This window comes from Anguilla rostrata, chromosome 17 (genome assembly GCF_018555375.3).
Source record: "Anguilla rostrata isolate EN2019 chromosome 17, ASM1855537v3, whole genome shotgun sequence".
NCBI lineage: Eukaryota > Metazoa > Chordata > Actinopteri > Anguilliformes > Anguillidae > Anguilla > Anguilla rostrata.
Genome location: NC_057949.1, coordinates 13,679,694 through 13,751,782, shown reverse-complemented (window position 1 = coordinate 13,751,782; position 72,089 = coordinate 13,679,694). Strand labels below are relative to the sequence as shown.

General features: G+C 41.9%; 2 protein-coding genes and 1 long non-coding RNA gene across 5 annotated transcripts in view; 2 read left to right on the top strand and 1 right to left on the bottom strand.

Annotated features, from left to right (window-relative positions):
- LOC135244070 (zinc finger protein 281-like) overlaps positions 1 to 7,780 on the top strand; it is a 16,353-nt gene extending 8,573 nt beyond the window's left edge. The window contains exons 3-8 of the mRNA XM_064316269.1: positions 328 to 432; positions 1,196 to 1,319; positions 1,843 to 1,963; positions 2,520 to 2,527; positions 2,620 to 2,687; positions 3,598 to 7,780. Coding sequence (XP_064172339.1) covers positions 328 to 432; positions 1,196 to 1,319; positions 1,843 to 1,963; positions 2,520 to 2,527; positions 2,620 to 2,687; positions 3,598 to 5,151 — 1,980 coding nt within the window. The 3' untranslated portion in view covers positions 5,152 to 7,780. The remainder of the gene's footprint in view (positions 1 to 327; positions 433 to 1,195; positions 1,320 to 1,842; positions 1,964 to 2,519; positions 2,528 to 2,619; positions 2,688 to 3,597) is intronic.
- A 31,529-nt stretch (positions 7,781 to 39,309) lies between these two features.
- LOC135243568 (mucin-2-like) lies at positions 39,310 to 54,116 on the top strand. Of its 3 annotated transcripts, XM_064315500.1 has the most exons (12): positions 39,310 to 39,653; positions 39,702 to 40,742; positions 41,483 to 41,602; positions 44,256 to 44,365; positions 44,698 to 44,756; positions 45,038 to 45,177; positions 45,356 to 45,490; positions 47,374 to 47,416; positions 47,793 to 47,830; positions 48,273 to 48,360; positions 52,137 to 52,317; positions 52,947 to 54,116. In XM_064315500.1, the coding sequence occupies exons 1-12, from the start codon at positions 39,338 to 39,340 to the stop codon at positions 53,076 to 53,078; spliced, it is 2,403 nt and encodes an 800-aa protein (XP_064171570.1). In that variant the 5' UTR covers positions 39,310 to 39,337; the 3' UTR covers positions 53,079 to 54,116. The 3 variants fall into 3 exon arrangements, with proteins under 3 accessions (XP_064171570.1, XP_064171569.1, XP_064171571.1); XM_064315499.1 differs by having other exon boundaries at positions 39,311 to 40,742; XM_064315501.1 differs by having other exon boundaries at positions 39,317 to 39,881.
- On the bottom strand, positions 41,444 to 42,682 carry LOC135243569 (uncharacterized). Its single transcript, XR_010326677.1, has 2 exons — positions 42,402 to 42,682; positions 41,444 to 41,731 (listed from the first exon to the last, which is right to left on the bottom strand). It is a non-coding gene; the product is annotated as an uncharacterized LOC135243569 (long non-coding RNA).
- Positions 54,117 to 72,089: the final 17,973 nt, after the last annotated feature.

Sequence of the window (72,089 nt, the reverse complement as noted above, 5' to 3'; positions counted from 1 at the left end):
TGCTCTTAAGCGGTGCACTGTGTGTAGCGTGTGCTGGAGGTGAATGCGCATTCTGTGTTGGTTTAGCGCGCGGCTGCGGTACGTGCCGCAGCTCTGCAGCCCTCCCGCAATGGCACAGCCATGACCTCTGCGGCGGCAGGAAGGGGACCGTAAATTTAGGTTTATTGCTCTACCACTCAGACCCTCAGCAAGCTGTCCCACACTCAATGGGACAGGCCCAGCCTTTGTCCCCTGTATTTGGGTTCTCTCTCTCTCTCTGTCTGTCTCTCTCTGTCTCTCTCTCTGTGTCTCCCGTGCTGATTTCCTTTCTCTTTGTCGCCCCTGCAGCTGTCACAGAGATTGGTGAAAGAGCCCTCGGGGAGGAGGGGTCGGAGGTCAAACGGCGACGGCCAGGAGGGAAAGCCCCGGAGGAAGCGGGGAGACTCCTCAAAGGTGCGCGGTGCCGGGGGCCCGCCTCTCTCCGAGGCCTCCGCCTCCCCCTGCCGGCTCCGCCCATTTCAGCGCCACACCCCTGAATATTCTGCCCACCGTTCATTCCGAGTGTCACCACACGTTTTCATGGGCAGAAATGCAAAATACAGCCACGTGCCTCTTATTAAAATACAAGATGGCTCCCAAATACATTTGTGTCAGTCATAATGATTGTTGGGCTTTGCAGGTGAATCAGAGGTATGAACTGTGCAAACAGGCTAGCAGCCCAATTTGCTTGTGAAACATACACGCAAATTTGTATTTCCAGTACATTTAAAATGCTGCCCATCTTTTAGAATTGCAGCCTCTGTAGTTCATGAGGCTATATTGTAATTTTCCAATGGTACATTTTCATTTCTGCTTGTTAAACTAGTTGAGGGATCAGCCTTTTCGCTGATTTTGTCTTCTGCAGTTGATGGAGGTGCAGTATGCTGTTGTAATTGCTGTAATGCTGCTGCTGCCTCTGGTTGGTGTTGAAAAGGGATTGATTTTGCATGCATTATGCAGCTGATACGTCTGCTCCCGCAAAGCTGCCCTAGACTCCGTCTGCGCTAGTACCAGCGTCTTAAGTGACAGGGGAACAATGAGCTCCAAGTGGCATTGTCTGCAGCGGACTCTGGAGTGGTGCGTGGAGCAGGCTCGAGCATGCGGTCATTGTTGTGGGAGAATAGGGAGAGGAGATCGTAAAAACTAACCCCCCCCCCCCACCCTCGTCTCTCCGCAGTCGATGATGCTGGACGGCGAACTGGGCAGCCTCTCGCCCGGCTCCAAGCCGCACATCTGCGAGCACTGCAGCGCCGCCTTCCGCAGCTCCTACCACCTGCGCAGACACGTGCTCATCCACACGGGTACGGGGCCGCGGCACGCCCGCCTCCTCGCCCAGCTCCTCTGCCCGCTGTATCTCGCTACTCCTTCAGCTGTTACTGCTGCGGCTTCGTGTTCTCTTAAGACGGCCACTGCTTCCTATTGTTTGACTTTTTACATGTTTCATTGAGTATTATTTGCATTTATATTACATTAGGAGCTCTCGTGTGAAGGATCCATTGAGGTTAAATGGGTCCTTAAAAGTCTCTTAAGTTGGATCTTGAAGGTCATGAAGAGTTGCAAATTCTATAAACGTGAAAATGTTTAGTTGGCGGTACTGCACAAATTATTTGATCGGCCAATGAAACTATCATTGAAGTTCAGACTACTTCACGATCTTTCATGCCAGAACCAGATACCGTACATCAAGTGCAGTGAAAATCAAGTTTTTTTTTTTTTTGAAACTTGCGAAATCCAAGAGAACTACAGCCACTACACGATGACCTATGTTTTGAGCGAGGTGCTCAGCATGGCGTTGAGTCGTGTGTCCTGTCCCTCTCTTCTCAGGAGAAAGGCCTTTCAGGTGCAGTCAGTGTAACATGAGCTTCATCCAGAAGTACCTTCTGCAGCGGCACGAGAAGATACACAGTGGTGAGTCCTGGGATGAGTGGGATAACTACTCTGATTAGTCTGTCTTTGTTTTTGACTTGTCTTTGACTTGCCCTGTTCCTCTCTGGCCCTATTGTATGCAAGCACTTGTGAGTTATTAAATTCCAAACTGAAAATGTAAATGAGCTTCTCACCTAATGCCTGGAATAGCCCTCTGCCCTCCCCACCATTTCCAACATGTTCTCTGCCAGAAAAAAATGACACTGCTTTGGTTCGTTTTTTGGGATTGTGGCATTCATCTTCTTAAGTACAGATCAACAGTAGCTGTAGTCTAGGAGTCCCAATTTGAGTCTTCTTTGTGCCTGTGTGGGTGCAGGCTTTTTGGTCCATGTTCTTCTTGGATCCGACTGAACACCCCTTGTTACAGCCTCTGCAGTCTCTATGATTGTCTTTGGGACAGGTTGTTCTAGTGACTGCGGTTGAGTTGGTTGTCTGTGTTCCAGTGACCGTGGTTGAGTTGGTTGTCTGTGTTCCAGTGACCGTGGTTGAGTTGGTTGTCTGTGCTACTGTGACTGCGGTCGAATTGGTTGTCTGTGTTCCAGTGACCGTGGTTGTGTTGGTTGTTTGTGTTCCAGTGACCGTGGTTGAGTTGGTTGTTTGTGTTCCTGTGACCGTGGTTGATCTGTTACTATCTGTGCCAGGAGGAAGCTTAGCTGGCATGTCTGTGTTCATTAGATACCATGGAGAGGCACAAGAGGACTCACAGTGGAGAAAAGCCATACAAATGTGACACCTGCCAACAGGTGAGTCATGAGTGGGTGGGGCCGTTCACATCTTCCAGATTAACTGAAGCTTCTTTAACCCCTCTTCAAAGAGTGCGGTTTTTTCCCATGAATGTCAGTTCCTGAGCCTATAAGTCTGTGTCTCAGTGTTGGCAGTTTGCCTGGGTTGTTTGGTTATCCAGGTGGAAGTCAGCCAGATTAAAGGCTGATTTTGTGGGATTTTTTTGCGTTCCCCCCCAGAGTTTATGATTAATCAGAAACTAATTATTTTCAGACTCATAATGTCAGAGTTGTGTGTTTATGGCTGAACATTCTCATCTGCTATCAGTGCTCAAAGAAAAAGCTCATGATGTGTGTGTGCTTAAGACATACCAATGTCCCCTGTATCTAGTCGAGACACTTCAGCCCGTTTTATACTTTGTTGCACGACACTTTCGACAAGGGTTGGATGACAATGACGTATTTTTCACTAAAAAAAGTGTCGAACACCTCTAGAATTCTATGTCATGTCGCATAGCTTCATACTTTGTCATACAGCTTTGATTGGACAACCAAATGGAGCGCCGAAATTCATTGTCCCGGAAACGTCATTTTCGGTTTATCTGAGTGACAGACTCAAAAGTAGATATAAAATGAATTCCTCCCCTATTTCTCTAATTTCACCGGGTGCCGCAATGTTTTAACTGATGTAAACATCAGTTTGGTGTCATGACCATAGTCGGCAGAACCCTCTCCACAGCCCTTTGCTGAAGTATAAAGGCAAAACGCCGTGCAACACGCTGATTTTTTTTTGCGTGACACTTGTCAAAATGGCCGTACGACGAAGTATAAATCCGGCTTTAGGGTCTAAAGAATCTGTATTTCCTGTTTAATCAGGAAGAGTACCACCCCTTGTGTTCTGACGTGTGTATTTTCTTGTATCCCGTCTCAGTATTTTTCCAGGACGGACCGGCTGCTGAAGCACAAGAGGACCTGTGGAGAAGCCATAAAGAAGGGGCTGGACCCGGGGGCCCTGGACCAGGGCCTGGGTGACATGGGGCAGGGCGGCTACGGCCTCACTCAGGGAAACGCCGGCACCTCCGGCCGCCGGAAGGGCAAGCCCAAAGGGGAGGGGGGCGAGCGCAAGCGGAGGAAGGGCGCGGGCGGAGAGGCGGGGCCTGGGCCGGGGGCGGGGGCAGGGGACCCGGGCCTGCAGGGCTACGATGCGTCGGGCAGCGGCCTGCACGGGCGGGCCCCGAAACTGCTCTTCAAGAAGGTCAACCGCAAGGGCCCCGACAAGGACCCCGCCCACAAGGTGGGGCCCCTGGGCGGGATGGACGGCCTGGCGCTCCTGCAGGGCCCCGAGGCCAAGCAGGCCCCGCCCAGCAGCAACTACGACGACGCCATGCAGTTCCTGAAGAAACGCCGCTACCTGCACGCGGCCGCCAACAGCGCCGACTACGAGGTGGGCGTGGCCCACCTGTCCCAGCAGCCCACGGTCATCCAGGGCGCGGTGGGCGGGGCCCTGGACGGAGACCACGCCCCGCTGGGCCTCCTGGACTCGTCCCCCATGGGCGGCGGCGGCGGCGCCGACCCCAAGCACGACAAGTCGGGCATCCCAGACGAGGTCCTCCAGAGCCTGCTGGACCACTACTCCCAGAAGGCCGAGGGGCCGCACGACGTGCCCTTCGACCTGGGCGGCGACCAGCACGTGGAGCTCCACCCGGCGGCGCAGCAGGCGCCCGAGGGCGGGGACGAGGAGGACAAGGTGGGCGAGAAGGCGGTGATCATGCACGAGTACTCGCGCTTCCTGCTCCAGGCGCTGGAGCGCACCAGCCACGGCGGCGGCTTCCTGCCGGCGCCCAGCGGGCCCTTCGCCGGCCCCGCCTCCTCCGCCGCCAGTCCGCCGCTCTTCTCCGACAAGCACGTCTACGCCGCGACCCCGCTGGAGTGCGGCTTCGGCCACGCCCTCGCCTCGGCCCCGCCCCCGGGCCCCCTGCCCAAGCCCCACTTCGGGATGCTGCTGGCGGGCCCCTCCTCCTCCTCGTCCTCGTCCTCCTCCCAGCCCGGCTTCCACCTGGGCGGCCTGGACCCCGCCCACCAGCAGCTCACCCCCTCTCAGGAGCTCACCGAGCAGCTGGAGAAGCAGCCCTCGCCCGGCGCCTTCCAGATCCCGCCCCCGGACCTGGGCGGGCACAAGGACGCCCCGCCCAAGGGCAGCTCCGCCTACCAGCTCCCCGCCCAGGACCTGGCCCCCATCGACCCCTCCAAGGGCGTGGACCTCCGGCCCCCCTACCAGATCGAGAACTTCGCCCAGGCCTTCGGGTCCCAGTTCAAAGCGGGCGGCAGGGTCCCCCTGGGGTACAGCCCTGACTCGGGCGCGGAGGTGGACCACAGGATAAGGACACCCGTTCCGGAATTCTCAGGTTACACTAGTTTGTTAGCTGATGTCAATGAGCCAGTTAGTTCAAGATCCAAGACTCCCACAAGCCAAAGCTACAGGTAAGATCTGAAGGACGGTAGAGACCTAGTTTTGGAGGTTTGTTCATTAAAAATTTTTTTTTTTCCTTATGTTTATTATTATTAATAAATTTTTTTAAAAAATAAGGCTATGTTTTAATTATTACACTGCCATTATAATGTTTGTATAAAATTGTACCGGAATGGGTCTGTGTGACCTCCTTCAAATGCAATGTTTTTATTTTTTATTTTTTTTATTTTTTCCTCTCCGTGTTTAGTCGATTTTATTCATTAGTGTAAAATTAGGTCTGGTCATTAACCGATAGATGGAAAAAGTACTTTTTAAGCAAAAATGTAGTGTAGCAAAGGACTGGCTTGACATTTCTTTTTCCCCACGAACCTACGTGTTTTAGCAATCAACTTTACAATTGTGAAAAATAATTAATAATGATAAACGATGGCAGGGAACAGCCCAGATATGAAATGGCAAAAAAATAAAATAAAGATATTGTCTGTTACAAGGATTTAAAGTATAACTCAGGAAAAAAAGTGTAATAAGGAGAATTTTATTGCGAGATGCAGCAGGAGCACTCTTTGTTTTAATTATTGTCATTTTTCTTTTTTTTAGCGCTGTTCGTTTGCAAGTGCAACAGAGGGTTTTTTAAATTTTTTATTCCTTTACAATCGAGTGCGAAAAACGAGGAAGCTGCCTGTTTGGTTACACTAAGAACACTTTCCTCTTAGCTGAATGGAGGTTACGGTACTTCTCGTCAATGTGAAACACTCGCGTTTCTGTCAGCAAGGGCCATGCGTATTTATAAAGTGTATGCGAGCGAGGGGGGGATGACGGCGATGTGAGGAAGGAGGGGAATTTGGAAAAAAGAAGGACCCCCGGGGTCAGTTTCGGAGGAAGGGGGCGGAGTCGCCGTTCCGTTCGTCACAGGATTTGGGTCATTTAAAAAAAAAAAAAAAAAAGAGACACTGTTACCATGGCGTGCGGACTGGGGGAGGAGCTTTGCATCGCGAAACTCTTACCTGCGCGGGCCACGCCCCCCCTCCCCCGCGACCGAAACCCTCCTTAGCGATTGCGTAGCGACGCTGGCAGGAGATGTTTCTGAAGATTTTTTCTCTCCCTAAGTTCGTCTCCTCCTCTTACTTCCTCCACCTTTCCTTTCTTATCGAGCACTTCTTTCCCCCAGTTTAAAAATTTTTTTTTTAAAGAAACATTCAGATAGTGGATATTAAAAACAGAGAGAGAGAGGACTGACTTGCTTTTAAAAAGAGATGTTGGTTAGGGCCGCCAGTTGTTCGAGGATAAGGTGTCAGGCGATTGGTGTAGGGGCGGGCGGGGATTGGGTGGGACGGGGGGTGGGTGGGGGGGGGATTGTGGGCGGGGGAGGGGATTCTTAGTTTTGGAATGGCCTCGTGAGGCACTCTGGGGATGGGGTGGGTGGTTTTGGGGAGGTGGGGAGGGGGGGGGATTTGTTTTTGCGTTGTCACCTGGATGTTATCAGATATGTAAAACAGGTTAAATGGGGACGAGGACCTCTTTGTAAATTTATAGCCATTTAATCAGGTAAGTGTAAAAGTGTTGCCCAGAGACCATTGTACCACTGAACACAAAAACCGATGCATTGAGCGCAAGTGGATGCAACTGTAATTTGTTTGGAAAAAATACAAATAAAACCCTACATCCTGTTACTTCACAACGAGCCAAAAAACATAAAAGAAAAAAATGGTCAGAGATAAAAATATTTTTAAAAAAATCATCACTTTTTTTTTTTTTAAAGAAATGTTTGAGGGAACCCCAATGTGCATGCCTAATGAAGGATAGTGTTAGGTTTCGATGGCAGTTCTTCAGTTTGTAAGCGGAGTAATGGTTGCTTTGTCTTCCACTGCTGCTGGGTTGTTTTTTTTTTTTTTTTTTTTTTTTACAGCAACGCGATTGTCCGTTCGGTTTTTATTTTCCCAGCCCCTCCTCCCAAGCCTCTGACTGACAGAGCCCTAAAACGTAGCCCGAGACCCCTCGGCTATGATGTCACAGGGAACAAAGACTGACCGCTCGAATCATGCTCCATGTTTTAACGACGTGAGAAAAAGAAAAAGGATGAAATTGACCTTTGTATACCTCATATCACTGTTTAGGCATGGCCAGGGACTGGTTTTTTTCCATGTATGTAGCGCAGATACTGTGGTAGGTTTTGAATCACATTACAAACTGTAAACAGTGTTTGCAATTGCAGAAGGAAAAATGGGTTCATTTTTAAAGTACTATAATACCTTTTGGCTCTAAAGCATTATTGCCAAGCAGTGTTTAAGCCTGTGATTACCACAATGAATTTTCTTCTTTCCATGTATTGTTTTATTTTTTTTTCCTTCGAATTGCCATATTGTGTTTTAACGATCTAGACATGTTTACAAAAATGTACAAAAAACACTAAAAATGTGTGTTTTTTTATTTTCTTTTTTTGTGCTCAGATCCGCATGACATGAACGATTTTTTGTACGTTTTTATTGGTTGTCACCACCACACCGAACCTGTAGCAAATGTCTTCTCGCTCTCCCGTCTTATTTTGTCATTCTTACTTTGTTCTGGGTTCTTGTGATATGATTTGCATTTAAATGAGTTTATAAATGATTAGAAAATAAAAAAATAAAAAATTCTTATCAGCAAATCTCTCCTGTGAACCGGAATGATCACTTAAAAATATTTATAAGAATAAAAAATAAGAACGCTGTGCCTAATGAGAACAGGCCGTTTACCTATAAACCGGGGTATTCAGCATGGAATACCTGATCACACCTGATCTTGGACACCTTGACACCTCTGTGACTACATGCGTCCTGCCATCAGACGGAATTTAGCTTTAGCCATTTCCACATAGGCCCGTTTAAAATGAACAGCTCTGGTTTCCTATCCATTTTCACCACTGACGACTAACTGGTCTGCTATGCTGCCTTGGCTGTGCCATACACAACCCATGTATTGTGTCTCACTTTGAGAACTGGGCTTAACTTTTGATTCTGTCATTTATTCAGCAAACGGCTTATCACTTTGCTTTCTCCCTGAGATGTTTTAAGGGGGCGTACCTCTGGTGGGGGGGATCCTTTCCTCCAATCAGAATGGCAGCTTATATTTTGAATGTGGACACAAATGCAAACTTTTTTTTATATTATGACATGACTCTTTTTGGGGAACATATGCAAATTAGCTCATGAATAATTGAGTCTGCCTTACATGCACCCAAACGTATGTGAGAACTGAATGCTGTGTACTGTTTTCCGGGATATTTGCTGCAGATCACCTTTGAGCCTGTAGATGGTGCTTGTGTTTGTCTTTTCAGTCCGTCTGCAAGATTAGTTTAGGCTTGACTTGCGCTCGTGTAAGAGCGAATGAGTCCACTTGCAGCAGACCTGAGGTAATCCTAATAAAAGCATCATTTCAAATGTGCTACTTATCATTACTGCATCTAGTCCATCTAGTAGTCAATAGCTGTGATTCTTCTTTTAAGTAAGTATGTTCTTGATTTTCACTATCTCTTTCTTTTGTAGATTAGTTTGGCACACGTGTAAAATCCAAGCTTGCTTCATAGCTTATGTTGCCCCATGGGTCCCCGCGGTACCCCAGAAGGATCTCCTGCAGTAATTGTCAGGAGCTTTAATGTCATTTGCTTTAATGTTCCTCGTAATTTTTGACACTGGTGGAATTCAAAGTCCCTTCTGTTCCCCCACCCCCTCCCCAAGTGCAGCTGCTGTTACGTGTGAGAGCTCATGTTCTCTGAGCTAATGTTAAAAGGGGTAGTACATCGTTCCGGGAATATTTCATTGTTTTCAACAGTGAGAACATCGCACCTCTTCCCGTACGCTACGTAGCGCAGGCTAACACAAGTGTGCCTTTCTTTACACTTCTGCCGGAACTTTCCGTATCTGCTGTGTGGGATTGCGCTCGCACAGTTTGTTTAATGTCAGCCATTGAAAACTGCGTGTGTGAATATGGTCTCTCTTTATCTCTCGGTGATTAATGATTGTATTGTGAGCTACGTAAACCAGATTAACTTGTACTGTATTAATAGGGTAGGGCCAGAAGTGAACCAGCCTGGAACATCTGATATAGTAGATCAATGTAACGATTTCAGCAGAGTCTGAGAGAAGATACGGTATTAAACGCGTTTCAACTGTACAAAAAGAGCGGCAAGTCGACTCTTAAGTCTAGAATTTGCCCCTTGCTTGATCAACTAATGCCAGTGTGAATTTTGATGGTTCCCTACCTAAGAGCTCCAGAAACCTTTATCTGGATGGCGACACTAGTCCTGATATTTTCCCAAGGAACAATGGCCTTACTATTTACTGTAACCTCCATAGTTCTACTGTGTGGTGGTGTGTAGCTGTAATGGTGCAAGTATCAATGTGGTGTTGTGATTTATGAGAGTGAGCTTGCCCACGTCTAACACGCTTTTAAAAAATCTTGGTTCCATCCTGACCAGTCAAGCGTTTCCTGTAGACCTGCGTGCCCAAGTCATGTTCACGTGTCTCTTGTGTTGGCATGAAATCTCCGTGATGCAAGGCCCTCTCCTTCAGAAACATCCTCCCACTTCCGTCTGTGACAGTCTTAGGGAATCTGGCTTATCCCCACATCTTGATAAGAACTATTAATCACATCATTTGTTTTTAGGTTTTGATGCACGCCCCCCCTCTTTTTTTTTCACCCTGATTTGGCAAGCCCAAGCTACAAGTGGTCATCCCAGCCCCTGCTACCGATTCAGGAGGGGGTGAACACGTATGGGTGCCTCTTCAAAGCACGCAATGCTAGCCGCTGCTTCGCGTCACCACAGTTTGCGGGTTTGGGGAAGATTCTTCACCTGCAGCTCCGCATGACAAACTCTGGTGCGTGACTGTCCAGCGGGGGTCACTGAGAGGTCATTGCGACTGACCAAAACCCTCTCACACTCCGTGTTGCCCTGCGATGCTACTGGCCGCAGTCGGCACTGGCACAGTACTGGACTGGGTACGAGACCACGGAGCCTGTCCATGCACTAGAATGCTACCTCGGACGTTTGTTTGATGAGCTTGATATAAATAGTCATTCTTCTTTTTCTAATTCCTTTCTGTTTATTTTGGTGTTATTACAGTCGGTGTCTGTCCTTTCTGTCCAGGTCTATTCCTGCTTTACAAACTTCCTGAATTGGACGCACTGAACTGTCCTCAACTATTCAAGATCTGCAGTAAGTCGCAGTGTTTGGTGCGATCACGACTGAAGATTGGGTGCTTGGCTACTACATGATTGTCAGTCATGTTTAATACTACTACTGTCATTTTTTCATTCCAGAAAGTTAGGCATATCCACCAGGACAACTGGAGAAATTGTCAGCTTTCTTTTCGTTAACGCATCAGCACCGAAACATCTGACGATCGTTCGAAATAGGAAGTAATGAGAAATCTGAAAGAGAAAACGAGGGACAAGGTTTAAAAGGAAGACAGGTTTGGAACCGATTACTCTCGTTTGAAATTTGAATTTGAGAGAACTTTTGTCAGGGACCGGTTTTCCCTTTTATGTGAGTCCCCTCGTGTTGAGACTCCTGGACAGGTGTGTGTGTACTTTGTTTACTCTCCTATTATCAGCACATACACTCTTGCGTCATGTGAGCAGCCAATACAAAGGTCTGGCCAATGGTGGTGGCGGAGATGCACAACTCGGAATTGTCCTTCGAACACGATTTTCCTTTCCGTGTAAGCGGTGGTTAAGCCGCACCTGGTGCGCACAGCGAAATGCGCTCTCTTTGCGTGTCTTCAGGGCGAAACTGGCCACGGATAAACACGCCTGTTTACACTGCGGGCTGGCAGAACTTTCTCTGAACTCTGATCATTTATTCAGGGCTTACATCCCTTCCAGGGCTGTATCTAAGTTCACACCCTCAAATTTATTTGTTACTCAAACCGCAACATTTTTGGTCTCCCTCTTGCAGCACTGAGCCTTATCCTGTTCATGTATTGATTAGCTCTAGGTTATGACACCGATGAACTCAATTGTCTTTGGCTAACCTTTTTGTGTACTTCTGTAGGTTTTTCTGGACAAGGGAATCTACGGAATGTCTGAATGTAAATATATACTGAAATATCTTTTATTATTACATACATGTTAAATGTATTTTAAAAATGTGTAAATTTGTTACAGAAATAAAATTCTTCAGCTTGCCCATTCAGGAACTGATCCGGAAATGTTTGGTCCCCTTTTTTTCCATGACAAAAACTGAAGCAGTCCGTTCTGTGGAAACATTTTTCCTGTCTTTCGAAAAAAGGTATTGTGCAATTTAGGTTTGGTCGATGAGGTGTAAACTATATGTGGTTTATCCTCCCTTGTTTGTTCCAGAGAAACTTCTGGAAAACTCCCAGCTTATCATTAGTGTATCACCACCACCTCCGTTCCAGTGAGTTGAGTCAGGTTTTTAATACGTCTCCAGATCAATTATAGAATTCATAATCAAACAATGTCATAACATGAGCTAATACACATAGAAATGTATTGCATTGCTTTGTCGTTGTTTTTTTTGTTCGTAGGGTTTGATTGCTGACTGCCTAGCCTTAGTTTACGGTTATAGATCCATAAAAGCAGCCAGGATATTTTCATTACCAAATAATTCTCTCCGTTACCACTCCCTGTGAAAACATTAGGAAGGTAAATATTGTGGATGAAAGCACGAGGCGTGATTTAGTGGCCTGCGTGGATGTCGTTGACGTCCTCGATGGTGACTTGCACATTCGTAGAATTGCGGTGTTATGAGCGGGCTTTAATATGAAGCAAACATGAAAGGCAGTTAAATAGGGAACACATCATGGGTTGTTTGATCGCGGTCACATGCATTCTTTAGGAGGAAATTACGGGGGGGGGGGGTGGTGGGGTGGGGGTCACTTGCTCAATATGGCCCAAAAAGCTGTGCCTTTACTGCTTACTCGAAACACTGAACCGTGTCTATTCAGGGTACTGTTTGTCAGATTGTTCATGGTTTTACTTCCAGACAATTACTGATATGCTACAAAGGCATTTTCTAAATATTTCCTTGTGTCCTATCAGTACCTTTGAGGTTATCTGTTGTAATAATAAATATACACACTATAACAAATAACACACTAAGTTGCCTCACATTGAGCAATCATACTATACTGTTTGCTCAAATTGACTGAAATCAAGAAATATTTGCAAGAAATATGATGGAGAAGAAGGAGTTAGGTTTGATGTGCTGACAGAAGTAAATATATTTTGCCTAAGTTACTCCATGCAAGGAATTCAAAGAAGCTTAAGATTTCCAGGTGCAGTGTTCAGTACACACTCTGAAATGTCCAGCTGATGGCCAGTAATGGTAACAGAAGAAGAGCAGGAAGAAGATAACATTAGAGGCAGAAGACAAATATCTTGTGGTGTCCTGAAAAAGAAACCATTATAAAACTGCACCACAACTATAGAAAGAACTTGATGCAACTAGAGAGAAACCGGTTTCCCTGACTACCGTAAAATGGCAACTACAATCTGCTGGTGTAAAAGGATGTGTATTTTCTTCTTGTTAACAGCACATAGCAAGGGCTTTTTCGCAGATACACCTTTTAGACCAGCAGATCGTACTCACCGTTACACTGTAGTCAGGGAAACTGATTGCGTTGACTTTTTCCTGTAGTTGTGCTGCAGTTTTACAATTATTTATTTATTTTTTATTTTTTTTTGCCAGACATCGCAGAATATTTGTCTTCCTGGTCTTCTCCTGTTAATGTTACTGCCCATCACCTGGACCCTTCTGAGTTTGTACTGATCACTGCACCTGGAAATCTTAAGCTTCTTTACAATTTCAATCCAATTTAAATGGGAATAACTTTCTTGCCACAGTATGTTTACTTGGCCCTGCACATCTAAGCCTAACTTCTTTACTGTAGTTCTTGGAACTTCAGTGCCAATGTTACTTGCACTACCGGCTAAAGTCTATTAGGCTACCTGCGGTTTGAAAGAAATAGGTCACTCAATTTAATTATCCCTGTACCTCCCTCCCAACCAGCATCCTCCCACTTTGCAAAATTATTGGATAAGCTTCCTATAATTGGGTTAATTGTAATTTAAAAAGCCTAAGATAAGATAAAACTTTGTCTTGCATTACATGCTCCAGCAATCTTCATAAATATAGCAATACATGAAACATAAACCCATGATATACGCATAAAAAACAAGAACAAAAATAACAGACAATGATGACATGCACATAAAAATAAAATTAAAAAATAAATTAAAAAGTAAAAAGTTAACAGTCCATTTGTGTGTGTGTGTGTATGAGAGAGACTTCACAGTCCATGTCAGTGTGTGCATGAGAAAGTACTTCGCGGAAAGTCATTTCTAAGATTATTTTTTAGTAAAAGTAAAAATCTTCTTTGTTATTGTAGGTAGAAACTGTTTATGTTTATATTTGTTTGTTTGTTATTCAACAAATGCAGATATATTAACTGAATTCTTCTCTACCTAAAGTTGAAAAAAAAAAACACACAGGTGGCCTAATACTTTTGGCCCGTACTGTATATGCTTTCACAAAGATTTAGCTGTTGTTTTAAATGCTTTAACACCCCATGAGTACTCTGGTCCATGTACAGGTTTCTACAGTAAGAGGTAACAAATGAAGAGAATCCATAAATTAGATTCCCTTATAGAAACCGAGGTCATACTTTTTACATGAAAAAAAATGTGTAAAGCCTGCCATAGTTCCCTAATTTCTCCATGTAAACTAGGTCCAATTATGTACTGTAATGTTTGTTTTGTTGCCTCTGTGCTAGGTACATCTACAGTAAGTATCACACTGCTAATCCATGGCCGTGTGTCTTATCTCTTTGACCTGTTTGCTTTTCTTGCAGTAAATCCGGGAACGGTTCGGTTTGTCCAGAAACAGGATACTGATTAAAGTGTTTCCTTGATGAGCAGTCAATGCTTTGGGCATGTCTGTAATTTTATGACACTGGATCATTCAGAATTTGTAGATCTGTTTGTGTCAATCACTCCTACAGTCTGACCATTTTTCCCATCCCAACCATACCTCCAGGCTCAAATTGTTACTGAGAAGTGCAACTAGAAGCTGATGTGTGTGAGATATTATAGGCTTACAACTAGTAATAAAGGAACATTTTTTTTGTAGTGTTACTAGCCTAGATATACACACCCTTAATGACGATTATGGAATATATTGAAATTCTTTTGAATTAAAATATACATTTCACCACATCATAATATATTGAAAAATCTTTTTTCAGATGCCATTTTTAATTAAAAAAAAACTTTTATTTTTTATTATTATTATTATTATTATTATTATTTATTATTATTATTATTATTTTTTTACAAATAGCCTACTCTGCTGTGAAATATATTTATCATTATATTTCCAAAGAAAATTCCACATATTTACAGTCTAATCGGGTATATTCCATTTAGGTATGCACAGAAAATATTAATTCTTAAATAAATTCACATAGAATATGGAACTCCGATAAAGCTCATGCTGCCCCTATTAGACACACAAAAACTGAATTACAACTTTTGAACTTTTTACTTTGTGGTGTAATTTGTGCTGGAGTCACCATGGTCATTTTTGTAACAGTGTGTTGACTGTCTTACAGGGAAAGTAACAAAATAACCATTCTTGTGATTTTGAGGAGGGTTCTTTAGGGAGAAAAAAATAATTTTACATGGGGGAAAAAAGAAGAATTTACAAGAAAGATGTCGGTAAAGCCAGACATACTTCCTTAATCTTTGTTTCTCCATGTAAACCAGCTCAGATTACTTACTCCTGTTGCCACCGTGCTGGTAAATAAGATGTTGTGACTGTTTATTACTCACTGCCTTTGTTCTGACACCGTTGCCTGGTGATATAATGTTTCCTCAAGCTCTACACAAATCACTTCTTAAAGACAAAGCAGAAATATACAGCCTGCACTGAGTTTTAAATTAAAAATCTACCCGATGCCGTTCCTTAGTCAAATTCAAAATTAATTATTAGCACGCAGCTGTTTTATTTATGGAAGCACGTTAGCACGTTTCTCAGCTGCGGCTAAAGACTAATGAATCTGTTCAGTGCCTGTTGCGGCAGTAGGGCAGCAGCCCATGTTCTTTGATAAATTAATCTCTGTAACCGCATACCAGTCCTGTGAACACAGACATGGGAGACATGACCTGTACTTGGACAATGCATTCCTCCTATCTAGATATCTGAAACTTTTTTTTTTTTTGAATGAATGAAATCTCAAAAAAACATAATGTCAAATACAAGTTTTGTTTTGAAACCTCTGGGCAAGGGCTTTCTCAAAAAAGAGATTTTATTTTAATCTCAGTGGGACTCTGAGCCCAGATAAAATGCAGGATAAATGCATTTTTGAAAAATAAAATTTTAAAAAGTGAGATAAAGCTTCCAGCAACAGTTCAAGGGGCCAAACAAGCAGTATAGAATAATGGATTCTTTATCATTTCACCTTGGGAAACCGTTCGTTAAATCTCACAAAACTAGTTATTGAAAAAATGACAGATTTTTTCTACTGTAGCTTGCAATACAACTTCAAAAGGCAAAAGTTATTATGTACGTACTTATGTGTATGTACTTATGGGTGTGCTCATTCTGCCCATTTTAGATGAAGAGGAGCTTTACAAATCCATTGTAGGCTATATGTGTTTGCATGCATGTATGTTTATGCATGTCTGTCATATCCTACATGTATATATGCCCTACCATTATCACGTAGCTACTCATTACAAACACAGTACAAAAAGAAATGATATATGATGAAAAATGCGTTTTCGGCGTACAATGATGCCACGTTACTCACATGTACAAAGCACTGTCTATAAGTCATTCATTTAAACTGCCAAAATCCAGGCCTGGCATTAAAAGTATTGATATAAAAATGATGCCAAGTTACAATAAACAATATTGGCTATTTTACCTCACACAAATAAAAGAAGCTGTATTACCATGCAATGCTACACAATGTTTCCAAAATTGTTTCAAGTAACTTGGGCCTGTGTTTCTTAATTTTACCATCTGAAGACAATTTGGCGATTCAAAATTTGTGTCACCTGAAAGTGGCAAATAACACAAATTGCCTCATGCAAGACATTTAAATTAATGTGTGAAACTGCTGGTGAATACATACAGAAAACACATTCCTCCAGAGAGAATATGTTTATACCTGGTTGTCAAATTCATTTTACAAAATGTACAAGTTATTTTATAATAAATACTATACATCCATGCATACATGCACACATATGTAGAATACTTAATTATCCGTATGGATACATTTCCCTAGCAGCATATGACATTGACATGTACAAACAGACATTTATACTAAGAAACATACAATCATTCACGCAACAGAAAGGCCGGGTGGATATACAGAAAAAACCCCATAAATACAGATAAAAAATCGACATATTGAGGCCTATTGAATCAATCCTGACTCTTACAAACCTATCCACACATATGTTAATGAACTGTATGCCTGTACACACAGAATTGTGAAAACATTGACTAGCATTGCTTTAGAATGCAGCTTGTTTAATTTGTGTGAGGCAAGATAGCCAATATGTTTCTTGTAAATTGACATTAAATTTTAATGAATGAGTTATAGACAGTACTTTACATGTGTTAGTAACGTGGCATTTTTGTACGCTGAAAACGTATTTAAGGTAAACGGAGTGCAAAGTGAACATTAACATTTGTACATTTTATAGAAATTAAGCTCCCGTTATCCCGCTTCACTTTTTTTATTCTTAATTTCCTGTCAGAATTTCCCTGCATGAATGAATGACTGAGCGTCAATGCTGCTCAAGGCTAATCCCGCCCCAGCGAGGAGTGGCTTGGCATCTTGCTCCGGTCCTCTAAAGCTTACAGTTAGAAACACCTGAGCCAGATTTCAAGCAGAGGAAAGGGAATAGATCTACTTTTATATAGTTATTTTTCCCGAGGCTACGGTTTCCTTGAAGGAACTAAGATACTAAGCGATCGGTTTTCTTGAAACGTCAGGCCGTCTCGTTTGTTGCTTTGATTTCGGAACGCGATCATCACGTTTTATTTGGCTGGGTTTTGAAGATGTTACATGAACTTATCCTCTGCTGTTTGGTGGTAGCGATTTTCACACCAGGTAAGTGATGAATACATATACCCATGTCAGCTCCTCTAACTGGTTTAGACTGTAAGTAGCCTACCAGAAAATGTATTATTTATTATTTGCTAAAACAAATGGGAAGTGTCAGCTGTCAGTGGAGTGATATTTTATTACTGTGTATTATACAATAATAAATTATGCCATATTTAACATGTAGTCGTCCGACGATGATAGAAAAACATAATTTCGGTGTCGATACGAACATTTAAGTGTTAAGCAAGAAAGTCGGATAAATATGAAACATGGAAAATGATGTTGGTAACTAGTTGATCCATCTAGTCACTCTAGCAACGCTTATATGTTATAGTTTTATGGCAACGGAAACACTGTGAACAATTTAAGGGATATTGAAAAAGTAACACGAGCAACAGGTCATACAGGTGGCAAGTTGTTAAAAAAAGGACAGGCTTTTTGGTTTTGCCACTGTCAACCGGTTTCATCCAATGAACTTGGCTTGTTTAAGGAAAATAGTTGGTTGGTTTGACTTTCACAAGTGTTGTATACTAAACATTGTGTTTCAGCCGTGATTGGATTGAAAAAAAAAAACTTTAACTATGTCTTGTACTAGGCACCGTAATGTGGGATAACCGCATCACGGAGAACCCTTTCTCAGAATATTAAACGTAACGAAAAGTTCCGAGAATGCCGACGTGGTCCTTCGAGATAATACCTTGAAAGGGTTTGAAGGTGACGTCACATAACGGAAACAGCAGTAATAATAATAATAATAATAATAATAATAATAATAATAATAATAATAATAGCGCTAAACGGAGACGATGTCCGACGCTGCATTGCCTTACTTTTTGTAGAGTATAAAACTCACTCTAGACAAGAGGCCAAATCCTCAAGTAAAGGGCAACTAATTAAATACACCAAAAGCGTGTATGGGGGTATCCTTGGGAGGCAATGCCATTTGCATTTCAGAACGCGGAACCCGGGTCGGTGTCGGAATGTGTGCAGTGCACATGTCTCCAGTTATGGTTTTGCCAGTCCTCCACTACCTAGCTGTGAGTGTGCAATGTTAAATGATGTGTGCAGGTCACATTTATTCAAGGGCAATTCATATTCATAATGCCTCAGGTGCAAAAGTGGAATTTGATAGTGAATTTGATATGAAAAATGAGGGTCCTAGTAATGATTTTAGGAAGTGTACAACATTTATTGTGGTAGTTGCTGGAGGAGGGGATGAGGAGTTATCTCAATACTTGCATTTTTCAAAGTATTTGTCCAGGACTTTATTCGGTATCGAAAGCCACAAGTCTTTTATGTATAATCACCCAGTGATTGCACGTTTAAAACTTCAGTGCCCCCTGGCCCCTGCCTACATCTGTTATACGTAGCACTGAGACAGCATGAGACAGCAGGGTGACTGAATGATGCCTACCCCCTGACTCACCCCCCCTCCCCCCACCCCCTCACCCCGCCCCAACAGCACAGGCTGCACATGAATCACCACACCCAGAAAGCTGACCTTGCCGGTCAGAGCCTTTGCCAGCCTGCCAGCACACCTCTACTGAACCTTTCCAATACCCTGCAGTGACACATAGCAGGCAGTTATCTCACGGAGGTTCAATCCCCAAGAAGCGGCTAACTTACCTGACCTAAGCAGTCTGGTGTGGGGATTTGGATCAGGCGCCTTTGGGGGGGGGGGAGGGGGGGAGTAGGTTGTTGTGGGGGGTGGGGAGATGGATCGAGGCTGTCGTGAGTTTGAGGAGAACCGGGAGCCTTTCGAGCTAATGCAGTAATATCCGGGAGACTCCCTGGCTGCCCCGAAGGCTGGGTCTTATTGTGCAAGTGAAGCTGGTCCTGTGGTTTCAGAGAGACTCACTCATGTCCGCGAGCTAGCTGTTAATGGTTACATTCACATTTGGGCATTTAGCCTGAAAGTACGCACGGTCTAGGAATGAGCAGCTCTGATCCTCCCACAACCACTAGCAACAGATAATACATAGAACGAAGATAAGTGCCACGGTCGGCGTGAGTGGGAGACTGAGAAATGGAAACGAGTGACCCGTCATCACAGCTATTAAGACTGCATATAACCTTGAAAAATCACATGGTGATTTTTATGTACCGGTGGGGACTCCGGTTGAAAGAAAAATCTTTTCCTTGTGTTCGTTTCGCCTCCTCCATCGCGGGTCATTGGTCAGAATTACGCGTCACGGAAAGGCTCGCCTGAGTTTGGAGGAGATTTCGAGGCTGATTGTAGAGGCAGGAATCCGTGTCAAGGTGCGGGCTGGTTTGAAGCCCATCATCGTGGCCGTCCACGCCTCTGGACCGCATGTGAGTGTGTCCCACGGCATCCCCCCAGATTAATCACTGTGTACAGCAGGGTTAATATGGCTACCGCGGCGAGACGAGCCTGTCTGAGCAGTCAGACATTGGCTTTCTGTGCTGGTGAGGGAGCCCTCGTTCACATCTGACAGGATTACAGCGGCTCTGAGGAGCGGTAATCTCGTGCTGTAATTGGAAAGCCCTCGCTGGAGGACGGGAGCTTTAATTGGATATGATGGCGTCGGCCCACAGAACGGTCACCGCCTCTGGGAGCCATCTGTTACCCAGGTATTAAGGGTCATTCGCAAAAGCTTGGGGTTCTTCAGGACAGAAGGTTTCTAAAGCACAGGTTCCACAGGAGAGCAGCTTTCCAAACCCTGCGACCTGAAGGGGTTTCTGAACCCTTCATTCTGAAGGGGTGCAGGGTTCTGAATCCTTAGTTCTGAAGGGGAGCGGGCTTCTAAATTCTGAGTCCAGAATTGTTTTGAAAGCCTGGGTTCTGAAGGAGTGAGAGTTTATAAAGCTCATGTTCTGAAGGGTTAGCGAGTTTCTGAAGTCTGTGGCCTAACGAGGAAGAGATTTCACTGGCGTTCCCCTCTGAGCAGGTGTACGAATTCCTGTGCACTGTGACTCGAGCTTGTTGCCTTGGAGGCAAGCCTATACGGCCCACCATGTGCTGTCCACTGCCGTGCCACCCTCAGGTGCCAGATTACTTAACTCTGCCTTGCCTGTCTCTCTTCTTATGGTCAAGATCAAAACTGGATCTGTCACTACAGAGCTTACAGAAGGGTCACGTAGTCACGGAAACTAATTGTAGTTTCGTGTGAGTCTAAAACAACTCTGACTAATCACATTTCTCCAAACCAGTTCAGATCTGGTTATTTGGCCCTCCCCTCTCACGCATAATTTTATCCCTAACAAAATGTCAGAAAACCTTTCGTTTCTTGAAAGGACCGCCTTCTCAAATGAATGATCAGAATAAAAATTACAGGAGCAAAAACTGTCTGGTCAGGTGTCCAAATGTTCCAGCAGCTACCACACAACCGAAACCAATGAGTTACTAGGATACTGCAGGAAATACCTCTGTAAACAGTCTGGAGGAGTGTCAGCTGACAATCTGAAGTTGTTGCCTCTATATAGTTATTTTTATACTCAGCACCGCTGTGTTTGTTGCAACTGTAAAGCCTGAACAGACTGCCACAAGCACATTCTAGGAATTCAGGTGTGACAGGGAGAAGGAAGGAAGATGAGAAATATAGTAATTATTATTATAGTATTACTCCATTATGCTGTATAACTATAGTATAATAAAGTAATTCACTCCATTGTGGGCTGGGTATGCCAAACATATATGTACACAGATGACAGAAAATTGAGCCTGCAATAGGCCATTAGACCCTTTTTGTGCACAAAAACAATAGTCAAGGGGGTCAAGTCACAAATACATATGCTTATGCAAAAAACATAAATATGCATATTCCTAACTAGGTGCTTTCTACAAAAGAATTAAAAAAAAAAAAAATTTGTTGAGCTCCATAGTGCCACCTCATGGTTTCATTGGGCTAGTTCTTTAGAGTTTGTCTCAGGATATGCCCAACGCTTTGGGATTTATTTGCATTTTCATTAAAAGCCATGGCCACATGCAAATTTATTGGCTTACTCCAGGCATGTTTTTAAGTGTAGCAACATTTCTTATGCTGGGGCCTTAGATACTGGTGAGTAGATGCTATATGCCAAGTTTTGTGCAAATTGTTCAAATCTTCTAGGAAGAGATACATTTTTGCTGTAGGGATGTATTTATTCTTTGAGGGGAGAGAAATCTAGTAAAATAGAATTTTCATTCGAAGTCACTGGAGTCAGGAGTTATGGCCTGTCAAAATTTGCATTTTTGACTATTTGCTGTAGCGCCATCAAGTGGCCAATCGAGGCCAAATTAATTAGATCGGAAACATGGTTAAAAAAATCTACAGGATAATTTTGTTGATTGCTACAATTTGTTCCGCGCAGATCTATCAAGCAAAGGACGTGGCGTTGCTATCTGAATAAGAATTTTATCTAAGTAAATTCAGTGGCAATTGTGATTAAATATTTTTCAGATTTTTTGATTTCCTGGCAGCAAGGCGTGTAATTACTGCTGTCCAATTACTGCCATGTTGCAGTTATTGGTTCTTGCAAATCTCCTTCCATCGCAAAGGATTCTGTTTCTTTTCTATTTAGTGTATTGGCTTAATGATTGAGTTTAATGATTCTGAATTTGTGCTCTTGGCTGGCTTGAACTGGGACTGGCTTCTCCCTGCTTCAGCCAATTTGTCTGAAGCAGGTTTCTGTTGCAAATTGAACCTTTCCCAGCTCGTTATCTTTCCCTCTCGCTCTGACTCAAAATGGCAAAAATACGTCTACACTCTTGGGCTTAGTCCTTATGAACACACATAAATAAATACTCGCCTGTTGGTGTATTCTCAAATGGTCTTAGTGATCACTGCACTATTGCCTGTGTCAGGGCTCCCAAAAACTCTGCCTGACTTTATCATAAAAATAATACATTTAAGTTTTGTAGAACAGGTATTTCTGCGCAATATAAAATGCGGCGACTTGGGCAGAATTAGTCTGATCCCTGATGTGCGATTACGTTCACTCTGCCTTTCTGTCTACAACAAACAAACGCGCACCTCTTCAAAAATATAGAATTAAAGGGCGAGACAACCTTTGGTTTTGGCTCACAGTCAAGAGACGGAGTGCTAGACTGTTACTGCCAATGTGTCTGCAGTAGATGGGAAAGATATTGAGCAAGTGTCTTCTTACAAATATCTGGCTGGATGAAAAAGCTCTGTTTTAAAATGCGCATTGACAATCTTGTTCAAATCTGAAGGTTAAAGTGTCAATCCTCATTTTTTAAAATATTGAAAAGCCACATTTGATACCTTTTCACAGTGACATTTTTGTAGCAATATCGCTTGAATGTGTTGGCGTTCTGTATGCTATTTCCTTGCTCTATATGCTAGTTTTTCACTGGTGGTGTCGTGTGCGATAATCCGGCCAAGTATTCAAATATGATGAGGCGCGCACAGGAACGTGCATCTAAGCATCTAAAATCCAGAAAGCATCTTTAAAATTAGCTTTGACATGTTGCTCAATTTTACCATGTCAGACGACATTGGTTGTCTCTTGGCAGTCCTCTTTCTTCAAAATACACTACAGCAGGATTATCTTCTTAAAGAAAAGCTTTGTCTGCATTGGCAACAACATTTAAAAGAATTCACTGTGGTAATTAATTAAAGAGCGCACAGTATAAGTAGTCTCATTCTGAAACAACGGTGACACCAGCTCTTCGGTGACCATACTGCTCAAGGAAAAGACAGGTGAAATTAAGAAATGACAACACACATCAATAAAACCACAAATTATACATTATACATTTCAGCTAAAGCAATTACAAACGTCAGGTTTTAAGGTCTAAAATGTCCTGTCCAAACGGATGGACAGTGGGACTCACCTGGTAATATATAAAATAAAATAAATGAAATAAATAAAAATAAAAATCCCGATTTCCCAGGTATAAGTGGGAACATAAGGTTAGCCTCCTCTACTGAATAAGGACCAGTAGCTATGGATGAAAGCCAACAGGTGCAAAGCACACCAGCGTGGCGTTATGTCATGTTTTGAGTCTGTTATAGACTTTGAGGGTCACGGAGCAAGTAACTTTAATAAAAATGTGTCTTATATTCATAAAGTGCTGATCTAGGATCAGATTTCCCCTGTCCATATCCTAACTGTGTCCCTTATGAGCCAAGAGGCTGAACTGATCCCAGATCAGCGTTCCAGCTCTCAGGTGATTTGTGAAAGCAGGCCCAGACCGTCTCCTCTATCCTCTGGTCTTTACTGGGAAATTAGCTTGGAGGAACCCAGAGTGGCTTTCTTAATTTAGCCCTCACCTTTTTCATATTGAACTTGAGGGAGTGAGACACCACAGGAGAGCCCTTTAACAGGCTAAAAGAGGGCCCTATGTTCACCAATGGAGGATGTGACATAGAGAACCCCGTGCGTTTCCTGGCAGACATTCGTCCAAGCAAATAGAGCTAACTGTACCGATGGCTTCCTTCTCTACACTGTCTACTAGTTTCAAGGGAACTAACCAAAGGGAAGACTTTAGTGGCTGGCTGGCATTTGAGATCGTAGATAAGGGGCCCATTGAAAATGGGCTGAAAGAGGAAGAAGGTACTGAGCAAGGCGGGTAGGATCTCTTTCATGAGACAGGTCACCTCTGTGTTGCTGGCGACAGCTGACCTGCTTTGATTTCGCGAGCCGTGCCCCAGGGAACAAAGGAAGTAGAACTGACGACTCCTGGTACATCCTACGCACTGGATTTTCATTAAGGTGCAGTTCTACTTCCTGTACACCAGAACATAACTCTGCCTGTGCAGGGTGTGCTGGTGTTAGCACCAATCTTAAAATGAACAGGAGATCCACTCACCCTGCTTTCGAGATTGCGAGAGACCAGCAGTTTAAGTTTTTTAGTTCCAAAAGTCTCAGAAGGAAATGGCCAACATGGCAGGATGTCCCAAACTGTGTTTCTGTTTCAACAGAATCTAATAATCTAATTCAGGCTAACTACAATCTGACCTGTTAACGTTGTGTCCCTTTTGGGTGAACATTGAACTCATGACAGTGTTGGTACTGCAAAAATACACACTTGGTGACTTCAGTTAATGAAGTTGAAGAATAAATCATATAACAGTAGTTCGGAATTGAAGTCTTTGTGCTTAGTCCCTTGACCTTCCTTCTTGATCATGATCAGTCCCCTGGTCCAAAAATAATTTTGAGTGGTCTGAACCATCATTGTGCCAGATCACATTTATGGTTTCCAAGTGTGCGATTTCAGCTACTGTAAACTCATAATTTAAAATAAAATAGAGAAATATTTAGATGTATGAAAGCCCTAGGTTTTTAGAAATGTTTTATGCTTTTCTAACTTACCAGAATTAAAAACATAACATATCCTGTTACTGCTCTCTTTAACAAAGCAGGACAATTTCTGTCCTTCCTTTGGTATTTCGGTATTGAAAAAGTAAATACACTGAGACGAGGAGGTGACTTAGATGCCCTTCTCCTTCGATGTCAGGCTTTGTGGATCCATAGTCTTAGGAACTTGACTCCACGTGGTCTGAATGTTGAGTTTGATTTAAGGCCTTTTATTTAAATATATGTTAATCTAGGAGGCATGCTTATTTTTTCCCCATTATCAGAACGTTTTGTGTGTCCTATATCGTGCTTAAAAAAAAAAATTGTCTTAGTGTTTTGTTATTTATAGTCCACTGATGATGTTATCTGACCAATCACCTATCTGAAACAGGCATACGCCTGTTTGAACAGCATGAAAAATGTTTCAGTTGATTCAGGTGGATGCCCTGACGAAGGCGCCTGTTTGCCAGAACGTCGGTCTGATTTTAAACTCTAAAGGTATTCCATGCATCAAAGCTTGAGCGTGCGACAGCCTCCCTTCATTTCAGTATGCGTTCCACCAGCCAGCACCTCCGCCATCCAGGTGTGTGTTCCTTTCGCTCAACAACAGGCTTTTCCAAATAAAACATTCCTTTGGCCAAAATGTACTTTAGCGCAGAAACAAACCCTGTGTGTGTGTGTGCACTGCCATGCTTTCAGTGATAACTGGCATTCTGTGAGACTAATAATCTAGCGGAGGACGTGGCGGCATTCTCAAGCACCCAGAAGGCGAGTTAAGCACGCCCTTGGCCCTAGACTGGGGACGCGCTCATATGTACGCCCACCATGTCTGTATTCTCTCTCTAATCAGGCCTCCGTCTCTGCTCGATGCCAGACGAACTATTTCGGGAACACATTTTTAATCCTTCCCAATAAGCTGGAGATGTTTCCGTGGCAACTCCGGGGGGGGGGAGCGTCCGAGGCGCATTGTACCGACTGTGGCATATGCAGCGTAAACTGTGTTTCATGAGGAAGAAAGCAGAGGCGAAAGGGTCAGTCTTTTGAAATGGCAAAAGACAGAATGACCCCTTTGATGCGACAGTCGCAGAAATTTGGGCACGCGTGCGCGCGCCTCAACCAGCAGTGCCGCAATGCGTTCGAAAAGAACCGCAAGGACGATGAATAAATGACGAAGACGAGCGTCGTGGAAGTGAGTCACAGGGCTCGCTACGCTGGTGCACAGAAGAAGTGCGCTGGGTGCCCGTCCCCCCCCCCCGAACATCCCCGGCTCGGCCACGGTGACTCGCGCTTCCCCTTCGCCAGCGAGGCGGCCGCAACTTTAGAACGGGGTTTTTGCGGACGAGGGAGGTTTGCGATAAGCGGAGACGGTGCGTGCGGTGTGCGTATTGTCCTGTAGCACTCCCCTTGATTCAGCCTGTGTACATTACATTACAGGCGTTTAGCATTTATCTAGAACGACTTACACAATGTTTACATAGCATTTACATTGCATCGATTTATACAGCTTGATATATACTGCAAGTTACGTAAGTTGCTGAAGGGTACAATGGCAGTGCCCTACCCGGGAATCGAACCTTTTGGTTACAAGGCCAGTTCCCATTGTACTACGCTGCCACCTGTGTAAGTTTGTCCAAAGCAGCATTTGTTCTGAGAGCCACATAAATATAGTAAAAAAAAAAAAAAAAGGGAGCGATATGTTCTAAGTTCAAATGCAAGCTTTTGCACACCGGACTGTTCCTGAACAGTAACAGTTCATAGATATACAGTCTCAGTTGTATGCTAGCCATTTAGCCATGGTTATCGTGGCTGTAGCGGTCCAAAGGAATGGGCACCTTGTGTCCTGAATATGACCTGATAAGACGCAGTAATTCAAGTGGCCTTTGCATAATGCTTAGCTGAAGGCTCCGTGCCTTCAAAAGAGGCTGTGTCAATTCTCTTATTTGAAAACTCAACACAAAGTTAGGCCATGTAAATCGGTCGGGTTCATCTCTAAAGTCAAGAGTGTTTTATCCCCTCTTGATATGTTTCATGGGAAGAGTGAGATATTAAAGTGTGAATTTTCCAGCTTATTTATTATTATTATTATTATTATTATTATTATTATTATTATTATTATTATTATTATTATTATTATTATTATTTATATGCAGTTCTTTCTGAGTAAGGACCATCCCAGCCTTGTTTTATTTGCTTGGAACATTTTCCATTTGTATTATTGTTTGCGTGATATTTACCTTGATTTTTAATAAATTTAAAATGGGTTTTCTGAAGTTTTCCAAGCTACCAATGGCTTCAATTAGGGTTAAGGGCCCAAATTAGGGTTAGGGTTAGGAAAACCGTAAGTCTGAGGGTAAAGGCAAGTTGACGGCTGTGTTCAGCAGCTTGAAGAATAGTTAGGACACAGGTTTGTTAATGATTTTGAATGAGTCAAATATTTTCTACTGTAGCATGGGTACCTATGGCCATTAAAAAATGAGCAATATATTAATATTTTTTCAATGAATTAAAATATTTTTAAAAGACCTGAAACATATCATTTTCCATTTGTATTATTGTATTTGTGATATTTACCTTGATTTTTAATAAATTTAAAATGGGTTTTCTGATGTTTTCCAAGCTACCAATGGCTTCAATTAGGGTTAAGGGCCCAAATTAGGGTTAGGGTTAGGAAAACCGTAAGTCTGAGGGTAAAGGCAAGTTGACGGCTGTGTTCAGCAGCTTGAAGAATGGTTAGGACACAGGTTTGGTAATGATTTTGAATTAGTCAAATATTTTCTACTGTAGCATTGGTACCTACGGCCATTGAAAAATGAGCAATATATAAAAAAAATTTTCAAGAAAAAAATCTCTTTAAAAGACCTGAAACATATCATTATCCATTTGTATTATTGTTTGCATGATATTTACCTTGATTTTTAATAAATTTAAAATGGGTTTTCTGAAGTTTTCCAAGCTACCAATGGTTCCATTAGGGTTAAGGGCCCAAATTAGGGTTAGGGTTAGGAAAACCGTAAGTCTGAGGTAAGAAGGAACGGTTGTCGGCTTGAGCAGCTTGAAGAATGGTTAGGACACAGGTTTTGTTGAATGTATATTGTAAATGAGTCAAATATTTTCTTACTGTAGCATGGGTACATGCCATTAAAAAATGAGCAATATATTATATTTTTCAATGAAAAAAAAATTCTTTTTAAAGACCTGAAACATATTTATTACATTTGTATTATTGTATTCGTGATATTGACCTGATTTTAATCAATTTTAAATGGTTATCTGAAGTTTTCCAAGCTACCATGGCTTCAATTAGGGTTAGGGCCCAAGTTAGGGTTAGGGTTTAGGAAAACCGTAAGTCTGAGGGTAAGCAGTTGCGGCTGTGTTCAGCAGCTTGAAGAATGGTTTAGGACACAGGTTTTATGATTTTGAATGAGCAAATATTTTACTTGTAGCTGGGTACTATGGCCTTAATAATAATGACAATATAATAAAATTTTCAAGAAAAAATCTTTTTAAAAGACCTGAAACATAATTTTCCATTTGTATTATGGTTGTGAATTTACCTTGTTTTTATAATTTAAAAGTGGGTTTTTTGTTAAGTTTTCCAAGCTACCACATGGCTTCAATTAGGATTAAGGGCCAAATAGTAGGTTCGAATACCGTAAGTTGAGGGTATAAAGGCATTGACGCTGTCGAGTGAAGAAGTTAGACACAGGTTGTATGATTGAAGAGTCAATATTTCTACTGTAGCGGACCTATGGCATAAATAGCATATATATATTTTCAAAAAAAATTTTAAAAGACTGAAACAATTTCTTGTATTTATGTGATATTACTGTTAATAATTTAAATGGTTCTGATTCAGTACCATGGTCATGGTTAAGCCAATAGGTAGGTAGAACGAGTTGAGGGAAAGCAGTGAGCTGTCGCGTGAGAATGTTAGAAGGTTGTAATATTTAATAGTCAATTTACTGTACGGCTTGCATAAAAGATAATATTTTCATGAAAAATCTTTAAAGAATAATTTCATGTATGTATGGATTTCCTGTTTAATATTTAAGTTTGAGTTCAGCTACAATGTCATTGGTAGGCCAAATATGACTGATTTATCAATTTAAGGGTTCTGAAGTTTTCCAATACATGGTCAATAGGTAAGGCAAATAGGGTTGGGTTAGGAAAACCGAAGTGAGGGTAAGGCAAGTGACGGCTGTGTTCAGCACTTGAAGAATGTTAGGACCAGTTGTAATGATTGAATTAGCAAATATTCCTGGCATGGTACTATGGCTAAATAAATATTAATTTTCAATGAAAATCTTTTAAACCGAACATTTCATTGATATGTATGTGAATCCTTTTTAATTAATGGTTTTCGAAGTTTTCCAGCTACCATGTATAGGTAGGGCCCAATTAGGTTAGGTTAGGAAACGTAGTCTGAGGTAAGGAGTGACGGGGTGCAGCTGAAAAGTAGGACAAGGTTTATGATTGAAGTCAAATTTTTACGACTGGACTATGGTAAAAAAAGCAATATAAATCAAGAAAAACTTTAAGCTGAATATATTTCTTTATATTCGGATATTACTGATTTTTAATTAAGGGTTAGTTCAGCTCATGCTTCATAGGTTAAGGCCCAAATAGGTAGGGAGGAACGTAGTCTGAGGTAAGGCAAGTTGACGCTGTCGACTTGAAGAGGTTAGACAGGTGTTAATGTTAGAGTCAATTTCTACTGTAGCAGGACAGGCTAAAAAGCAATATATATTTTTCAAGAAAACTTTTAAAGACAAATTTCATTTATATTGATCTAATTTACTATTTACATTAAATGTTCTGAAGTTCCAACTCAGGCTCATGGGTTGCCAAATAGGGTGGGTAGAACAAGTTGGTAGCAGTGACGCTGTCGCGCTGGATGGTTGGACACGTGTAATGATTTTATAGCAATATTCTACTACGGGTCTTGTAAATGGCATATAAATTTCAGAAAATTTTTTAACCAACATCATTATATTGTATGATCTTGATTTAATTAATGGTTTTCTGATTTCCACTCTGTCATGGTAAGGCCAATTAGGTGGTTGAACTAAGTGGGGAAGCGTAGGGGTCAACTGAGAAGGTTGGACCGGTGTTAGATTATAGCAAAATTCTACGCAGGGTACTTGGCATAAATAGCAATTAAATTTTAAAAAAAAATTTAACAATATTTCTGTTGATCTGATTCCTTGATTTTTAATAAATTTAAAATGGGTTTTCTGAAGTTTTCCAAGCTACCAATGGCTTCAATTAGGGTTAAGGGCCCAAATTAGGGTTAGGGTTAGGAAAACCGTAAGTCTGAGGGTAAAGGCAAGTTGACGGCTGTGTTCAGCAGCTTGAAGAATGGTTAGGACACAGGTTTGGTAATGATTTTGAATTAGTCAAATATTTTCTACTGTAGCATGGGTACCTATGGCCATTGAAAAATGAGCAATATATAAAAGATTTTTCAAGAAAAAAATCTTTTTAAAAGACCTGAAACATATCATTTTCCATTTGTATTATTGTTTGCGTGATATTTACCTTGATTTTTAATAAATTTAAAATGGGTTTTCTGAAGTTTTCCAAGCTACCAATGGCTTCAATTAGGGTTAGGGTTAATATTTCACCATCTATAATGGCTGAAACAAATCGCTTCATGTATATGACGCATGGCAGTTTAGCATTTCCCTGCCATTTGTGTCATCATGACGCAGCAGAAACACAGAAAGAGGAACGAAACATGCTAAAGCTCTTCGGTAACATCAACAACAGTCGGACGGTCACTTCAGGGAACGCCTCACGAGGTGTGTGTTGGTTTGCATCTGCATCGCTCTGGTGGTGAGGCGGTTGGAAGAGTTTCTCCCTGCTAATAAAGTCAGGCGTATTCTCTGCCTGCAAGCGTGGCAGGAAGATGCGACTATCACAGTGACGATCGACGCACAAACTTCCTCCTGCTTGTTCGCTTCCTCTTAAGCCGCTTGGTTTCGGTGGGGTTTCCCTGGCACCCACGGCGTCAGGACAATGCAGACGCAGACAGACATGCCCGTGCGTTGGTGATGTTGCAGTGTTACAATGTGCAATATTCTCCACCTTATTTCTACACTTCCAGGCTCAGAACATGTTCTGATCTTAGCGTGTATCCATCATAAACAGTGCTGTAAGAGAGATTAGTGAAACCGAGAACGGCATGTGGGAAAGGATTCACACACATGGGACTGCATTGTGTGACAAATTGAATGGCAGGAACTGGCAAATGCAGAACCTCGTCAAGTCCAGCCTTTCTCAATAGGGGCCTGCTGGACTGCTGAGGAAATGCATAAAGCGCCCAGGAAGTGTATTTAGTCATGTGGCTAACTTTAGTCATTTGGCAAAAAGCGAACCAAAACATTTTTATTGAATATGATATGTAAACACCACTAGAACTAGAGATGTACGAAGTGACAACCAAATCAGTGCCATCAAGTCCTGCAAAATCAAAGGGGAGAAGGATTTGTTGTCGTTGGTTTTGTTTATGTTTTAGTAAAAATAGTTTGTAGTCTGATAATGTGGGTTTTCAGATGTTTGTGGAAAGTAGCCTGTGAAACGTACGAGTGAACAGACAATATAAGGCCGAATTTTGACCATGTTAGCGTTAGCGGTTTTCCAGGGTTAGCATTGATGATGCAGGTCCCAGGCTTCACCGCCTGTGATAAAAGGCTTCGGGAATGGGTTCTGTCGGAGAGGGAGCCGACTGCACCCCCCCAGAGTCATGAGTGCACAGGTTTTGATGTTACCTGGAGATCAAAAGCCTGCCACTGCTCCCTTGGGCGTTGAGCGTCACGTCTCCTTTACTGCAGTTCTCTTATTCCTGTTCTGATTTAGATTCTGAGAGGTCCTCCTCAGGCATCTAGGCCTCTGCATTTATCTGAGCTGTCCAGCAGCTTGGAGGTATAGGAAGTGTATGGATATGTGATGTGGAGTGCTCATGCACTGTCTGGCCTCCTGTGGGGGAGAGGAACCCTGTAAATACACGCTAAGAACAAACGCCATGTTTTTCATCTTTTTCCATTTTGAACGGTGTGGGTCAGACTACGAGGCCTCTCTCTGCTTCTGCTCACTCTTCTAGATGTGTTGATTTTTTGTACATTTTACCTGTGTGTGTTTGTGTGTGCGTGCGTGTTTGTGTGTGTGTGTATGTGTGTGTGTGAGAAAGAGAGAGAGAGAGCATGCTCCAGAATAAATAGTTGTAGAAATTAGTCTTGCTATGCAAATTATTCTTGTGCTTATTCTGACAGCCATTGCAGTTGGTTACCTAGTGATAAACTAGTTTATTTGTACAGTGCAGGACAAAGCGTACCATCCATTCCTGTTTCCAGTGAAATAATTACATTGCGCACAGCCTGCCATTTGTTTTTATTTGGCCGTCTGGTGGAAGTGATGCTGCCAGCGGTGTTTACTCCGGGCATCCACTGGCTGCTTGCCCGTGGTGTCCCGTTATTGGTCAGTGAAAGGGGGCCTCATGTCACTACTGATGACTCATTCGTCCTGTCACCGCATGCAGAGTGGAACTTCGAAAACAGGCTTTTCAGATACAGCTTTTCAAACACTCCCAGCTGGGCCTTCAGCCCGGGTCTGTTGCTTAGTTCACGACACTGAGCATGCAATTTTGGCTGTGGAGTGTTGGAATTGGAAGAGGAAGTGGCACCATTCTGGCTCTGGGGATGGGAATGGGAATAAGAGCAGGAAGCTGTGCTTGTTGGACCTTCAGGCTGTGTTTAGTCTTGGGAGTGTGCCTTATTCAGCCAGGGCCAGAAACTTTGCTCTCTCCTGGCGTGTGACTGCACAGTTGGGGCTCCTGGTAGATAAGGGCCAAGGAGGCTACTGGGTAATCAGTATGATTGAGTGCCAGATCACAGAGCCAATGAGATTTTGTTGGACCTCAAACCCTAAACAACATTCCAACTTGTCTGATGGGTTATTCTGTCGAATGTGTGTGCATGTGCATGCGTGCGTGCCTTTTCATTCCATGTTTATGAATCAAATCAAGGGAATTAACTCACATGAATGGTATTCTCTTGCCAGGGGCCAGATGATTCTCTGTTTTGATTCAAATTGTGTCTAAAATGGCTCTTTGTGAGGTTGGATGGCCCAGTGACTTGAATGCAAATCCGCTAGCCTTGCTGGATTGCTGCTAAGCATGGGGGAACACACTACATGTTTTCTCTAGACCATATGATTGATTGACAGAGAAAAGAGATGCGTTGACAGTTAATGTGAAACCCTGATGACCCCACATCAATTTTCATATGCCTTGCACAAAAACCTCTTTGTTTAACACTTTTGGTCTTATCCTGAAGGAGACATAATTATTCTCACTGTTTGGAAAGAACATCAACCCCTCCCCTGTGCATTGCTTGTGAACTCGGGGGCCAAACGGAGCACCTGCTGCTCTGGTGTCTCAGGAGGTTAATCTTATCTGCAGGATGCGGACGAGACAGCATGCTGTGGGAGTTGTCCCAGCTGTCACTCTGATAAGACGGGTGTCGTTGTCAGGGAAGGGGAGGGGCATAATTTCTCAGATGCAGGGATTAACTAGCATGCAGAGAACTCTCCACCTCAGACGTACAACCGTTGAGAGACAACACAACCGTTGATTGTAATTAGCTCAGTGTTAGCTCCAACCTAACAAGTTCTCCCTCTTGAACTTCTACAAAAGGAAGTCACAGTTTGTGAGCTTGTTGTCCTGCACTCTGATTAGTACAAGAAGGTTTTAGCCAGTGCAGTGTTATGGATTGTCAAGTAACTCTTCATGCATGAGTATAGTGTTTCCCCTGGGATGTTTTTTGGCAGTGGTGAATGGGTTTTGCAAAGGCTCTCAGCTTAATGGTGCAACTCCATGTTGCATACCGGCACACACACAGCCAATTCTTGGAACTTTGCCACAACTTATTTGCGCCTTAGCTGATTCACTGATTTTTGTGCCAGAATCTTGTTCCCATGTACATTAATGTTGGTCATCTCACGCTGTTATGTACCCTCGATCTGTGATAGGTACGATCTAAGTTCCGTGGAAAAACTAACAATAACCAAAGACGTTACATTTAAGTTGACTTAAAAGCGAACATAAATGTGCACAACCATTTTCACACCAAGTTTCATGCCTGCATATGAACAATATGGGAAAAGAGTCTTGTTCTGCTGATAGTAGTGTCGAGGAAAAAAATGTTTTGAAACCCTAAACGAACTAGTTTGAGCCCTAAACCTTAATTGAAGCCATAGGTATCTTTAAAAACAACTGAAAACCATTTAAAATGGATGAAAAACAAGGTAAATATCATGAAAACAACAATACAATAAAAATATGTTTGAGGTCATTCTTTTAAAAAATAAAATGTTTTCCTAGACACAATATGCATTTGTTATACATTTTATAAGGCCATAGGTACACATGCAACTAGAGAAAATTTTTGGCTCATTCAAAATCATTAACAAACCCGTTCTAACCTTTCTTCAAGCTGCTGAACATAACCGTGAACTTTCCTCAACCCTCAAACTTACCTTTTTCCTAACCCTAACCATAACCCTAGCTGAACCCTAGTTTGAGCCCTAAACCGTAAAGCAATAGGTGCTTTTGAAAACATCTGATTACTCATTTTAAATTGATGAGAAACAAAGTCAATCATGAATTCAGTAATACAAATGTAAAATAATATATTTGAGGTCATTAAAAAAAAAAATTCCCTCAAAAAATATACTTCTATTCAACATCTTTTTATGGTCATACTGCAGGTATCCTGAACACAGCCGTAAACTTGCCTCAACCCTCAGACTTACCGTTTTCATAACTCTTACCCTAATATAGGCCACAGCTTTACTCATTTGTTTCAAAGTTATTCTGAGCCAATGGGCCCATTTGCCTCAAAGCATAGCATAGCTTTATTGTGCAAAACAGGCGACAGATCAATGGAGAAGGTGATCCCAATGGATCGGAATGTGTGTTTTTTACACTAAAGGTGTGTGTTGGATCTCATGAGTTTTGCGAGCCTTTCTTGCATTTCGCAAAGACCGCTCTGCTCAGCACCTCAACTAATTAATGTGCATATTTTAGTTATTTGTCAGATTACTTACAATGTGTCTGATGCTGCCTTCTCTACTTTTAGCTGCAGTTCCAGAGAGCACAGCCACAATGCCATCTTCTACCAGAAACGCTATGGAAACCAATTGGAGCAGCACCACCACCAACAGTGTACCTTCAAAAATGCCAGTAAATGATTCAAACACGCATGTCACCACAAACTCTACCACTATGGAAGCGGACACAACCTTAGACCACAGTTCTGTACCATTAACTACTTCAGAAAATAATTCAACCACACCTGTCACCACAAACTCTACCACAATGGAAGCGGACACAACCTTAGACCACAGCCCTGTACCATTAACTACTTCAGAAAATAATTCAACCACACCTGTCATCACAAACTCTACCACTATGGAAGCGGACACAACCTTAGACCACAGCCCTGTACCATTAACTACTTCAGAAAATAATTCAACCACACCTGTCACCACAAACTCTACCTCTATGGAAGCAGACACAACCTTAGACCACAGCCCTGTACCATTAACTACTCCAGAAGATAATTCAACCACACATGTCACCACAAACTCTACCACTATGGAAGCGGACACAACCTTAGACCACAGTTCTGTACCATTAACTACTTCAGAAAATAATTCAACCACACCTGTCACCACAAACTCTACCACAATGGAAGCGGACACAACCTTAGACCACAGCCCTGTACCATTAACTACTCCAGAAAATAATTCAACCACGCATGTCACCACAAACTCTACCACTATGGAAGCGGACACAACCTTAGACCACAGCCTGTACCATTAACTACTCCAGAAAATAATTCAACCACGCATGTCACCACAAACTCTACCACTATGGAAGCGGACACAACCTTAGACCACAGCCCTGTACCATTAACTACTCCAGAAAATAATTCAACCACGCATGTCACCACAAACTCTACCACTATGGAAGCGGACACAACCTTAGACCACAGCCCTGTACCATTAACTACTCCAGAAAATAATTCAACCACACCTGTCACCACAAACTCTACCACAATGGAAGCGGACACAACCTTAGACCACAGCCCTGTACCATTAACTACTCCAGAAATAATTCAACCACCATGTCACCACAAACTCTACCACTATGGAGCGGACCAACCTTAGACACACCCTGTACATTAACTACCCAGAAAATATTCAACCAACCTGTCACCACAAACTCTACCACTATGGAAGCGGACACAACCTTAGACCACAGCCCTGACCATTAACTACTCCAGAAATAATTCAACACACCTGTCACACAAACTCTACACTATGAAGCGGACACAACCTTAGACCACAGCCTACATTAACTACTCAGAAAATAATCAACCACATGTCACACAAACTTCCACAGAAGCGGACACAACCTAGACCACAGCCCTGTACCATTAACTACCAGAAAATAATCAACCACATGTCACCACAAACTCTACCACTATGGAAGCGGACACAACCTTAGACCACAGCCTGTACCATTAACTACTCCAGAAAATAATTCAACCACACCTGTCACCACAAACTCTACCACTATGGAAGCGGACACAACCTTAGACCACAGCCTGTACCATTAACTACTCAGAAAATAATTCAACCACATGTCACCAAACTCTACCACTATGGAAGGACACAACCTTAGACCACAGCCCTGTACCATTAACTACTCCAGAAAATAATCAACCACACACTGTCACCACAAACTCTACCACTATGGAGCGGACACAACTAGACCACAGCCTGTACCATTAACTACTCCAGAAAATAATTCAACCACAGTCACCACAAACTCTACCACTATGGAAGCGGACACAACCTTAGACCACAGCCTGTACCATTAACTACTCAGAAAATAATTCAACCACATGTCACCACAAACTCTACCACATGGAAGCGGACACAACCTTAGACCACAGCCCTGTACCATTAACTACTCCAGAAAATAATTCAACCACACCTGTCACACAAACTCTACCACTATGGAAGGGACACAACCTTAGACCACAGCCCTGTACCATTAACACTCAGAAAATAATTCAACCACCCTGTCACCACAAACTCTACCACATGGAGCGGACACAACTTAGACCACAGCCGTACCATAACTACTCAGAAAATAATTCAACACCTGTCACCACAAACTCTACCACTATGGAAGCGGACACAACCTTAGACCACAGCCCTGTACATACTACCAGAAAATAATTCAACACATGTCACCACAAACTCTACCACTACGGAAGCGGACACAACCTTAGACCACAGCCCTGTACCATTAACTACTCCAGAAAATAATTCAACCACACATGTCACCACAAACTCTACCACTATGGAAGCGGACACAACCTTAGACCATAGCCCTGTACCATTAACTACTCCAGAAAATAATTCAACCACTGTCACCAAACTCTACCCATTGGAAGCGGACACAACCTTAGACACAGCCTGTACCATTAACTACTCCAGAAAATAATTCAACCACACCTGTCACCACAAACTCTACCACATGGAAGCGGACACAACCTTAGACCACAGCCCTGTACCATTAACTACTCCAGAAAATAATTCAACCACCTGTCACACAAAACTCTACCACTATGGAAGCGGACACAACCTTAGACCACAGCCCTGTACCATTAACTACTTCAGAAATAATTCAACCACACCTGTCACCACAAACTCTACCACTATGGAAGCGGACACAACCTTAGACCACAGCCCTGTACCATTAACTACTCAGAAAATAATTCAACCACACCTGTCACCACAAACTCTACCACTATGGAAGCGACACAACCTTAGACCACAGCCCTGTACCATTAACTACTCAGAAATAATTCAACCACACCTGTCACCACAAACTCTACCACTATGGAAGCGGACACAACCTTAGACCACAGCCTGTACCATTAACTACTCCAGAAAATAATTCAACCACACCTGTCACCACAAACTCTACCACAATGGAAGCGGACACAACCTTAGACCACAGCCCTTTACCATTAACTACTCCAGAAGATAATTCAACCACGCATGTCACCACAAACTCTACCACTATGGAAGCGGACACAACCTTAGACCACAGCCCTGTACCATTAACTACTCCAGAAAATAATTCAACCACACCTGTCACCACAAACTCTACCACTATGGAAGCGGACACAACCTTAGACCACAGCCCTGTACCATTAACTACTCCAGAAAATAATTCAACCACGCTGTCACCACAAACTCTACCACTATGGAGCGGACACAACCTTAGACCACAGCCCTGTACCATTAACTACTCCAGAAAATAATTCAACCACACCTGTCACCACAAACTCTACCACAATGGAAGCGGACACAACCTTAGACCACAGCCCTGTACCATAACTACTCCAGAAAATAATTCAACACACCATGTCACCACAAACTCTACCACTATGGAAGCGGACACAACCTTAGACCACAGCCTGTACCATTAACTACTCAGAAAATAATTCAACCACCTGTCACCACAAACTCTACCACTATGGAAGCGGACACAACCTTAGACCACAGCCTGTACCATTAACTACTCCAGAAAATAATTCAACCACACTGTCACCACAAACTCTACCACTATGGAAGCGGACACAACCTTAGACCACAGCCCTGTACCATTAACTACTCCAGAAAAATTCAACCACCTGTCACCACAAATCTACCACTATGGAAGCGGACACAACCTTAGACCACAGTCCTGTACCATTAACTACTTCAGAAAATAATTCAACCACACTGTCACACAAACTCTACCACATGGAAGCGGACACAACCTTAGACCACAGCCCTGTACCATTAACTACTTCAGAAAATAATTCAACCACACCTGTCACCACAAACTCTACCACAATGGAAGCGGACACAACCTTAGACCACAGCCCTGTACCATTAACTACTTCAGAAAATAATTCAACCACACCTGTCACCACAAACTCTACCACTATGGAAGCAGACACAACCTTAGACCACAGCCCTGTACCATTAACTACTCCAGAAAATAATTCAACCACACCTGTCACCACAAACTCTACCACTATGGAGGCGAACACAACCTTAGACCACAGCCTTGTACCATTAACTACTCCAGAAAATAATTCAACCACGCTGTCACCACAAACTCTACCACTATGGAAGCGGACACAACCTTAGACCACAGCCCTGTACCATTAACTACTCCAGAAAATAATTCAACCACACATGTCACCACAAACTCTACCACTATGGAAGCGGACACAACCTTAGACCACAGCCCTGTACCATTAACTACTCCAGAAAATAATTCAACCACGCATGTCACCACAAACTCTACCACTATGGAAGCGGACACAACCTTAGACCACAGTCCTGTACCATTAACTACTCCAGAAAATAATTCAACCACACCTGTCACCACAAACTCTACCACTATGGAAGCGGACACAACCTTAGACCACAGCCCTGTACCATTAACTACTCCAGAAAATAATTCAACCACACCTGTCACCACAAACTCTACCACTATGGAAGCGGACACAACCTTAGACCACAGCCCTGTACCATTAACTACTCCAGAAAATAATTCAACCACACCTGTCACCACAAACTCTACCACTATGGAAGCGGACACAACCTTAGACCACAGCTCTTTACCATTAACTACTCCAGAAAATAATTCAACCACACCTGTCACCACAAACTCTGCCACAATGGAAGCGGACACAACCTTAGACCACAGCCCTGTACCATTAACTACTCCAGAAAATAATTCAACCACACCTGTCACCACAAACTCTACCACTATGGAAGCGGACACAACCTTAGACCACAGTCCTGTACCATTAACTACTCCAGAAAATAATTCAACCACACCTGTCACCACAAACTTTACCACTATGGAAGCGGACACGACCTTAGACCACAGCCCTGTACCTTCAACTACACCTGTAAATAATTTAACCACACCTGTCACCACCAACTTTACCACTATGGAAGCGGACACAACCTTAGACCACAGCCCTGTACCTTCAACTACTCCAGTAACGGACACAACCTTACACCATAGCCCTGTACCTTCAACCACTCCAGTAAATAATTTAACCACACCTGTCACAATAAATGAAACCACTATGGAAACAACAGCACCCAGCACTTCCGGTTCCACCACTCCAACAGGAGGCCCAACAGCAGCCAACATCTCCAGTTCCACCCCTTCAACAGCGCCCAACTCATCTGCTTCCACCCCTGCAACAGGTAGCCCAACAGCAGCCAACATCTCCAGTTCCACCCCAACAGTCCCTAGAACTTCAGGTTCTACCCCTCCAACAGTGCCCAGCCCATCTGCTTCCACCCACCCAACAGTGCCCAGCTCCTCTGCATCCACCCACCCAACAGTGCCCAGCTCCTCTGCATCCACCCACCCAACAGTGCCCAGCTCCTCTGCATCCACCCATCTAACAGCACCCAGCCCATCTGCTTCCACCCACCCAACAGTGCCCAGCCCATCTGCTTCCACCCACCCAACAGTGCCCAGTCCGTCTGCATCCACCCACCCAACAGTGCCCAGCTCCTCTGTTTCCACCCACCCAACAGTGCCCAGCTCGTCTGCATCCACCCACCCAACAGTGCCCAGTCCGTCTGCATCCACCCACCCAACAGTGCCCAGCTCCTCTGTTTCCACCCACCCAACAGTGCCCAGTCCGTCTGCATCCACCCACTCAACAGTGCCCAGCTCCTCTGCATCCACCCACCCAACAGTGCCCAGCTCGTCTGCATCCACCCACCCAACAGTGCCCAGTCCGTCTGCATCCACCCACCCAACAGTGCCCAGTCCGTCTGCATCCACCCACCCAACAGTGCCCAGCTCGTCTGCATCCACCCACCCAACAGTGCCCAGTCCGTCTGCTTCCACCCACCCAACAGTGCCTATCTCCTCTGCTTCCACCCACCCAACAGTGCCTATCTCCTCTGCTTCCACCCACCCAACAGCACCCAGCCCCTCTGCTTCCACCCACCCAACAGTGCCCAGCTCCTCTGTTTCCACCCACCCAACAGTGCCTATCTCCTCTGCTTCCACCCCAACAGAATCCACACTTACCACTGTCAGACCTGCAGGTGGGTACCAATAGCAAAGTTTTCTGTTGGCAAGAACTACATAATTATCAGTTTAATTCACCCTTTTTTATATGGAGCATTAGAAATCAAAGCATTGTTTGATCTGACTAATTTAATAGGATGTGAATATGGAAGGAAATGCATCAAATTCAGGATGGGGTGAGGGTGCGGGCAGGATGGAGTTTGCACCACTGCATTGTGGGAGTACAGTTTCCTTGGATACATGCAAGGAGTTGTGCTTTTTGTTGTTATTCAGAACTGGACAGACTAGTCATAGCTGTTGATTACATGTTTAACTCAACTCTCCTGCTTTTATTGAGTCTCAACTGGTTATTGCTTCTAAGGTGAAAACAAAAACTAGCTACCCTGTGGCTCTTCAGGAGAACGTGAATGCCACAGATCTAAAAGGGCCATAACCCCCATTTTTTCCAGCCTGCTAACCAAACTAGTGGCTCTTTCAGTTGATGTCACCCTATATCCATTATTGACTAATTTACAGACACATATTAGTGGCACATTTTCATCCTAGTGGAAGAAGATACACAGAACTGTGTAAAAGTAGCTTTGCTAGGATGTTACTCTTAACTTATATTTTGGATGAAATGACAGATGTGCAGTCAGAAACAGTTTTGCAATAAGCAAAGACATCACCAGAATCCTTTAAGAAATATCCTTGTGAATGGAAAAGACTTGCTATAACCTCAGTTTAATGGTGTGTTTTATTTCTTTTTTCTCATCAGGTTTCTGTTTCTCAAACCCCTGTCCTTTTGACAGCATCTGTGAGGAACTCTTCATGTCTTTCCGATGCTTGTGCCTCCCGGGATCTTTCTACTCCAGCACTGAGAGGTCGTGTGTCCAAGGTAGGTGTCACCAATCATCAGATCTTTACTTCATCAAACAGAACAGAAATTGGTCCAAAAAAATCTGGCAAAAAAGTTTTGACCTTGAGAAAGCGTTCTTTAAACTTCATAATGCCCAAATGGGAAATCCTGCCAGAGACAAAACTAAATACAGTAACCTTTCAATCACATCACAATTATATATTTACTTTAAAATAGCTCCACAATAGGTGCAGTGCAGTATTAAGAGCACAAACGAACTTCACAAACCATAATGTTTTCTTGTTTAGTTGTGGATTCCAGTAGTTAGTGCAGTATTAAGGCTTTCAATGCTTGAGGTCTCTCCACTATTTATAAGCATTGTGGGGATTCCATAGGTACTGTAAACTGCATTGTTTTGATAAGCCGACATAAGAGAAACATGTCTTTATATTTTCACTTTGTGACTCCCTCTTGCTGGCCAGTCACTCTCTTGGCTGAACCACCACGCCCAATTGTGAATGCCTAACTTTATAGTTCTGGGCTGGCCAAACTAGTTATATGCAGGCAGAACTATATGAATATTTCTGGCTGTGCTGCTGGGACCTCATTCATAAAAATGTTCTTGGATTGACCCCTTAAGGTTTATTTGCATTCATTTTGTTTTTTGCTGTGGAATTTGGTAATTTGGTCGCCATCTGGTCACAGAATATAAAATTGAAAAGTGCTAAAGCTGATGGTTCTATCTCTATAAGCTATTTTACAATGCCATGGTTTTAGTGATAATGGTTCTTTATTATGTAACATGTGGGGAGGCAAAACAGCCTTGGCGGGTCCTGACCTTCCATGCGTTTCGGAAAACCACAGATGACACAAATCGTGGTGAAGTCGATATTCTCATCACGGCAAGGGTCCAGCGAGCAAAATCCATAGCAGTTTTTTAGTCTAAAAAATGTGCTAACTCAGAGAAAGATCAAGAGAACATACATTGTTTACTTAGCAATTCTCCGGAGGAATTATTATTGTTGTCAGTTTCGCCATTGGATGCCCGCCGACAGTACTGTGCACATGAGACTGCTATCTCTGGCTTATATATACCCTCTGGAACAAGATGAGCCCACATTCAAGGTTCTCTGACACAGTACTGTCCAAGAAACCCCTCAGTATAGCCAATGGGACCTGCTGTGTGCGAGCAATGACTTGGCATGGAGTGCATAACTTCTGCCCAGTACTCTGCCAGCCAATGGCAAGCTATTATATTGATGACTGAGAAGCATTTTAGCCAATGACATTATGTTTATAATGGTGGATTGGTTGTTAGGCTTGCATAGAAGGACACACGTTGTTTCTTTTGCGCAAACAAACCATAACTTTTTCAGTACGCATGCTGAGAATGTTATGTGCCAGCAAAAAATTTTAGGCCTTGTTTAACAGGGTGTTCTACAGGGTTAGACCTACCAGGTCATAACCATTGTTTTTGTTTATGCATTCATTTATTTACCTATTCTTAGGCATTGCATGGGTGTTAGTTGATTTGATACTGTGTAATCTTCTATTGCATTTGTTTATATTAGGGATGTATCCAAATCTGAATACTGTATTCGGGAAAGCATGAATAATGCGATGGAAACAGATATCTCTTCTACCCGAAGTTGCTTGTTATTATTCGAATTCGGGTGGAAAAAAGTCAGCTCCATGTCGAGTTCTCATAGCCTCTATCTAACGTTACACGGGCAGAGAGAGAGAGTATCTAGAACTCCGGCACATAGCAGCTGCCTTGTGACGGCAAACCTATCATAAAGCGAGCTGGCATTCAAAACCCGTTTCAGAGGGTCTTAGAAAGACGTTATGTCTACACTGCGCGACCACACCATTTAAAAAGCAAGTGCTAGGGAGATGAATTTTATTGACTTATGGTTTCATGCAGTTTTATTAAATAATGTAGAATTTATTCCTTACATAATGCTTAACAAAACGACGTTAACAAATCAATGCAAGCAATGACATTCCGTGTTTATCAACATTAGACATTACAAAAGGGCGCAAGCCTCTACACCGTCCAGAGCCAAAAGCATTGCGAGGGAACGCAAAAGTAGCTAAAAAAAAAAAAAAATTCCCACCATGACAGTTCATAAAATTTAGTTTAGTTAAAAATAAAAAGAAAGAGAGAGAGATGAAAAGTACAGTATGAGGATGTAGAAATATATTTAATAATTAATTATATGCCAATATTAAATCAATTCGATGCTTTGAAGGCACAACAGTTGCATTGCCAATGAATATTAGGTTAGAAAATACAACATTTGCCCCATTTAACATGACCTCTAGTATAAACCAAACCCACTTCCGGTCTTCTATCCGAATACAGATACGCAGACAAATAATTTTGTTGGTTGAACAGATACAGATACAGATACAGATAATGACGTCTCTGCACACCCCTAGTTTATATGCATGTGTACTCAATATCTGGAGCTTGGAATGCAGTGGTTACTTGAGTATTGTGTTGTTCAGTATGTGAGCTTTAAGGGCAAGATGACAAACACACAGCCTTTTAACCAATACCTTTTACTGATGAATAAAGTATAACCATCTTGTCATGACAGAACTGAAGGAAGCATTTTTGTTTTTCAATTTGACATTTATTGGGAATAATGCAGACCCACACACATTTTGAAATGTACGTCTCTTCCAGCACGAGTCTTTCCAGGACGGCTACGTCTCACTTCTTTACAATTTCAAGATGAAATGGCTAACACGTCCTCCCCAATTTTTCTGAGAACTTCACAAAACATCTCAAGAACGGTATGTATGACCTGTGGTTGTGACACAAGTCTTGTTTAACTTTTAACTGTGTTTGCATAATAAAAAATTAATATGCTCCCTAAATGACTATGATCATTGGAACATTTGAGTTTGTACATGTCTTACAATGCACACATTCTTCGAAGGTAATGCGTCTTAAAAAGCCAACAGCTTTGTATTCGCTATTGTATATTCATTTCATGTACACAGTAGATGCAAATGTAGAGTGAGAAAAAAGGTGCTGTTGAATTTGAAAGATGTTCAGTGGCCCTATTGCGGGTACCTAAATAATTGAGGCAGCGCATTGTCTGTTTTTTTCCCAAACCTTCTAGTTGGAAGAATCACTGAGAGGGCAGCCAGGTTACGTCCGCTCCACAGTTCTGCAGCTCAGGTGGACATCTCTCTTCCATGGATTGAAAAAAATCTACAAATAAATAATGCTGCTTTTGAAGCACCCAAATGTTTTTATTTGCTCTGAAGCTAGTGCTGTTTTATTACCTTTCACTAAAGCCATGTGCCCTGGTGCTTTGAGAAATCAGATTTAGTTTTGATCTAAATAACAATGGTTTTTGATATTTTGAAACAAGTGCAATGCTAACTGTGAAGTTCTCACCTCTTGTGGGGAGGAGGTGGTGTTTTATCGTGTTAATGACTTAATTCTTGTTTGTCCAGCCGAGGGAGTGTGGTGGCCACTGTGGACAACGTGTTCTCCCTGGCCTCGAACGCCACCCAGGCAACAGCGAACGCGGCCATAATGGAGGCTATCCAAGGGTGCGGAGAAAACTGTATCCTGAAAGGGGCTGAGTTCAACGGTGTGTGTGTCCGTATGGTAGAACATACAAATTTACGGTTTTGGGGTGGAGGGGGGCGGTGGGTGGGGGTTCCAATGTAACAACCTTAAAGAGATTTGATTTGACGAGGTGCAATGTTTGGTCATGCCTGTGACTAAAGTGTGAGACTGACAACTGCGCTCGTCTCTCCTGCTCACAGGGACAGATCTGTGCAGCCAGGTTCCTGGGCCTTGCGACACCATGACAACGAGCTGCAACTTAAGTGGAGGCATTCCGGCGTGCACCTGCAAGCCTGGCCACCTCAAAACACTCTACTCCAACAAAAGCTGCACAGGTGAGCGTGAGCATACTGATGGAATCTTTCAGGTGCTGGTGTCGTGGAGCCCCAAGTTGTGAATTAGCGCATGAACGTCCATCACAGAATGTGACATCACCCCCGGAAAAGCGATAAGAGTGCGATTAGTTCCCTGAGCTGGGGACCGTTGGTCTTTAGCAGACTAATTTTACTGCTTTTTTTGTGTCTCAGGGCCATGGTGCAAAACTTGTGGCAAGCCTACCCCCATTGCAGCTTTAACAAAGGCTTGGATAGTAGGACTGGCGCCTGTCCGATTATGATTATTTTCCTCACAGTAGTTGAGGATCTTGGTTTTTAGCTTGACTAATAGTATCTTGGTCGCAGTCACGGTTCAGAACCCAAAGCAGACCAACCGCTGTTACGCAGCCATCGCATGGCTTCGTATCGGAATGTGAATATAAACAGGGACATGCAAGTGTCATTGATGAGAAGCACCACGAGTGCCACGGGCTTCCCCTTGTGGAGAATATTCAACCTGCTAAACACGAGCCTGCCACTGAGTTGAAAGCCAGGTCCCGGAGGTGCTTCGCATCTTAATGAATTTTTACACGGTGACAAAAGAAGAGTCAGTCTACCCACACTCCTGAGCTGCCATGTTTCCAATCACGTATAATCACAGACAGACCTGAGTCAAATACATATTTGTTTTTGATACAAATACTTTTCTGTGCTTTACTGATCTTGTCTGGTGTATTTGAATCAATGCAATACGATTTAAAAAATGCAAACCCTGCCTTCTGGTCATATTGGCAAGCTCAATTATACCAGACAAGATCAATAGAGCACTGAAAATTATTTAATTCCAAAACAAATATGTATTTGACCCAAGTCTGATCACACAGGCTCTCGGGGAATATGGTGCTTGATTTAGAATACATATGCTCGAAGTTACAGGATTAGGAGCATGTAGCCAGTTAGCATGCTAGCTCTTGGCTCATAACGCCCCTTTTGCTACAAACATAATGCCATTTATTGAGAAATATATCATGGAATGTGCTGAATCATGATATTGAATATATCGATGATTTGCAGTATATAGTTTCAAAACATGCCAATATATCGTCATTTTTGCTAGGTTGATACTCATCCCACTGAGGAACAAAGTGGCAGTAATTGGTACATTTCTATTCATTATTCAATGCATGTCTCAACAGAAATGACAATATATTGTACGTCTGTACATAAAACAGTTTCTTATTACTCAAATAGGTCCGTTTTATATCTTATAATATATAACTATCATTGGTAAGCACAACTACAGGTAAATGATGAAAATATCAGCCTCCCATTGTTACAAAGAAATGACAAATCAGGAATGCAAACATATTGGATCTCCACATATATAATATATATTAGTGTAAAATGTCTTTATAACTAGGGCCATCCCTTAAGATGAAACATCCAGTTTCTGAGGAGGTATTGAAATTTTATATAAAGGACTGCTCAGAGATATTGTTAAAATAATAGTATTTTTTCAAGTGAGTGTTTCCACTGAAGGTGCGATGCTGGGAGTACTGAGGAAGACAGATTGGGTCGGGGTGAAGGCCCAGGCTTGCTCATAGTTCTCTCCCGATTATCTCTGTACGGCTCGATCCTGAGACCGGGGCCGTTCCTATGGATACAAGGCCAAGAAAATGCCATGTCTTGCTTGTGAATAGACGTGTTCTGTGCCAAGTGAGAAAGAGGGCAATAAGTTCTCGTAGGGAGAGCGCTCTCATTGGCTACGGGCGAGGTGGCCAGATCTGAACGGTGTGCCGTTGAACCGCGTCCTCCTATGTGGGTGTTCAGTGTTTGCGTTTCTGGGCCCGGTTGGCCTCTCTTGCATCTCTTTTATAACTTTTGTTCCTGTTTGATGCCCACAGCGTGCCCCAGCGGCAGCAAGGCTGAGGATGGGAAGTGCGTCGCGTGAGTACTTCAGTGTTTAATTAGCGCTCACATACGCCGCCGCAACAGAGCTCACAATCACAGGGTTCTGTTTGCAGATAGTTCAGCCTTGAGATATGAAACTTTAGCATAGCAGTTTTATGCTACATTGATGCTAGCTTTAATGTGTTTTTATAACAGGTGTTTAGTCTGTTGTGAAGCAGACAGAACAAAGAATAATGTTAATTAATAATTTTTGATTGAAATCTCAGATAATAGAATGTGATTCTAAGCACACCACAGAAGACATGTGTTTTCAATGTATTTGAAGAACTTTATAACAATGAAACAGGCTGTTTTTTAAAATCACATTTATATAATTTACACATTTACTTCTCTCCCATTCTGTTTATTTCAGATGCCCGTTTGGTTATGCAGGGTTTAACTGCAATGATTGTAAGTAACCTTGCATGTATGAAAATGCACCTTCACACTTTTTATATTCCAAACTTGTATCATGTGACAGCTCAAAACAATTGGAATTGTTTGTCAGATTAATGTGAAAGATGTACGCCTGTACACAGAGACATGCGCATGCATGACATGCACATACTCAAACATGCAAATGAACAGACATGCACATACACACACACACAAATTATCAATAGGGTGAGGGCGAGCACATTGGCCACATGTATAAATTGCACATGAAATGAGACTTAAGCCTATTATTTTGCTCATTGGCCAGAAAAGACAGAGCCTAAAAAAAAGTAGTTAGGAGTAGAATTTTATGTTCTGTGTAGGAAAACAAAGTTTCAGCAATTAAATATTCCTGATGGATGAAAACAGCTCTGGCATGTTTGAAACAGTCTGATTCTCTCTGCCTGTCTTTGTACAGCGTCTCTGTTGGCGGTGGTGGTGATCTCTTGTGTCCTCGGTGGAGTCCTGCTCATTCTATTGCTGGCCTTCATCATCTCCTGCTGCTGGTGAGAATCATTTTCAGTTTCATAATGTCTGAAGATTATGATTAACGTTGGGTTGCTGGTTAGCTAGCCAGTATTAGAATATGAATTCAGGAAAAAATTCTGCCTTAGTAATACCAAGCAAAAAATATAATGTCAAATAGGTTGCTTATTGTTTTATTAGTTGCAGATGTTTTTATGGTTGTTGTGCCATCCAGAGTTGTTTCAGCAGCTTTGTAAATTTGATATTGCTGTTAACAATGCTACAATCTTACAAAGTTAATTAGACTCTTCATGTTTAGTTTGTCTGAAGTGATGTCAGACATCACCCTGGAGCCAAAAGTTTTGAAGGCACCACCACAAGGACATCCCATAAATTCTCAATTCTAGAGGAAAGCCATCACATTACATTACATTACATTTATTTTGCAGATGCTTTTATCCAAAGTGATAAGTGCATACCGAATGTCATTGGAACAAAACTACAAAACATAGGTCCACAAGCCAATTGCGAAGACCAAATAAAAAAATATATTTTTGGATGTCACCCCCGAGTATAAATGGGAGAGAGCAAATCAAAACTCTTCAAGTGCGTGAGGTGTTCCCCCTCTGTAGCTACGCCCATTTAGCCCACAAATCACTCCGTGTACACTGCGTTCACTCAGCGCAAGCAACTGTGCACAGCAAGATAAGCCAACCAACTGGAATTATTTCCAAAAAGAATGAGGTGAATGCGACAGAAGGGACTGAGATTTTGTCCTCGAATGTCCCTCGCGTCAGGGAAGCAATCGTTCGGGCTGCTTTTTTTTTACGCGGGTAGGAGAATGCTGATAGAAATATCACTGTCAGGGCTTGTAAAGAGGTGCAGCTTCCCGGTGTGATGTACAGGCCTTCAGGGCAAACACCGGTCGCCGCCCGGGGTTCCCGTTTTAGCCGTCCGTGGGTGTTTCCGCAATGATGAATTGCTCGCATTGTTTGAAAGTAATTTGTTTTCCTGCAAACATAAATTATTCACGCAAGGAGGCCAAAGCCTAAAAACAGAGATGGCTGTGAGAATAAACAAGGAATGGTCAGAGGTCTCTGAATGGAGTGAGTGGGTGGGTGGTGATGTAGTTGATTATTGGAATAATGCGGGTGGGTGGGTGGGTGTTGTAATCATAGACAGTAGAAAAAATATGGACCGACTCATTGTGACATAACCCATTGACTTTCCATGGGTTTGGTGAAAAGCATTTTGAAACTGCGAAAGTGCATTTTTAAGTCTGCCATGTTGTGCAAATTGGAAAGTGTGGAAATGGGGGACCGGTTATGGGCATGAAGTCCAGCTGAATCCGAGTTGTCCACTAAGTATGTGTGATACTGTGACTCGGCAGTGCCCCTAATTCGTCCATAAAATATTACAATCTTTTCCAAATGACACAATAACTTAGCAAATCACCACGTGGGGAGACATTAGACTAAGAAAAAACACCTATAGACCAGGAAGTGAGCCTCAAAAACAAGGCCCGGTTTTGGCTGCTTGGTCGCTATTCATTATTGAAATTGTGCAGGTGGATGGGAGTTGTAGTTCATCGTTTAAATCACGTCAGTGGATGTGTGTTTTCGTTCATTCAATGAACATTTGATAGCAGTTCTGTGGCTGAAACACACAGGGTGTCACATCCACATGTCCGAAGAGCACCCTGAAGCATTTTATTTTCAGATACAGAATAGCTGCTCATCGCTCCTGTCAGTATATACTGTAATGTTTTGTATAAGCTGTTGTTTTATGAGTAAACCTTTTCTTACATGTATGGAGTGTCCTTATCACTGTATTCCTGCAGATATGATCATGTGGAATTTTGCGCAGTTAAAAACATCATTCAGCACAAATGCTATAATTCCATTTAGATAGCTCATTGTAAATAGCTATGGTATTTTCTAGGGCTATACCAATTAAAATAATAATCAGTTTGATTAATCAACTAGTGCTTTGATCGCCAACAAAATTTAGCCAAAAAAATGGGTTTGTATTAATGTGAAATTTTTACATTTTAAATATATAGTGCAGTTACTGGGAAGCAATGCAAAATGACCAAAATCTGGGTTGGATTGTTAAATCTGCAGCATTAACATGGACTTTTGTTAGATACAGCGAGAAACCGTAAAAAAACGTGCTCTGTAAAAAACAAAGTGCTGTGTCTGCACTGTAAATGCAGCTTTTCGTTTAAGGGTAGTGTGACTAGTTTACAGTATCGTCAGGGCTGGCCCGACCCAATAAACAAAGTAAACATTTATTTAGGGGCCCCCTAAATAAATATATTTATATATATTTATAATATATATAAATATATATTTTTTAAATAAATAATTGTGTTCCCTAAGACAATGGCTTTTTCATTAATCTAAATATATTTCTATTGGTGGCAAATCTTGCTGGCTGGCGCTTGGGGGTGGTTTTCGACCAAAACAGAGGGCCCCATATAGAGTTTTTGTTTAGGGCCCCCAAAAACCTTGGGCCGGCCCTGAGTATTGTCCGTACAGTAAGCAAAGCGTCCTTCCATAGCTACCATTAGCCAGCTAAATCAAAACGGTGACCGGCAAAATTCCAACGACCCACCTGACTCAGCAAGAACGGTGGCATGTAAAGTTAAGCGAACAGCTCTAGGTTTCAAGTCAACAGCACGAAGTGCATTGAAACGAAAAGCGCTTAATACTCAATTAGTCTGGATTACATCAAGGGCCAGCTAATTAACATGATTGAGGATTGTGGGATTAAAGCAGGCCTGCATAATGAGGAATATTTGTTTTCCTATTTGATATTTCATTAAGGGGTTAAAGTTACCAGATTAATACACAGAATAATTCAGCCAAAATAGGAAAAATAATTCATTTTTTAAATAATTTCCCAGCTGTAATATTTATCCTTCACAATTTCAACATGCGCTCTAATACAGAAATCATTTCTTCACCTTTAAATGGTTTATCCAGCTATAATACTATGCTCCTGCTCGCTTCTATAAATTGTCATGATCAGCTCATTACAGTTGTGACAACATAATATTTCCCTTCTTATCGTATAAGAATTATATTGGCTGGGACATAAATTCTAGTTCAAGTGGCCAAAGGCACTAGACACAGAAATTATAACTTGTAATGATCTTCAAAATTGTTCTGGACTGAAAGACAAATTAACATTTGTTACAGTTGGTTTCTGAGACTTTACTCTCTGTACCTGGAAGTCCATACTTAGTTCAATAGGTTACTGAATATGTACTGTTTTCCACCAGTGGGCTACATTGTGCTGTGTCATCCTGTAATCCAAAACTGATATCTCTGGTTCGGTTGTCTACATTACAAACAGAACAGAACAGAATTTCTGGGAAAAAAAACTAAATCCCTTCTCTTGGGTAGGTACTAAGCAAACCCAGCAAGGACTGACAGGTGGAGGTCACAGTACTGTAAGATCATTGTTTGGCCAAACGCATTGTATGGCCTTCACAGTAATAATTTCGCTGTTAGAGGTCAATTTCTCTCATCACTACCTCCTACTGAATTACAGGTTACTCTCCCTAACTCCTTCCACCACATTTTTCAAAGTTTCGGGGACAATAAATCAAGGACTCTTTTCGGAACCAATCAACGTTCCTGTCACTTCCAGTTATGGAAATACGCTGTCAGTCTTAGCTGATGCAGCCAATGACATTTTTAGTTGTAGCTCATTACTCCTGGGGCCGCCTCTGGGGTGTGTGGATAGCTTCAGCTGAGCCTTTTGTATGAAGCCTTTGGCCTGGCTGTGACAGGGAGGTTTGTCTTTGCAGCCGGAAGAAGAAAGATCCCACCTACAGCAGCCCCTACCCTGCAGAAGACGCTGGTCCAACTAGCAGTTGGTCCAACAGGCAGATCATTCCCATCCCCCGAGCCAGTCTGCACTGGGACTCCTCCCAGATGGAGCTGACCGAGAACAGGAACGCAGGCAGGAAGAGCCACGGCAACGGCTCGGTGAGGAATACGACTGCTCCTCCTCATCGCTTCCCTGCTCTCTGTGTCTTACCTCATCTCTTTCCTTTTACCTCAACGCTTTCCTCTCTGACCTCATCGCTTTCCCCTCTTACCTCATAGCTTCCCTGCTCTCTGTGTCTTACCTCATCTCTTTCCTTTTACCTCAACGCTTTCCTCTCTGACCTCATCGCTTTCCTCTTATGTCATGACTTTCCTCTCTTACCTCATTACTTCCCTCTCTTACCTCATAGATTTCCGCTTTTACCTCATTGCTTTCCACTGCGGTACCACCAAGACAGCTGTGTGAACTTTTTGAGATTTGTGTAATGCATTCTAACATATCAACTCTGATCAGAATGTGTCTTGTTTATAAATTAAGTACAGTTAGTGCATTTGTTCTTAAATGCTTTTCCAGCATAAGATATATTAGTGCTGTTCCTGAGCCTGCATGCGATGCACCTTGTTGTGTGTGTGTGTGTGTGCGTTGGTTTTGCTGGTCCCCTTCCCTTGTAGGCATGTGAAGTCCGCTTCCTTGCCTATTGGTGAGAATAGAAACTGTTTTGTGGATCCTACATTAAATGTTTGTATCAATCCGCACACCAAAAACGTGTGCCCTTGTGTCCTTTCAGACGGGGTCTTACGACGTCTCTAAGGTGAACCTGAGTACTTTCAAGGACGAAAACCCGGCCAGGTACTCCTACCTGGCCCAAGGTCACGAGAACCCCTACTTCCTGGCGGAGGACGAGAGGAAGGGGAAATGAGCTTCCGGTTTCCAGGACGGAGTTCATTCCTGTCCCTTTTGGGGTGGTTGGGGGGAGGGGGGGGTGAGCTTACGGCCTGAATGAACTGTGGCGTCTCTCACGGATGTCCAGCTCCTGCACACCGCAGGAGCTTTCTAATCTCCACCTCTAATGACACAACCAAAGAAAAATGGGTTGCGTGCATTGCGTGTGAAAAAAAAGGAAACTATTTATACGACTGAATGTGCTGAACAATTATAGCTGTGGGATCAAGGATGCAATGTGCATTATTTCCAGCAGATGTCTCTGGTCTCAGTGGTTTCGGACCTTATCTGTCTTTACCGTGGTCATTCCTCATTTTGCCTACTTTTTTCTTTTTTTGTGGTTGAGGAGGGTGTGGGGGTTGTTATGATTGCACAAGGTGATGTGTCAAGCTATACCATAGAGCCTCCCCTTTTTCATTGATAAATGTAGTATTTAAAAGCAAGCCTATTTAGCAATGACATTCAGCCTTGTGCGACGTGTGCCACAAACTGGTTTCTAATCGACGTTTCCTGATGACTGTGTAACTGGTGTTTCACGCGTTTGGATAACATTTGCTCTCTGATGTCTGAATGTGTGCTTCACAGTGTCGCAAAATGAAACAGGCTGAAGAGATGAAGGGCTGGAACCCTGACTTCATTTTTGTATAAAAAGGAGGATTTAAAAAAATCTAAATACAGAAGCCAATTACAGCTCATGGGTTGATTTAGCCTTTTGTTATTAAAGCTGCTTGAACATTCACCCCGTGCCTCTACCTGCAGCTAATACTGAATGCAAATATATTAAAGAATAGGAATGTCGCGCTAAAAGCTTTCGAACAATCTCCTGACCTCGATGTGCCAATATTCTATATTTATAAATTGCAGCAAAGTGAATGTATGTAAATGTTGTATTACGTGTATATAAATACTGAACTGATTTCTAAGTGTATATATGACTTTTGTAAGTGAGGATGGCTTATTTTTTTGCACAGAATAATACCAAGAGAATCATGGAAATAAAGGAATTTAGCACAGACCTGACTTGGTGTGTTTGTGCCCAACTAGTGGCACTTCTATATGTTAGATATAACAAAACCATAGGAACATTCATATGGGTGATTTGTGAGTTGTTGGAGAAAGAAAAAAAAGTCCAGTAGAGATTTTTCACTAGAGACACAATGCTGAAAAAAGACTATGGGCTATGGAGAGATTCTCTGAGTTTTTGACCCAGGCTTTTTATTTTTAATAAAAAATATTTATTTTGTTATGGCACAAAACAACTCTCACCAAAAATATTTGATCTCTTTTAACACCCGCCCATCCTCGGTACACTGGGTTGAAGTTTATTTTAGTGATTGAAAAAGATTTTAAAGGTGATTTAAAAAGACAAAATATTCCTAGTTATTTTTAAGCAAAGGCTTGGATTAGCCTCAGAATGCATTGCTAATCTCTTTTTTTAAACAAATACCCTACCACACTCCCCTGCCTTCTCATTAAAACGTTTTGACCTCATGTAAACAGACAGCATTCACAAACAACTTCACGGGTGCACACAAGCCCCAAACCTGGGTTATTTAGCATTTTTCTCCAGCCAATTACATCATCACAAATGGTCCAGTACCCCATTAGACATTTCTGCCAATGAGAACATCTCATCTTGAAATTAGCCAATAATCGGACACTCGATAAACAGGGAAAAGAACGTTGTAAAAACTTTGTGGTCACCATCTTGGTCTTGTGTGGAAGCTACCTGGCTTGCTAACTAATAATTGCCAATCCAGATAGCTGCAAATTCATTGATAATTAGATTCAGCTGATTGAACACAGCCAGACTTGATTGCAGCCAGCCCTGTTGAATCTAAACCTCACTCATACAGAACCTTACCATCAGATTGAAACCTTCAAAACAAATTAGGCACAGTAGATCAATAACGGTTAAAATATAAAACATATTAAACAAATACATTTTTTTCCGAAAACCACCGACAGGAGGGCCTCATTTCCACAAACGCACCTCAGAGACACAAATGTTTTTTTTTTTTTTTTTTAGACACAGACACACATTTTACACAGAAGCAGTCTCCACCGAAAGCATACCGCTAAGGGGCTGGTCAAATTCCAATTCCTCAGGTTCCATGGAATTTGCATGCAAAAGATTTTGAAGCAGCCAACAAAACCCTCTACAAAGCATTACAACCGAGGGGATTTTCTTGATCTTTTTTTAGAAGGGACTGAAAGACCTTCCTGACTACAAAACAACAGGACAAAAGAAAAATAATCTCACTCATCACCACCTACTTGGCTTTCAGCCAGTCAGCAAACAAATGAATTAAAGAGCACCTGGCCAGCATCCTGCAGAACACAGACCTACGCCTGGACTGCAAGATAATCTCAACCTAGAAAACAAACAATAACCTCAAGGACCATCTTACCTGATGGCAAACTCAACACGGTACCCAGTACTTTAAAATCAGTCCACTACAGGCAGTAACAAAACTACAAACACAACATACATAATTAAACAAGCATAAAGTGTAATCACTGTAACATAAAATATGTAGGACACACAGCAAATATGATTAGAACTAGATATGCAAGACATGAAAGTAACATTAAAAATTATACAGACTGACACACACCTATTGGCTCATTTCTTTCACAAAAGGAACTAGAAATTTTGGGCGTTGAAATGAATACTAACCTGATAACAGAGGGCAGAAATGATATTGAAGAACATGGATTAGAAAACTGAACACCATATTCCCAGGAGGACTGGACAAATGCACACGAACTTGGAACACAAGAAGCGCCAAATTCTTCCTACTTAAAGGCTCCAGTACACTGAATGGCCAGTACAAACTTTTCTTTCCCAAAGAGCTCCCATAAGGGACAACTTAGGAATGAAAAACTTTTCCTAACCAATCGCTAACTCTAACCCTAACCATAACCATAACCTAAAAAGTCCTACCCTAACTCTAATGCTAAAGTGTTACATATATTACATATATAAATATATGTAACATATATTTTTCATTTATTAAAAATATTATTTAAAAATTTTTAAAGAATAATTAGAAAATAAATACATTTTGTAATTTTCTTCAGAAATTACAACAATATTTTAAAAGTTTTTAAAAATAAAAAAATAAACAAAAATCATAATTAATAAAATGGTTAATCTCAAAAATACATGTAAAATATAAAAAATACAAATTAATTAAAAAATGTTTTAATTAAACGAAATAATTTATCTTTTTAAATTTAAAAAATGTTCATTAAAATTATATAAACGTCTAAAATTGAAATTACGTAAAAAAACTTTACGTGAAAACATTAAGAATTTATTCATTTGTGTAATTATGTTCGGTCCCCTAAAATACGAAATGGGCTGCATTTATGAAAAGGGCTGTATTTCCTACATAGATAACTAGATATGCATGTACATACCCTATTAAAGCTCACAGTCTGCACTTTAACCTCATATTCAGTTTTTAATTTCATGTTCCGGAGTACGTTGCCAAACAACAAAAATTGCTTCACTGTTCAAATAGCTATGGACTGTGTCATTGTATCTCCAACAGTCCAACCAATGAATATGTGGATTGTTTCATAACATTACATTACATTTCATTACAGCGTTAAGAGAGAGGTCATAACAACAGGAAACCACACCCTCTATTGGCAAATGTACATATTATATCGCTTTCCAGAAAGGAAAGAAAATTCCAAGAATCAAGGCCCCGCAGTCATCAAACAAATTAAACAAGGAAATGGAATTAGTAAATATATACATTAAAAACCTTTATTCACTCTTCATCTCTTTAAGTATAGTTATACGTATATGTATATATAAGAAATACGGCGATAAATTGGCGATCTGTCCAAGATGTATCCCTGCCTCTCGTCCAATGCATGCTGGGATAGGCTCCAGCACCTCTTGCGGCCCTGACCCTATAAGTGGGTATAGAAAATGAATGTGTGTGATTCAACTGTGATGGACAGTAAGAAATAAGCAGATTTAGATTTAAAATAAAACCATAAACTATATTATGGATTTAAGCAGATATAGACAAGATAAATAAAAAAGAAAAGACAAAAATAAAAACCTGTTTATGACATAAACCCAAACAGAAAACTTTGTATTAATTGCTTTGTCAAATGATTTACACAATTCCTAAGCCCCATTTGATTTTTCAATGTCATCCTTAGGGTTTACCTGCATTCCCCAGCAGGGGGCACCATCGCCTAATACAGGGACCACTGTATTCTAACAGGTGATACAATTACATTCTATAACCCATCCTCTTTTCTTGCTATGTTCCAATCCTGTAATCCATAGAACAGGGAAAGGGTACTGTTGAAAATGACTGGTGATCCTTTGTCTCCTCAGTTTGAAAATGGCCAGTGATCAACCTTTACTGTCAATTCAGTAAAGTGCAGAAGAGCATGTGCTCTCCTTCCAAACACCTGACCCCAGCCACCGCAGTTTGCAAATCAGGCTCACACAGATCAGTCAGGGAAAAGACACACAGCACATCGACCGGTGGGGTTCACTGGCTAATTGGTGAGAGAGTGTTGTTTGCAAGAGGGACATGGTGCAACAACAATTTCAGGCCTTTCACCCGTCATTGGTTGAAAAAATGACAAAATCATAGAACAGAGAGTACACAGCAATTTACTACTGCACATTTAGCTCTACTGTCAACTTCAAGTGTGGTTTTCTATTTATTTGACAGCAAAGTTTGTGCCAGTGTTTTTCTGAGGCTTCGGCCTACAGTGTGCTCTCTTGGGCTGTCCCTTAATAAATCTGCCTCCAAGCCACATCCCACATGAGTACACAGCCTGACATATCGGACTTTGAGTTAATTCTGTAAATCAAGAGGCTTAATTGAAAGGAAAGGGCCAATGGTGTGTTCTGTGTGTGTGTGTGTGTGTGTTTCACCTTCTTATGATGTACATGTTGTTGAGGAAGTGAGGATTAAGTAAAAAATTATATTTTCCAATAGTCAAATGGGATAGTGATGCTAATTTATAAGGAAAACAGTGAAGCTGGGAATGGTGAAAGGGCTGTAGTTCCTACATTGCTCACCTGATATGAATAATCTGCACATGTTCATTATTTATTTTCAAATCCAATGTGCTGGAGCACAGAGCCAAAACAACAAAAATTATATCACTGTCCAAATATATGTACACATTTTGTGTATGATAACATGTCCCAACACATTTATACTTTAAATAAAATCATCAACTGCCCAACAATGTGTATACACACATACATGAATGCATATACATGCACACACACACACACACACAAACAAAGTCATTGTTAATTCCACCCTTGTCCTACATTCCAATACTGTATAGATTACAGAGGACTACAAATTGTGATCTTTCCGGTTTGGGTGAAACTTCTCTCCTCAAACACGTGTGGTTAAGGATATAACTGTGATGTGTCTGCCTGAGGCTCAGGGTAAAAAGAAGAATAAAAGCTAATAAGCTATCATATGCCTCAACGGTCACCTTTTCTGAAATAGGTTCAAGGACAGAAAAAATAAGTTCAAGGATGGTGTGAACTCTTTGTGGAATGATGCAGCGCATAGTGCTGTTTTAGATAGATTTGTTCAGAAGGCTCAGAGAGGGGGCGTGGATGTGGCATTAGTGGTGTTCAGTCGGTGTTCAGTTTATACCACCCGCAGCATCCCCGGGGAGATGGTTAAGCAGCATGAAAAATGAAAGTGGCCTTTCTCCCGATGAACTTTCCTCACCAACAAAAATGAAAAAGACCACAAAGTAGGCATTGTCCCAGGCAGACTGAAAGAGCACCTCTTTCCACTGAATCCTTGTCTAGCGCTCCCTGAATGTTCCCCTGCGCCGTAGCTGCTTTCTAATCAAAAACTTGACCGTGAGTCCAGGTAGTTATGAGGCCATCCCTATTATTGCATTTAACCTTGCAATAGTAGGGACGACCCCTGTCATAAGTTTTTTTATTTTGTCACTGTTGTGTTTGTTTCCTTCTTCCGATTTGGTTTCCTTCTTTGGTTACTCGGTTTGAAAAAGCTGCCGTTCGCCACTTACCTGTGGAGACTAGCCCTTCAAACTTGTTCTTGGTGTTTTGTGGACAGTGATCGCTTCGTTTGACCTCAGGTTTTTTGTTCCATTCGATTCTCGCCTTGCCCTTTTGGTTTGTTCACCCTGTGGACCATTCACTTGCTCTCAACCTCGACTCTCGTTTTGCCCTCTGCTTGCCGTATAGCGACTCCTGTTAGGTAGAATGTTCCCAGCAGTACTACAACTCCCTCCATCGGGACACAATTTTGTTATTTGCTTTGTTATTTTTCCATTTATTATTTTTACTTATAAGTTACTTTTAAATCTCCATTTGGGTAAACAAATAAGACTCTTGGTCTCAGACTACAGACTAATTGTCCTGAAGCTAAGCATTCAAAGCTACCTCATGCCCAGCAACCCTTCAAAGACTAGCCAGGTTTCAATTAGTCTCGGACCAGAGTTACTCATCGATCTGCGGTATCATTTCTCTAACACATTCCCCACTCATTTGTCTTAGCTCATCCGTACTGTTACGGTCTGACCCTACGGTTTGAAAAATTGAAAAGGGTTGTAACAAACCCTTTTCAATTTTTGCCATATAAAGCAACTGTAATTCACTGCAAGTCCATTCTTGTTTCTTCCAAAATCGTAGTTTTTCAACGCACCCAAATAATGAGTTATAGCCACTATTACATTGTTATGCTAATAAATGTAACTGTAGCATTAGGTTTGTCTCGTTCATGTGTGCCGCTGGAGAGAGCACACGCACCTGGGTTGCGTTAGCTAATCAGCCCAGGTGCTTAAAGATGTGTTCTTCTCCACGGTATGGGGCCGAGACTGGGAGCACACACCGAGAGAGCGTTTACTGTGGAGCTTCTGTTTGCGTGTTTGTCAGAGTATGAAAAAGAAGTAAACCGCAGCCGAAAAGCTGGAGGAGAGGCTCAGCTGAAAAGCTGACCAGCTGTGAGCAGCGAGCTGAAAAGCTGCTGCTCAGTTTTACTTTCGTTGTCTTTGTTATTTCAGCTTGTCGTTTTAGTTTATTGTTTTTGCCCGAAACTCGTGAGGGGGCAGGGTGAATGCGTTTGTTTATTGATGTGGGGTGGCTCTCTCTGTCTCTCCACGCGGCAAAATGGCGGCGTTTTCCCAGAACTGCCGCGTCTCCCTCCCGGGGCTGTCAAACTGGTGTGTGACAGTAACGTTTCAAAGTGAAGAGCGCTTAGGTTCCACAGCATCCGAGGCACGCACCACGATCCCTGCTCCCGACCGCTCGCTTCGAGGGGCTTACGGGGAGCTGCGCCGCGGGGTCTGCGGCTTAGCGCGCGGCTCTCTTTGCGCTACGCCGTAGACCGCCGCCGATCGCGCGGCCTCCCGGCGTCTCCTCCCCGCTCCTCCGCTGCTCACGCCCGGGGGTACGTGTGCCAGCTTGCGTTGCTCAGCTGAGCAGCCCTCCTGAACGGCTGCGCTCCTCTGCTGGAGCGAGAACTCTTCCCAGCATGCGTGCTGCGCGTGAGAGACAGACGAGAGAGTGGGGAGAGCGAGCCAAGATAGCGAGAGGGAGAGAGTTGTAGGCATTTTTAAAAATATACATTTTATCCCATTTTTCCCCTACCCAAACTCCACCGAACTTGTTGATCTCCTGCCAACAACCCTAGTAGAAGATAGCAGACATGTGACTCCTCCAATTCACGTGATGCCTATTCCCATATTTTTGCACACTGCAGGCACCACCAATCACATACTGCCCATTTCGTTGGACAATAATGAGGCCAGCATATTCTCGATATGTGCGTCCGCAGGCACCTGTTCTGACCAGGAGTGGCCGCTAGAGAGCAATGAGACCAGCAGAACTAGCCTACGTACCTCCATCCCTGGCGAGGCTGAGCCAGTTACTGCCAATTGCATATTTCTGTAATAGAGTCATTACATTACTGTGACAGAAATATGAAACTCTATGTCATTACAGTGCTGGAAATCATGGCTGAGACAATGTCCTATGTCACATGCAATGCGGTTGAAGAGATTCCTGTGAAATGACTAGAATTGTAGTTCCATTATCACTACAATATATTATGGTAAATGCATTTTAACATCTCAAAGTAGTACTCCTGTGTTGAATCATGGAGAAATAACGATTTTCTGATAAAGCAGACCGATTGCATTGAGATGAGTAGTTTTTACAATCGACAGAAAATGGTTCCCATTCTTCATATGAACATAATGAAGGCCATAAAATGATTTATTCAGACATATGGTAACTCTACAATAAGGTCACATGAATTTGCATTAACTAATGTATTTGGTAACATGAATTAATGTTGTACAAATACATCAATTAAGCGTGAAATGTAGTTAGTATTAGTTACATGATTATTTGCACATTATCAAAAAAAAAGGAACAGGATTAATGGTTAACTAATTATAGGATAAACCTGTAATTAGTTAACCATTTACAAATAATTTTTAAAATCCCAATATGAACTGGCATTAACGAATGTAGTTGTGAACATGAATTAACGATGTATAAATACATTAACAGAGCAGTACAGATTAACTTTTCAGTAGTTAATAGTTAACAACTACATTATTTAATGCCAACTCACGTGACCTTATTGTAAAGTGTATATACTACATAATATACTGTAATATACTGAGCAGAGTCTCTTCCCAAGAGACTCTGCTCAGTATATTACTAAGTTTTTAGTGTGGAATGTTTGTGCTTCTGCTTATTCTGCAACTTCCCGCATCAGTTTGGGAGTGTTCAGACAAGCTTGCGCTCTCTTCAAAAATATGTGATGTGAAAACTCTACTTCTTCTCATTCAGTAGTCCGCCAGCTAAGCTCACGTAGGAATTGAGGTTGGAGGAGGAGGACGGTTCGTGTTCAGCTTGCGCGCGCGTACAGTGACAGCTAGGCTGACCGGAGGTGTGCTGACGCCAAAGTCCTGCTGGATGAGCTCCCTTTCTCTCTGCTACAGCCGCTGGGGCTACCGTTGATTACAAGCAGTCCCACAGTGCTGCTGGCCACAGGTAACATCGCCGTGGCAAATGTGTTCCACAGTATCAGACCTTGGGACCCGTTCACTCGCCTTAAGCAGAGATCTCATAGTTATAGCTCACAAACTTGACCTATCAGCACAGGCGCTATCTGTAATGAAGCTTTGTTAAGTGTCCTTCCTTTGAGGTCTTGTGTTCAGTGCATCCCCATGCTTAATGGCAGCCAACCCGTACTTTGAAACACTGTTGATAGTAGCAGCCGTCACGAAGAGGAAAGATTAATAATGTGGATAGGGGAGAAGGATTTATTGCCCTTGTCAACCAAGGAGCACTGAAGCATAAATAGGTGTGAATTCTGATCTTGATGGATACATATAGATTTTTCTATTTATGTGATATTTTGCAGCAGAGTGCCCGCCACTCTGTTTCCATGGATTGACACTCAAAAAAGAAATGAGTGTGGCTTCAAGGAAACTAAAGGAGTTAAATGAGGTACAGATCAAAGGAATTGCAGAACTCTGACATAAATGATATTTATAGTTAGAGAACTTTTTCTTTCAAGTGATTTGAGGATTTGTTTTTCCCAGACATAAACCAGCTAGCTTTATCAAGATAAAGACACATAGTTATATAACCATGGAGGAATCTGTTTCTAAGCCGTGAGCCTATAAAACATTAATTGCAATGAAAAGAAAAAAGTAGCAGTGGAAAATATTCACTATACATTTGATGTATGAAATGCACTGTACCTTGGCAACTCCATGTTCTTGATTTAGTCCTTTGGGGCTAGCAACATTGCTAGCTTAGGAAGACACATGGAGTTCTCTTCATTATAAATCATTGTAGTTCATTCCTTATGAGGATATGACAAGCAGAAAATATTCAGTCAGATTCTCAGTATAGTTTAAACGCCACCATGGGATTGATGTACACTTCTTAATTAAAAATTTTTTAAAAGGGGCTTGTTTGCTAGGATGTATCGTTCCGTTGAATGAGAAATAGTCTTTCGGAATTTCTAGTGATTGAGCTTGTCAGCAGTCAAAAAAACAAAAAAAAACAAAACAAAAAACCATGAAAAGACTTGAAGGCTTTGGTGCATGAACGGGATTCAAATTGGGCATGGAACAGTGGGGTGGCAGGGTGGGTGGGGCATTTCAGTTAAATATGCGATAACAACAGTCACAGCCTGTTCTGTCTGCACTATGGGAGACGTTTCTAGAGAGCGAGATGATGTGCATGCCTGGCCGGCCATATGTTACTCTGAGATCATTTCCACATCAGCCAGGCTTGCCTTTGTTCCCTATGCAAATTCAGATTGCTCTGACAGCTCAGGGAAACTCCAAGGATGCTTTTTTTTTCTTTCTTTTGTCGAAAAATGCAGCGGTCGTTTCATTTCTAAAGAAAAAATAAAGCACGGTAAAAAAAAAAAAAAACTGACATGCAGTACAGCTCTCTCAGAAAAGTTCCTGTAATAACATCTTACATAAGCCGCGTTTCCACCGCAGGAACTATACCCCGGAACTAGGAACCTTTTGAGGAACTCAGTGCGTTTCCACCGCAGGAACTAGGGTCTAAATTTAGTTCTGGGGGCTTTGTTTTACCCCCCAAAACGTTCCTGCTCGGGGGGTAGTACTTTCCGAAAGTACAGGAACCTTTTGGGTGGAGCTTGCAGCGCTGAACATTTCTGATTGGTCGAGTACTCGTAGCATTTGTGTTGTATTTATTTTCCGCCATTACCCGCCATGTTTGAAAATATGCAGCGGCAAACCAATTTATTTTCATAATAACTTCAAATAAAACTTGTATGTTATGCGGCGCAGTAGCCTACTTTTGGTTATAGCCTGTCAACGTCTTGGAATTATAACGTGTGCTCTTCTGTTCTTTTCTTGCTTTAGTATTCGTTTTATAAAATGCTAAGCATTCGTGCTGGGACAGCATATTACGTAGGCTACCAAAACATTCAAACGGATTAATTCGGTTGCTGAATATTTTCTTCCGGATTTTCTTTGTTAGCCCGTTGTAATTGACTCAAAACGTTTGATACAGTTATGTGAGGTATGCGGTAGTTCTGCATAATTAACATTGGTGATACAGTACAAGCAAACTGGAAATCACCTTCCGCACTTTTTATCCGGGTAAAATAACAGGTTAATTCTGGTAATCTTCCCTTTAGCTTTTTCAGACTGCTGTAATTTTACTCAATTTTACTGCCATTTTTCAATTCCACGAAAAGACCAGGAAGACTATGGACTCATTTATGGTGCATGGTTCGCATCTGGAGGGCACACTTCGCTGCTCGGCTAGCAGTAACTTCGAAGGAAAGCAAACGGTGGCTGTACCACTACTAATTTACATTTTCACGCAAGTCCGAGTTTTCGTTCTATTCTTGTCATTTTGCGATTAGCCTATATGGAATTGACGACGAGAAAGTAATAAAACAGCAAATTGTTTACAACGTGTGCATGTTTTCTGCTGTTAATGAATGTGTTTGAGAGGATATATGAAAATCAATAAATAAAAAAGTAACCATATATAGTCATTGTTGGTAACCCGTTGTATATAAGTGGAATAAACCCCTCCGGGCTGTCCCGGTTATTAGAAAATAATGTAGGCTACTTCGGTGGTAGTATGGGGTTACAGAAGAAATCATATGACAGATGGACCGACGACAACGTCAGTGGGCTAATTTGCCTAATCTTCGCGGTACTTTAGACCCCGGTGGAAACGCAGACAACCATTAGCTGAAGGAATCTTTTCGTTCCTGGTAAAGTAGTTCCTGGGACTGAAAGTTCCGGGTAATTTTGGTAGAAACGCGGCTATAGATGCAGAAATAGGCAAAAAGTGTGTTCATATATGATTCTTCAGCAACCAAGGCTGTGCACTCCATAATTCTGTTACAGTAGCCTTGTCATAGTTTGGAGTGATCCGTTAACTGTTTAATGTCAATGTCTTACCTGTATTGATTATTTTATGCAGCTTTTTTGCTTCATCTTTATCAATACATATGAGGGCACCATATCTGTGTGTTTGTGTATGTGTCTGTGTGTGTGTGTGTGTGTATGTCTGCTGTTTACATTTACAGTGGCTCCATGCGTTTGGTTACAGTTGAAATGCCCATTGAGGCTTTGCCCTTAATTAACCTTGAACTGTGTTGGTGTAACTAGTGGAAATAAACAGGACTAAAGCAAAAGGATGACCACTTTTCCCTTTCTCTAGACTGCAGGGCAGATGGCTGAGGTGAGTGAGTGTTTTCATTTCAGCTCTACCATAATGTGGAAAATTGATCGATGTAATTATTATTATAGAAGTGGATTTTGATTTGTGACAGCTAATTGTGCCACTTCAACTTAATTAAAGGGGTTCTTCAACCTGAAATTGTGTTGTTGTGTTTTATTCCTCTCTCCGCAAATCATATTTGTCGATAATCGTAGATAGAGATATCTAGTTGTGTTCTGGGTCCAAACTATGACCATTTGTTACTACACTGAGAGTGGATGTGAGGCAAAATACATTACACTGGCAGCCTGGGAGATGAATATAAAGAAGAGTGGCATGTTGTAATTTTACTACATGATCTATATTGTCAGCGGGCAGATGCATTTCCCTGCCAGTAAATGTACTATGCCCCTAAGCTGTGCACTAGTGGTCTGTTGAAATGAGGCAGTCGTGAGTCGTGATAAGGATCAGCTGTTAAGATAATGCTTAACAGTTGAATGACCCTGCGACTAATGGGCCAATGCAATTTGAAAAATACTGGCGGGTACCTGGTACTGACAGTGGGCCTACAGGTCAGGAGCTTGCTCACTCGCTTCCTGCATTTTCTTGCTTTAGACCGCAAAGTCCTGAACTGTCAGTACTGACTATTCTCAAGCCCGCAGGCTGCAAAAACAAAAAATAAATAAATTAAAAAACTCCAGAAAGTGAACCATCCCTTTTACTCGGTTGCCCTGGTCAAATTTCCTCAAAACTGGATTTTGATGTCATCCACTACAATTGATTGGCAACGCAATTCCTTACATTGTTTTTTTTTAAACTGTAAATCAGTGTCCTGGCAGAAAAGAAGAAGGAAGGGAGCTGGTCCCTGTACACAGGAGTGATGATGAAGAGGTTTTCTGGGGCTTGCAAAGATGCATTTTATTTATCTTCCTTTATCTATTGTTATCAAGGGTTTAGTGCCATTTCATATTTGTGTCTGGAATGCTTGGTTGAGGCTGGCTGTCAAAACCGAATGGTGTTATTTGTTTTCATTGAGATACAGGTGCATTCACTGTTCTTTTTCAAATGAATGGACTGCACTTGACTATCCCCCCCAGACACAACACACAGTAGGAATGCATTGTGTTTTTAAGCCTCTCAGGTCAAGCAAAGATGAAATTCTAGTTCTGGCTTTTATAACCGTCTCATACAAGTGATGCAACCACAGAGACTCATTTCTCAGACTCAATTTGGTGTACCATATTTACAAGACTGTGTCCATTCATGTCATGTCGGTTTTTTCCCCTAGCACATTCCTCCATCTACTTTATCGAATCCCCAAAAGACATGTTGCTCATGCTTGTGAGTTCTGCTTTTACTGCGTCATTGGTTAGAGTTCACTGAGTGTGCACTAGGCTCAAGGGATTGTGGAATGCACATCATGTTGAGGGTATTGATTTGTGGAACAAGCCTGAAGCCTTGAGTTGAGTCTCGAGGATGCCAAAACTATGTTTTGCTGTCTGGTTGGTTGTATGGTGATGTGTACTTTCTCTGTTCTGAAACATTGGAGATGTGTGACTCTGTTAAAATAAAAAGCAGGTTATTAATAAAATCTTTGTAACCAGAGTTACGCTGTGGTTTAGTGTAATGAGTGTGTCAGTGGAGCAGGCCAACATCATTTAAAATCTCATTTGTCTTTGTTTATTAAAGGCATACTATGTTGGTTGTTTTAGCCAGTGATTACAATCAAAGAAGTCTCCTCCTCTGTCTTCAACACTCCCCACTCACCCCTCGAGTACCAGACCGAGTCACAGACGTGCAAATTCATTAGAAACTATCAGTAAATTTATCCCAGATCGCCAATGCATCATAGAAATGCATTAGCATGGATATTTTATTATATTTTCAAAGTGGAAATCCTTCATAGTATGCCTTTACGTTTAAAAATGTTTCCTGCACCTTTTATTGCATTGGGTATGCTGATTATATTTTTTGTTGTGGTCTTTTAAAATTAAGTTCATGTAAATAGTTTGCTTGGCTCTGTTTATTTACTTCCAAGACAACTGTTGGCACTTTCAGTAAAACCAAAAACACTTGAGGTGGAGTAACAAATATATATATTTTTTTATGTTGGTTGTGTGTCATTGTGTTCATGGATTTTTGTTTGACCAGCCAATTTCTGCTTTCGGGATTAAGTGAAGCATTTCATCTCATTTCTTGCTATACCCCATTGCTCAATACTGTTAATTACTGTCATATTACTGCTTGGGTTCCTATTGACCAACTTATTTTCCAATTTCAGTGTTAACTGCATACCACACATCGCTCTGTTTATTTCTAATTCGTAAATCCTCACCCCCTGCGATTAACTTCCTCTCTCGTACTGTCTCCACTTTCATCACCATTCTGTCTGTACATTTCTGTCCTTTTCCTTGTTCCAAGTAGTAGAACACAAAACCTGACATTGGAGTTAATTCCATGCTGGTTCATTCATTTGAGGAAAACCAAAATGAAATTTCAGCCAGTGATTGAAAATAATATCCCCATGGATAGATTTGTTTCCTAAATTGACAGAATTGAAATGGCATTGACCTCAGTCCTGGACCACAGAGGCCTCTAAAAAGCCTTTGTCACTTCCTGACACTTAACGCCAAATCTATCAATGATTCTGAATTCGTACTTGTCTTGACTTCCCCCTGCATTTAGGAACCCACATCTGTCTCTCAAGAGCTGTTTAAATTGTTCCGTGTTCATTTTAGTGAAAAATAATTGTCAAATTGCATTCTAGATTACACGTGAAATTAATAAAAAATATTTTGTAATTCATTTTCGATCATGGTGGTTCTGGATATGGGGTATGAGGTTCACAATAATCTGCACGCTGCTGTAATGTAATAAACACTTCAGCCTCATCGCTTGCTAAATGGAAGTTGTCCAGATGGAGATGTTTGCTCTGTAAACGCAATATTCTTTTGTGTCTGGGGAAGATGGTTTGAACTGCATGTTCTTCTTCCCACTGCACTCTGGGCTATATTGCACGTTGTCTCATCTTTGTGGAATTTGTTTCTTAGAAACGAGTGTTTTTTTTTTCTTTTTTTTTTTTCTATTCACGTAAATAATTAATGCAGTGCTTTGCAGAGCCGTGAGCTCAGAGGCGATATTATAGAATAACTTCGTCGTTTGCCTCAAAACTGATTAGCCACGGGATGACTCACTGCATGGGACTCTAATCCACGTCACATTTTTATTGCGAACATAAAGTGCTCCTCACTGCGAAATGGAAAGAGGGCAAGAAAAGAACCATTTGTCTAACTTAGGATTTTATTCATATGTGATGCATTGTTTGTTCCGGGGGCATTCTTATTGAATTACTCTCTCCTGTACTGTAAAAGAGGCAATGCCCTCTTTCCAGAAAATTATACCATGTGCAGCTCACGGTTCAAATGAAATTCAAAGTACCCTATTTTAAGGATGCAAACATGGTCGGCAAACACAAGCACTGGCAGGGATCCAAAGAGGTAGTTAACTGTGCATACATTTCATATTCAATTTATGACTGTAGAAAGTTGTTTTTCCTTTGAGTTTTTGAAACCAAAAAGACATTTCAGAGCATATAATTTGACAAGAAAGCAGAATATGAATCAGGCAAACAGTTTGTTAAAACAAACTAGGGTTTTTGGGAGCATAGTAACCCACAAACTATGAGGTTTCTGTTCAAATGTTTATTTTTTTTTAATAGTGTTTGAACTGAGTGCGTGTAATAGGAATGGGATCAGACATTTGCTGGTGTAGATTGACACAATTAGCTGTCACAGCAGTAATTTAATATTCTGAATAATCCACCGGCCTCAGTACAAGCAGCATGGAGAAAAACAAACCTTTATGTGTTCAGGAGGCATTCACTTACAGAATCTACAGATACTACAATATCGTATACAAATCCCTCAAAACTAACTAAATAAAAAGCTAAATGATCATGCTGTATTTGGTCTCTAGCTTTTTAATGATGTATTTGCCATACAAAATACACAAGCATCTATCACATGTAATCATTTTTAGACTTGTTTTAAAGAACAGCATACTGCAGAAATGCACAACAGCTCACAAGTGAATCAGCACTGATTTCAATCACTGTTGACAGAATCCGAATTGAGTGACAGCCGGCTGCGGTCAGCAGCCCCGCAGGGTGGCCCCTAATTGGCCGCGGTGCTGCCCCGGGGGGAGGGGTTATCAATTGGCCGGACGTCCATGCCATTCAAACCACACATCCTGTGTCCTGTGCCTACGAACTAGTGGACGGGGGTGAGAGAACAGATCCAATTTCAGAGCATGTGCTCATCTATGCTCTCATGAAATGACTGCTGATTGCAGTAACGAGCAAGCACTCACAAACTGGGTATTCCAAATAGACAAATTAAAACAAAATTAAATTAAAATAATAAACTATCGATGGTAGCTACAGTCCAGACAATAATTGTGAAATGATATTGAAGTGAAGCTAATTAACATCTTCCCCGTTGTCTGTTCAAGAATGCAATATTTACTAATGAGCATGATTTAGTGGAAACTAAATATTACTAACACATATTCAGTGTGATAACTGTGTAGTTGCAAATTGTGGAAAAGGAGAATTCATTTAAAGCTGTATGAATTTGCATATGAATAATAGATGTGACAGCCAGAAAATGGATGTGCAGTTGAGAATAAGCATACAATTCGCGCATTCTTTTCTCAAAGGGTTGTTGAACTTTGGTACAGTAAACATAAACAGTTTCTGAGTAAATGCTTCAGCGTCTCAATCGCATTACTGGGTAAGTGATGGGTGTGACTGGGTCATGGATAAAATCCAGACTGTGCCGAGGGCTGTGGCTGGTAGCTCCATAGGGTGATGCGCAATTGGCAACTGCATCGCCCACGATATGGGAGGGTTCAGCATGTTCGGGCTCCACATTTCAAGGCTCCCAAGCTACCCCCCATTGGTCGATTTGGCTCCCAGGAAATGCACGTCAAAGCCGCTCATGAAAGGTCCTCCTTTGACTCCGGCTTAGCTGCAGAGTGAAGGGAAACCCCTCGTGACTCCACGTGTTTTGGAAGAAAACCGCGGATGTCTATACTCTCTCCAATCGACAGCGAGCTTCGGACACGAATGCGGCAGTGGCTGCAAATAATTGGACAATCCCAAATAAGGGTGGATATCAGACATGTTCAGCCTCATTGTGGGTGCTACATTTATTTATTTAAAAAAAGAAAGAAAGATACTGGGGTAAGTTTGGTGGAGGTTCCTCAGCAGAAAGTACGCTAAACTTATTTTGCTCCGCCAGGTGACATTATGTTCTTTCCAGCCAGGCCTCAGAACAGAAATGGTTTGTGCTTTTCTCCATAAAATTCAAGCATTTGTGAAACTGAATGTAATGACTAAGTGAAATATCAGTTACACGCGGCCCTAGTTATAGTGATGGATTGTTCAAATCTGTCATCTGCTTGTTGAGCCCACTCGTAAATGATCATTTCTGTCACACCATCTGTGGAATCGGAATGTCTTCATTAATGCGTGGATTAGAATCAGAATGGAGAGCGTAGTTTAATGTTTGGCTGAGTGTTCATATTTCACCTCAATTTCACAGACAATATAAATGTAAATATACTCGTATTACCTTTGATGCTGAGGGAACACCAGTGTTAATTATGCAATGCTTGTGCTCGAAAGCAGTGCAATTTGATAAGACGACAGCTGAGTATCAGTTTACAGTCATGTATTTCACATGTTCTTTCCAATAATATCTTATTGATCTATAATGGGTGGCGTCTTTTAAAAGCTATGGCTACACCAGCAGTATCAGTGCAAAGAACTGCTTGTGCAGTGATTATTTCAGAAAACCAGACAGCTTTTAAAATTATAATCAGGGACTTCCTGGCCCGGTAAAATTCCTGAAACTTGGTGCTGGGGCTGTTTTTCGATTAAGCTGGTTGAGGCTCCTCTTTGGCATGTACACCCGTACTTTCCCAATTACACTCGCAGCCGTGAAGCTCTCTGCTAGTCTCGATAGAATGATGTAGTCACGCCAACCATTTGTTAACTTGTGGTTGGTACATTTTGGGAAGAGTTGAGAAGGGTGGTGGGGTGGTTCTGACCACACCCATAAAATTCTTTTTTTTCCCAATACAGATTTCATGCCTGATTTGAAATGTGTGCTATAGTTTTAACATTACTTTGAATGGATATTTGGGGGATATGTAGTAAACACATCCCTCTGTGATAACTTACGTTTAATTTGAACTATGTTCAGCCCCATTACAGTCACTTTAAGGCAACTAGCCCCCGAAACAAGCAGGAGCTGAAGATGGCTGCGTACAGGCCAGGCAGAGCATCACCAAAGAAGATACTTTGCACCTGGTGATGTCGATGGGTCACAGACATTGCATGCAAACGCTATGCAAAAAAGTACTAAACATGACTACTTTCATTTAGTACATAACATTGATATGCCCCAAACATTATGTTACCCAGAAATGGGGGAACAATGTATAGAAAGTACTTTAATTTCTACATGGTGAAACCAAAGTGTATGAAAATACCATTGAATAAAAGCTGAGCATCTGCACTTTAACCACATTTGAATTGTTTGATTATAAATCTACAATTTAAAAATAATGCAGAGCCAAATCAAGAAAAAATATGTCTTTGTCCCAAACATTACAGAGCTCACTGTATAATGGGTGTATAAAAATGGATCTCAAAACCGTATGCTCCTTAGATCAATCGAGAAATAG

What these genes read in the sequence shown, in the direction of transcription:
- LOC135243568 (XM_064315499.1), top strand. Translation starts at nt 39,338, where the DNA reads ATGGAAGCGGACACAACCTTAGACCACAGCCCTGTACCATTAACTACT. An exon ending in CACAAAACATCTCAAGAACG is followed by an intron (nt 44,366 to 44,697) that starts GTATGTATGACC and finishes CAAACCTTCTAG; the next exon opens with TTGGAAGAATCACTGAGAGG. An exon ending in CTCCAACAAAAGCTGCACAG is followed by an intron (nt 45,491 to 47,373) that starts GTGAGCGTGAGC and finishes TGATGCCCACAG; the next exon opens with CGTGCCCCAGCGGCAGCAAG.